Genomic DNA, 72089 nt, shown 5'->3' with positions numbered 1-72089 from the left:
AAACAAATTTGACTATAGTTGAGAATCTATAGAAACACTTGTTCTGTAAAATGCCTTGGTCGATAGATTTAAACTACTGCCCTTTCACTTCTGTTAAGTGTTGATGTGCAGGAATGACTGACAGATGAATGCCATTTCACAATATTCTTGTGAGCAAAATGAAATTGGTAAATTTCAATTAAATTGCCTAGTGCTTCGTATAAAATAATTAATCAGCACCGATTGGCATCAAATCTTCAGTCCTGTTCAGAGTGATGGCTTCTGTTTAAGAGACATTGGCGATGCATTTCTGAGTTTGGGGTTTACAAACATTGTTTATGTATGTGAAGAACAGCTGTTTTTAATTACTCTGCATTATGATAGCCATTTGAAGTGGCTGCATGATGAAAAATGCTTCAATTCCACCCCCCCCCCCCCCCCCCCCGCCCACTTGCCCTACCCCCAAATTACTTTCCTTTTTAAAATTAAGCATGTGACTATTCTTTTTGGTGTGTTCCCTTCCCCATTCCTACAGCCATTTGTTAGCTTTGTGTGGATTCCAGAATGTTGAGCATCAAAAGTTTATTTTAGAACAAAGCAACTCATAAATGTTTTCATGGGGTTTTCTTACTTATTCATCACAGATGTATATTTACAAGACCGTTCTTTTGTACAGATATAGGTTATAAAATTTGTTGAAATTGTGATCAAGACTTCTCAGTCTCTGCTAACTTTAGTGTCGATCGACGCTCTGATTTTAGAAACCAGTCACAGAAGGCAGTCAGCATCCACGGTATAAATTAACTGCAGGTTATTGCAACATTACTATCATGGATATTCAGATTGTAGCAGGACAAAGCATAGATACTGCAGAGATTAAAGTGGGTCCAGGGTCCACAATCATTAAAGGCCTTCATGAAGCGAGATTCCATGCCATTATCTCTTTTCTGTCTGCGTTGTCCAGATTGTGTCAAAATTCTAAAAATATCAAATCAAAAATTGTCGAGTATCTCTCATTTATCACATTTTGAGCCTCTAATAATACAGGAGATACGTTGCTAACGGTCCAGTAGGTAAAGTGCCACTAAAAAAACTATCAGCAAACGCTTTTCAATTTATAAACAGAAACTGCTGGAAACACTCAGCAGGCCAGGCAGCAACTGCAGATAGAACAGAGAAGTTAATAGACTGGATTTTACACTCTCCCACTGGTGGATTTAGAGGGGAGCTTGCAAAATCCAGGAGTGACCTGCCCACCTGTCGCCTATGTGACCACCATAGGCTTGTCTGAAATTTTAAAGGAGGTGGTGGAGACATTAGGTGAACTACCTGCCCTAGGGTCCTCGGTGTCGTGCGGCAGCAGTGCTAACCCACTGCATCACCGTGCCGCCCTCCCCCAACATTCTTGTAAAACCCCTCCATATTCTCTCCGGAGTAATTGTCTTTCCTGTAAATGGTGATCAGAACTGTATGCCAAATTCCAGCTGTGGTCTAACCAATGTTTTATACAGTTCCAGTACTACAACCCTGTTTTTGTATTCAATACCTCACCCAATAATGGAAAGCATTCCAAATGCTTTCTTTACCACCTTATCCACCTGTCCTACCATCTTCTGGAACATGTGTACATGCACTCTAGGTTCTGTCACATCCTCTACCCCTATAATAAAAATAATCTTTATTGTCACAAGTAGGCTTAACACTGCAATTAAGTTATTGTGAAAATCCCCTAGTCACCACATTCCGTTGCCTGTCTATATCCCAACATTTACTGTATTCCCTAGCTTTGTTTGCATTTCCCAAATGCATTACCTCAAACTTCTCCAGATTGAATTCCATTTGCCACTTTTCCACCCCCTGATAGAATTCTGGAGACAACAGCTATCCTCTTTACTAACGCTATGTCAATTTTTACGTCATCTGCAGATTTCTCTATCATGCCTCCCTCAGGACTTCCACCTGAGATAGGAGAGAACGTCTTGCCTTAAAAGCAATTAACACTGTTTCCAGCGTTAAATTGCTGAGGGCAGCCATTGGTATTTAAGTATGGGATTGTTTGCCAGAACTGGTAACTGCTATTAAAGAGCAATTTTAAAAAGGACAACGAGGGGGAGGAAACACACCCATGAAGTGCTTAAGTGGAGATAAGATGACAATTATATTACATGATGATGATGAGAGAAATGTCTCAATAGCTCTAAGAGGTGAGGTATACGCAAGTAGAGGAGAGCATTAGAACTGGCAGAACAAGCTTTAACAATTTAGCAGCTTTGTAGAAAAAGTATGGAGGATTGTCACTCAAACTGCTCCATCTCTATCCTCCCCACCACCACCCCAATATCTCAAATATCAACATCACCAAGCCATACTGTCTGTAGCATTTCCAGAGAAAATAAGAACTATGTTTTTTTTAAAGCCAGTTGCATAGTGCCTTGTAAAAAGATGGTGTGTTGTATAAGATCGTGGTGAGCTTCACTGGAATATTCTAAAACACGACATAGACTGGAACAGAGAATTCAAATGACAAGAAATAGGGACCTCAGGGTCTCACTTCGGGGTAAAACAATCATTAAATCTGCAATAATCTTCCCGAAGTGGATTACACCATAAGCAGCACTACATACATTGCTGTTTAGGGTCTTAGACAATGATATGGAAGGTGAATGGGTAAATATATCATCTCTATTTTGTTGGGGGTGGGGGGGGGGGGGGGGGGGGGGCGTGTATGGAGAAAGCATGTAGTAGAGATGAACGAAGAATAACCCAGGGTGTCACTGAGGGACAGAAAGAGGAGGGAAAATGGGTTCCATAGTAGGAACATAGTGAAAGTGGCAGAAGGCTATGTATTGAGTGCAGAGGCTGATGGGATGGAAGGTGGAGGTAACATCTTGTTTTCGATAAGTCTGTCCCTGGAATTACTTGTTTTGAAAAAGTACTGTTTTCTGAAAGAATCACATGAATGTGACATGGCTATTCTGGGGCGGCACAGTGGTTAGCACTGCTGGCTCACAGCTTCAGGGATGCGGGTTCAATTCCAGCCTTGGGTAACTGTCTGTGTAGAGTTTGCACTTTCTCCTCATGTCTGCGTGGATTTCCTCCGGTTTTCTTCCACAATCCAAAGATGTGCAGGTTAGGTGGATTGGCCATTCCAAATTGGCCCTTGGTGTCTAAAAGATTAGGTGGGGTTACTGGGTTACGGGGATAGGTTGCCGCATGGGCTTAGGTAGGGTGCTCTTTCCAGGGGTCGGTGCAGACTCGATGGGCTGGATGGCCTCCTTCTGCACTGTAAATTCAATGATTTTGTTAAGCCTTCATTCCACCCCAAGTGAAAATGATGGTAATTTTTGTCATTGCTTCTTGGTTGAAAGAATTGAGGGATTTATTCAGACCTGGCCTTATGGGCATTGTGAGAAGGGGCTGACAATTTCAAAAATATCTTAATGGGACAATGTTTCAATCAATATGGGCTTTTGTTTGTTGTGGAGAATGGTCTTTGAAAGGAAGAACCTGCTAATGACTAGTCCATCTATGCAGTAAAGGAAAAATATTAATTTTTAAAAAGTCATAATATAAACCATATAATCTTAAATAACATTAAAATGCAATAAGAATAATTATAACATCAATGTGCTTCAATCTTAGACCGCTTGTAATTTCAGCAGTCCGTCGCTTCTTAAAATACTCATGGATTTGGTATGGACCAGGTGGAGGAAGAAAACCCCTCCATGTTTATCCCCAACCCTAACAGGCCACTCTTCAATTCACCAGTGTGAATCTTTCTATTTCCCATGCATGTGGAAGGTAACTTGGACATTCTGAATTCTCCCTCCATGGACCCGAACAGGCGCCGGAATATGGTGACTAAGGGCTTTTCACAGTAACCTTCATTGCAGTGTTAATGTAAGCCTACTTGTGACAATAAAGAATATTATTATCTGAATCGGAGTTTTGTGCTGTGGACTTCTTGACCTAATAATTGAGGTGAATATGAAGAGGTTCCAAGAAGTCTAAATGATGTGCCCCCTCCTGCCTCATCAACCTAATCCAGAATGGGCCACCTGGTGCTTTGGAGTTGGATTACATAGAAGATAGGAGGAGGCCTTTTGGTCCTTCGAGCCTGCTGCGCCATTTATCACGATCATGGCTGATCATCCAACTCAATAGCCTAATCCTGCTTTCTCACCATAGCCTTTGATCCCATTCTCCCCAAGTGCTATATCTAGCCGCCTCTTGAATATATTCAATGTTTCAGCATCAACTACTTCCTGTGGTAATGAATTCCACAGGCTCACCATTCTTTAGGTGAAGAAATGTCTCATCTCTGTCCGAAATGGTTTACCCTGAATCCTCAGACTGTGACTCCTGGCTCTGGACACACCCATCATTAGGAACATCTTCCCTGCACCTACCCTGTCTAGTCCTGTTAGAATTTTATAAGTCTCTATGAGATCCCCCCTCATTCTTCTGAACTCCAGCAAGAACAATCCTAACCTAGTCAATCTCTCCTCATATGACTATCCCTGGAATCAGTCTGGTAAACCTTTGCTGCACTTCCTTGAGAGCAAGAACATCCTTCCTCAGAAAAGGAGACCAAAACTGCACACTCTTCTACGTGTGGCCTCACCAAGGCCCTGTATCATTGCAGCAACACATCCCTGCTTGTTCTCGAAAGCTCTCACAATGAAGGCCAACATACCATTCGCCTTCTTCACTGCCTGCTGCACCTGCATGCTTATCTTCAGCGACTGGTGCACAAGGACACCCAGGTCCCGCTGCACTCTCCCAATTTACAACCATTCAGATAGTTCCTGTTTTTGCTTCCAAAGTGAATAACCTCCCACTTATCCAAATTATACTGCATCTGCCATTGATTTGCCCACTCACCCAACCTGTCCAGATCATGCTGTAGGATCCCTGCATCCTTGTCACAGTTCACCCTCCCACCCAACTTGGTATCATCTGCAAACTTTGGGATGTTACATTTTGTTCCCTCATCCAAATCATTAATATATATTGTGAATAGCTGGGGTCCCAGCACCAATCCCTGTGGCACCCCACTAGTTACTGCCTGCCAATTTGAAAAGGACTCATTAATTCCTACTCTTTGTTTCCTCTCTGCCAACCAGTTTTCTATCCACATCAATACACTTCCCCCAATCCCATGTGCTTTAATTTTGCACAGTAATCTCTTATGCAGGACTTTGTCAAACACCTTCTGAAAGTCCAAATATACCACATTGACTGGCTCCCCCTTGTCAACTGTACTGGTTACATCTTCAAAGAATTCAAACAGATTTATCAAGCATGATTCCCCTTCATAAATCCATGCTGTTTTTTGTCCTCTTTTGTGAAGACAGAACCAAAGGAATGTTGGGCTGGATTCTCCCAAAATGGGACTATGTCCCCACGCCGGCGTAAAAACGCGATTTCGACATGGGGCTGCAGAGAATCCAGCCCATTGACTCTTCAGTAGATTAATCATTTTAAACCATTAAATCATTGAAGAAACTACAAATAAGGACTCAAGAGTCTGCATTTTGATGCTCATTATTTCTGATTTTTCTTAATTTCTAAGAACTGAAGCTTGTTACAGGCATTCAAACTAACTGCCTTTATTTTTTAAAACATGTGTTTTATACTTAAATATTGCTGAGAAAAATATGTCTTGCGCTCATCAGGACAGTTCGCAAGAATATCATTTAAGTAAAGAGAAAAACAATTTATGCTGCATGAGAAGAAATTGCTGATTGCCTCTTGTCATGGAGATGCTCAAGGCAACAGTTAACTGCCAAGTTTTAGTTCAAATTCAAACCAGGTAGGTGGACTCTGATTGGAAAGGACATTGCTATGAAGAATGAACCAGGGAATTGCTGTCCCCAAAACCTTCGTTGAGAAAGGCAGAATGCATGGACATGCTCCTGTCTGCAAAGGATACGGCAGTGTGTGAATCAATGTAGTTTCTAGCATGTGTAAATGAGCCACTTGGAGTCAGAATGCTAATCTTAAATTGGTTTTGTGTAATTCAACACACAATCAGGCTTATTTAAGAAGTGTTGTCCAATCACTGAATCACATTTAATTTTGGACCTTTTTTGGAGTTTTGTGAGCACAGGTTGTTTGAGTACGGTCTATACTTTACAATGAGTAATGTGCTATATGAATTTCAGTGTTGGTGTGATGCCAGATGTGTAGGCCATTTATCCCAACAATAGGTGGATTGTATCAAACAGCATATCCCTTCAGGCTACATGTATTCACACACAAGGTCCTGTCCTTTGCAAGCAGAAAGATGTCTATCCATTGTGCCCTTTTCAACTAAATAAAAGCTTGGGGGGGAACAGTCATTCCTTGGCTCGTACCCCATATCAATGTCTTGACCAGAGTTGGCCTGTGTGGTCTGAATTTGTAAAACAAAAGCTTGGCAATTAACTGTTCCATAGTACATTCTCCTTGGCAACGCATCTACCAATTAGCACTCTTATCTTGCAGTAAAAATTGATGTTCCCATTACTATTTTTGCGAACTGTCCTGATGAGTGCAAGACAAAAAGCTTCAAATTGAATTCCGAACATAAAATTGAGCAGTTAATTAACAAAAATTCAAAGATTGTTTTGGAACACAATAGCCCTTTGTGGATGGATTGCCGTATGTTGACCCATCACATTGATAGGTTACCCATTATGTATGTAGGATTGAAATGAAAGGCCATCAGGCTAACAGCATGTGCCCTTTAATGCAAGGATGCAGGCCTTGCACAGGAGCTTTAAGCTGCACAACCATACAAATAAAGCCTATGGAACCATAGGGCCATTTATATAACTTAACTTTATGTGGATGATTAAAGGGAGGAAGGAAGAGAATAAATGATGAGCATTGTTGTGGTACATTTAGTTGAACTCGTTGATGTTGGTAAATGATCCTGTCATGATCTTGTATGGAAAGGGATAGGTATATACCGCAGGGCAAGAGTTATATCTGGGGGAAAGGCAATTATGATGCAATGAGGCAAGACTTAGGTTGCATCGGATGGAGAGGAAAATTGCAGGGGATGGGCACAATGGAAATGTGGAGCTTGTTCAAGGAACAGCTACTGCGTGTCCTTGATAAGTATGTACCTGTCAGGCAGGGAGGAAGTGGTCGAGTGAGGGAACCGTGGTTTACTAAAGCAGTCGAAACACTTGTCAAGAGGAAGAAGGAGGCCTATGTAAAGATGAGACATGAAGGTTCAGTTAGGGCACTCGAGAGTTACAGGTTAACTAGGAAGGACCTAAAGAGAGAGCTAAGAAGAGCCAGGACGGGACATGAGAAGTCTTTGACAGGTAGGATCAAGATTAACCCTAAAGCTTTCTATAGATATGTCAGGAATAAACAAATGACTAGGGTAAGAGTAGGGCCAGTCAAGGACAATAGTGGGAAGTTATGCTTGGAGTCCGAGGAGATAGGAGAGGAGCTAAATGAATATTTTTTGTCAGTATTCACACAGGAAAAAGACAATGTTGTCGAGGAGAATACTGCGATTCAGACTACTAGACTAGAAGGGCTTGAGGTTCATAAGGATGAGGTGTTTGCAATTCTGGAAAAAGTGTGAAAATAGATAAGTCCCCTGGACCGGATGGGATTTATCCTAATATTCTCTGGGAAGCTAGGGAGGAGATTGCTGAGCCTTTGGCTTTGATCTTTAAGTCATCTTTGTCTACAGGAATAGTGCCAGAAGACTGTAGGATTGCAAATGTTGTCCCCTTGTTCAAGAAGGGATGTAGAGACAACCCCAGTAACTATAGACCAGTGAGCCTTACTTCTGTTGTGGGCAAAATCTTGGAAAGGTTTATAAGAGATAGGATGTATAATCATCTGGAAAGGAATAATTTGATTAGCGATAGTCAACACAGTTTTGTGAAAGGTAGGTCGTGCCTCACAAACCTTATTGAGTTCTTTGAGAAGGTGACCAAACAGGTGGATGAGGGTAAAGCAGTTGATGTGGTGTATATGGATTTCAGTAAAGCGTTTGATAAGGTTCCCCACGGTAGGCTACTGCAGAAAATACGGAGGCATGGGATTCAGGGTGATTTAGCAGTTTGGATCAGAAGTTCGCTAGCTGGAAGAAGACAAAGGGTGGTGGTTGATGGGAAATGTTCAGACTGGAGTCCAGTTACTAGTGGTGTACCACGAGGATCTGTTTTGGGGCCACTGCTGTTTGTCATTTTTATAAATGACCTGGAGGAGGGCGTAGCAGGATGGGCGAGTAAATTTGCAGATGACACTAAAGTCGGCGGAGTTGTGGACAGTGCGGACGGATGTTACAAGTTACAGAGGGACATAGATAAGCTGCAGCGCTGGGCAGAGAGGTCTAATGGAGTTAATGCAGAAAAGTGTGAGGTGATTCATTTTGGAAGGAATAACAGGAAGACAGAGTACTGGACTAATGGTAAGATTCTTGGCAGTGTAGATGGGCAGAGAGATCTCTGTGTCCATGTACATAGATCCCTAAAAGTTGCCACCCAGGTTGAGAGGGTTGTTAAGAAGGCGTACGGTGTGTTAGCTTTTATTGGTAGAGGGATTGAGTTTCGGAGCCATGAGGTCATGTTGCAGCTGTACAAAATTCTGGTGCAGCCGCATTTGGAGTATTGCGTGCAATTCTGGTCGCCACATTATAGGAAGGATGTGGAAGCATTGGAAAGGGTGCAGAGATTTACCAGAATGTTGCCTGGTATGGCGGGAAGATCTTATGAGGAAAGGCTGAGGGACTCAAGGCTGTTTTTGTTAGAGAGAAGGTTAAGAGGTGACTTAATTGAGACATACAAGATGATCAGAGGATTGGATAGGGTGGACGGTGAGAGCCTTCTTCCTCAGATGGTGATGTCTAGCACGAGGGGACATAGCTTTAAATTGAGGGGAGATAGATATAGGACAGATGTCAGAGGTAGGTTCTTTACTCAGATAGTAGTATGGGCGTGGAATGCCCTGCCTGCAATAGTAGTGGACTCGCCAACACTAAGGGCATTCAAATGGTAATTGGATAGACATATGGATGATAAGGGAATAGTGTAGATGGGCTTTAGAGTGGTTTCACAGGTCGGCGCAACATCGAGGGCCGAAGGACCTGTACTGCGCTGTAATGTTCTATGCTTCATGCTTCGTTTTGAGCAGTTTAATATTAGTTGCACAAATCTCAGGAAATCTGCAATTTAAAAACAGGTGAATTCCAAATTCATCCAGGTTTTCATCCCTATAGGTGCTATACTTACATTGATATTTGATATTTTTCAAATGGTACTTCTTTAAAATAAATTCAAGCTTAATAAAAAGGTATTAGTGCTAGTGAATTCCAAAGGGAGCATGGAGGATCAGCTTGAGGTATACCAAGATTAGTTACAGCAAGTTTAGACGCAACATAAAACTTCCTTTGCTCTGATTAACCTTGGGCACCAACCTCAGAAAAGCATGCTGCACACCAGTGTGACTAATTTTCTCATATTGCCACATCACCCCATCCAATGTTTCTGTGCCTGACACCATCAATTTAGATCTGAATTGAGACTTGTGTGACTTGTAACAAAACCATGTACAGGATCTATTTGTATGGCAGCTGTACCCACCTAAAAGACTACTGTACCTGTCCTCAGTCATCAACTTGGCTTAAGTTCTCAAATACCAACTATGGTATATATAATAAAGCACATAACCCACAGAATCTGATGCACTCTCAGTCCACATAGGTGCAAATAACTCTAGCTTTTACTCCCAGCAGCAGTAAAATCAATTTAACATTACAATTAGAAAAACTATGAAATAGCTAGAATTTTGTGTGCAGTGTTCTTAGTAAAGGTAATTTTCTAAATTAAATTGCTACAATCATATTTTACCCCTTAGAATTTTCTGATGAGACACTAAAATACAAGCAGAAAGTGCTGGATGTCTGATAGATTATTTTGATGCACTATTCATGAATTGCTTTTGTATCGATTGATATTGTGCAGCATTAGTGCAACTGATTTACTGAAAACATTTTTTGACAAGATCCATTGTTTTTAACATTATGTAAAAATGAAAAAGTATAAAACAATGGCTTGTCATTTTGAATAATCTTTCTCAATAATTGCCTAATGGCACATTCTGATTGTCATTTAAAATTTTTTTTTAGAGTACTCAATTATTTTTTTCACCAATTAAGGGGCAATTTAGCGTGGCCAATCCTCTTAACTTGCACATCTTTGGGTTGTGGGGTTGAAACTTACGCAGACATGGGGAGAATGGGCAAACTCCACACGAACACGGTTTTAAATATACAAACTATAGTATCCATCAGACAAGTACCCATTATATTAATGTAATTGGTTCAAGTTTCCCACAAAAAAAAGATTAATTCCCTGTAGAATGGAGAAAAATCAAAAAACTTTTTCGCCCTTCAACTCCTGAGCATGTTTCTCTGAAATGTATTTCCAAGTCCTCAACTATGAGAAATGGAGATTCACTAGGTCAATGAGGGGAAAAAACTTAAACCACCTCCGACTACAGCAGATGTTGCTACTCTGGTTCACAGCCCTGAGACCGGAGTTTGAAGCAGGTCATTCCATGCACCCACCCCCAAAAGAAATCTCAAATACCACAACATTATCTCTTAAACAGATTGGTTTTGCTTTTAGATAATTTTGAGATTTATTTGTATACAACATGTCTTTTAAATTTCCTGACAAGTAATAGTATGATCTTGTGTAATAGATTTATTTTGTCAAATAAATAAACTAATCCTTCATGTAGATTTCCCCTGGCACTGATTGTGGATTACAGCTGACGTGGGTGAGATTATGTTGATTTATCAGGGGATTAGGTTCCTGTAAAACAGTTTCAGAGATTATTTAAAGGGGTAAACGAGGCATGTTTGGCATTGGCAGTAACAGGTACTGATGGGTGCAGGGATCAGAATAGTTTAAGACAAAAAAGAAGTCTTTGGGACAAGAAATCATGTCACATACGGCCAAATTGACAAAATCATTGCAGCATGAGGGGCCGAAACATCAGAGGCACTTATGATCTGTAGTAAAATGCAAATGCTTTATGCCACTTAAAATGGATGAATTTAGACTTCAAGTGAGTAGAAACATTTCTTTCCCTTGTATTACCATCAAAACTGGACCAATACATTTGTATAAAATCACCAAAAGTAACCTCAGCTTTTCAACATTTCTGCTTTAGTGCAGTTAGCTAATGTCATACATGAATGTACTAACAAAAGAACATGAACTAGCTGGATTATGTATATCATGGGCAGGAAAGCTTCAGTAAGGGGACAAGGTGTCACCACCCATGAGCCAAGGTTGCTATTTGAAAATTCTGTTCATTACCTATGAAGACAAGGCATTCAGTTCCAATCATTCAAAGCAGTTAACAGGAGTTCAGGATAGATATCACTGTCCTTTGTTCTGGATTTTAAGTGTAATTTCCAACAATGAAACTAAGAAACTGGGTAGCATAGTGGTTAGCACTATGGCTTCACAGCGCCAGGGTCCCAGGTTCGATTCCCGGCTTGGGTCACTGTGCAGAGTCTGCACGTTCTTCCCGTGTCTGTGTGGGTTTCCTCCGGGTGCTCCGATTTCCTCCCACAAGTCCCAAAAGACGTGCTGTTAGGTAATTTGGACATTCTGAATTCTCCCTCTGTGTACCCAAACGGGCCATAATGTAGCGACTAGGGTCTTTTCACAGTAACTTACTTGTGACAATAAAGATCAATCAAATTCCAACCTATTTGATACAATGGAACAGAAATCAGACACACAAACACTTTGCAAGTTTATGACAGGCCAAATTAATTTCTGGATGGTGGATTTCTCTTTTTTCATTACTTCCCACCCACCTCCACAAGTTTATTTACTTAGCGGCCAAGATCCCAAAGGCTTTGCAACCCTCTTAGGATCTCTATCAACCATATCACTAGTCTCTCAGGATCCGTTTGCTCATCTCTGCTGACTGACGAATAGTGGGTAAAGACAAAAAAATCTTCAATTTGTGACAAGGAATCATGCGGGCATTTTAGATCTAACCTGCCAATTATGTCCATGGAGAAAACTCGAACCACAATCTTAACATGCTGAAATTGAGTTGCATTGTAGCTCTGCCTAGACAGTTGAATATACTGTAGTTCCAAAGACAGATGCTTTTTCACATCAATATTATAAACAGTTACTACATGTACACCGGCAGCACCCATCCCTTTCGAACTCTGTTTCAGTTACAGAAAGTGTTCACTTCCAATTGCCAACATTTGATAGTGATATTTACATATAAAAATGGTTAATTTCCAAATACTTGCCCATAGGGAGAAAAGGGTAGGATCCTTTCTATATATTTTAGAAATGTAACTTCTAGTTTTCTTCTCATCAAGAAATTATGCTTCAATTTAAAAGCAACATACAAAATTTTAATGTGAAGTATGTGTCACATTTCGACATTTTTAAAAAACTTTGTCCTACAGCATTAATGGTTTTGGGGTAAGAAACTACTTTTCTACTCAGATATGCGTTATAGTACTCAAATGTTCATTTTGTGGAATTTATTTTTCTAAGGAGTCAGAAAAAAATCTTGGGACCAAACCAGAATACCCTTTATACTTGGGTCAATCCTACCCATCTACCTGTTGTGTCACTCAATTATTCTTTCTCCAGGAATGCATCCAATTGTCTCAAAGCCATTTGTACTCCCTGGTTCAATTACTTTTTTTCTAATAACTTGTGTAACAACTTCCAACGCCCTGATAATATGAGGTATCTGAGGTGTAAACATCGACCTGACAAATAGTGGAAGATAAGGGCTTAATGAATGTGGATGGCAAAGTTTTGAACAAGTTGTAGTTTATGTAGGGTGGAGCTCCAAAAGCTGGCAAAAGAAAACAATGATTTTAGGTTAATGGCATGACAGATATTCAGTAGTGGAATACTTGAGTGCTGAATGGTTATGCTATTAATCTTCTGATATGTTGAACCTAGAAACTAAAATCACTCACGTGGCATCCCATACGCACCTGTATTAGTGTCCCCCATTTTTGTTTTCCTTTTGTTCATTTGTGTGCTATGCTCAACAACAAAATATGCAAGCATAGGGGCCATTTAGGCCATGACCACACCTACCCGAACTCTACCTTTCAGCTATCTCACATAACTGACAATATTGAAATTATGAATGCACAGGGAGTAGGCATTTGAAATAAATTCTGGTTGGCAAAAGCAGAAACCTTAATAGATCTTACGAAGTTCTGGTTGACGAGATTACAAGCTCGTACAAGAAAGTTAATACAGTTTGTCTCGATGGGCTGAACATCTGCCCAAAATTCTATTAATGTTACTAACGTGATGTTTTAAAACTATTGAATATAATCTGAATAGTTGATAATATGACCTGTTTTGAAGACCAAAAATGTCACAACTCAAATCATGTATTGCTAGAGATTTACTCTGTCAGATTTAAACTCTTCATTAAATAACTTACTTAAAATGACTGTCATACAATACAAACTGCACTTGTACTTAAATGGCAGTTTCAAAAAGTGTAATAGAAACATTAGGTAGGGTCTATAAAAAGCAGGCCATCTGGCCAATTATTTAACCGATTATTCTACTCTCGTTCATCAAGTGAGCATTAGTGTTGATGACTATTAAAAAGTGGCACTCGCTCCACAATAATCTATTCACCTATGCTCAATGTGTTCCACTCGGGCCATTCAGCTACAGACCTCATTACAGCATTGGGGCGGCAAGTGGCAAGCAGTGCTGCCTCAGCACGAGGGACCTGGGCTTGGTGACTGGAGTTTGCATGTTCTCCTCGTGTTTGGGTGGGTTTCCTCCGGCTGTTCCGGTTTCCTCCCATGGTCCAAAGATGTGCAGTTAGGTGTATTGGCTATGCTAAAAATTGCCCCTTAGTGTCCATGGTTGAGTGGGGTGCTCTTTCAGAGGATTGGTGTAGACTAGATGGGCCGAATGGTCTCCTTCTACACTGTAGGAACTCTAGATTGTTTTAAACAAGAGGTGAGAGCAAGTTTCCTTGCCATCAAAGCAGCATTTGACCAAATGCGACATCAAGGAGCTCTATTAAAATTTGAAGCCAGTGGGAATTAGAGTAAACGCTCCATTGGCTGAAGTCACTTGTAACAAATACACTTTGGAAGACTCTGGATATCACTGCAGGAGTTCCTCACGGTAGTTTCCTCGGCATATCCATCTTTAGCTTTGTTGTCAATGATCTTCCCTGTAAAAGTGAGCACTCCACCACAAGGTCAAAAATGGCAATGTAGCTGAGAGTTGCGCAGTGTTCAGTCCCATTTGCAATTCCTAAGAAACTGATGTAGCCTGTGCTAGCATGCAGCAAGACCTGGACAACACCCAGCCTGGGTTAAGTAACAAGTAACATCTGCAGCACAAGCGCCAAGAAATGGCCACCTGCCCATGAATTACCATTCGCTCAATTCACCAACAACAGCCTGAAGGATCACCATTGATTAGAAACTTAACTGGATCAGCCACAAATACTATGTCTACAAGATCAGGTCCGTGACTTGGAATATTGCAACAAGTAACTCACTCAATTTCCCAAAAGCTCATTCACCATCTCCAAAGAGCCGGATCTTATGCTTATACAACCTACAATAACTCTAAGGCCTGGAAAAAAAAATCAATAAACGGTTTCCATCTCCGGGCGTACCCTTCCACCGACCCCCTCAAGGCGAACTTAATTTTCTCCAGCCGAAGGAAATCCGCGATATCGCTCACCCACTCCCCCAGTTTTGGGGGCTCCGAGTCCTTCCACCCCAACAGGATCCGTCTCCGGGCTACCAGAGAAGCAAAGGCCAGAATGTCGGCCTCTCTCGCCTCCTGGACTCCCGGGTCGTCCAGCACACTGCCAACTCTGGATTCAGAACCACCTTCACCCTCAGTACCTCTGACATCAACTGCCAAAATCCCTCCAGCTTCAGGCAGGCCCAATATATGGTTCGCGTGCACCCCCGCCCACACATATCCTCCAAGAACCTACTCATTCTAGCCACCCTCATATGTGGACTATCTGAAATTGAATGCGACTCAATGTGGCGCACAGAGGATGCATTCACCCTCCTCAGAGCATCATCCCATAACCTAGACTCCAGCCCTCCCCCCACTTAACTACTCCTATCGGGGCACACTCCGAATTCATCAATTCTTTACATATTTTTAGCTTTCGGAGCACCGCTTCCTCAGGTGATTCACCGGAGGAAGGAGCAGTGCTCTGAAAGCTAGTGATTCGAAACAAACCTGGTGGACTTTAACCTGGTGTTGTAAGACTTCTTCCTGGGCTCACCCCAGTCCAAGCCTGCATCTCCATATCATTATGTATTTTTGACACCCTTCCCTCACCAACCTGTTTTCGACAGCACCTTATCCTGCATTCACACTGGTGGAGGACCTGGCTGGCGGGAACGGCAGAGGCGCCGTCAACAGCGCCCCCAAAATAGTACCCTTATATGAGGCTGCCTCCATTCGCTCCCATACAGACCTCTCCCCCACTATCCACTTCCTTACCATGGCTATATTTTTCACCCAGTAGTAATTCATTAAATTTGGCAAAGGCTAGCTGCCGTGCCCCGCCCTCCTCTCTCGCCGACAGTGCCTTCTTTACTCCAAGGGCCTTCCCGCCCACACAAATCCTACCATCAATATGTTAACATTCCTAAAAAGGCCTTGGAGATAAAAAGATTCTGGAATACAAACAAAAACCTCGACGGCACAGTCATCTTCACGACTGCACCTGCCCCGCCAATGACAACAGAAGCACATCCCATCTTTTAAACTCTCCCTTCATTTTCTCCACCAACCGAGCCAGATTCAACTTGTGTAATTGCTCCCACCCCTGCACCACCTGGAAATCTGAACCTCGCCCCCACTACCTTAAACGGCAGCTTGCCCAGCCACCTTTCGTGTCCCCTCGTCTGGATTGGTAAGGCATCCCAAAATGTCCATAATATCCCTTATGCTTTCCAGTGGGTCCGATATATACAGAAACAGGTCGTCCGCATACAGCGAAACCCTGTGCGCCACCGCCCCCCCCCCCCCCCCCCCAACCATCACTTAGCAACTCTTATCTGGGCACCCTCCCAATTCATCAATTCTTTATATATCTATAAATTTTATATATTTACTTTATATATATTTGATTCACCCGAGGAAGGAGCTGTGCTCCGAAAGCTAATGATTTGAAACAAACCTGTTGGACTTTAACCTGGTGTTGTAAGACTTCTTACTGTGCCCACCCCAGTCCAATGCCGGCATCTCCACATTATATATTTTTGACACCCTGCCCTCACCAACCTCTGTTTTTGACAGCACCTTATCCTGCACTTCTGGAGTACCTGGCCGGTGCAAAAGGCAGAGGTACAGCGCCCCAAAACTATTACCCTTACATGATATAAATACTCCCACTTTCTACCTGATCAAAGGCCTTCTTCGCATCCATCGCGACCACCACCTCCATATTCCGTCCCTCCGAGGGCATCATTATGACATTTAACAGATGTCTGTTGTTAGCTGACAGATGTCTCCCTTTTACAGACCATGTCTGGTCCCTAAACCCCCCACCCAGGGTCTGGTTTCATGCCCCCCCATCCCACAATCCTCAAGGCCAAAATCTTAGCCAACAACTTGGTATCCACATTCAATAGTGATATTGGGCGGTAGGACCCACACTGCTCTGGGTCCTTATTTTTCTTCATTGCTCACACTTCTCCCTCCCCCTCAGCAGGGCCCCCATGTCTCCCGAAAACGTTTTATATAATTCTACTGGGAAGCAGTCGAGACCTGGGCCTTCCCGGCCTGCAGTGCGCCCATGCCCTCCGTCATCTCCATCAGTCCAACGGGTGCTATTTATAGACTACAGCTCCGTCTTCAACACCACAATCCCAGCCAAGCTCATATCAAAGCTCCAAAACCTAGGACTTGGCTCCCCACTCTGCAACTGGATCCTCGACTTTCTGACCCACAGACCACAATCAGTAAGAATAAACAACACCTCCTCCACAATAGTCCTCAATACCGGGGCCCCGCAAGCCTGCGTACTTAGCCCCCTACTATACTCCCTATACACGACTGCGTGGCAAAATTTGGTTCCAACTCCATCTACAAGTTTGCTGACGATACGACCATAGCGGGCCGGTTCTCGAATAACGACGTGTCAGAATACAGGAGGGAAATAGAGAACCTAGTGGAGTAGTGCAGCGACAACAATCTCTCCCTCAATGCCAGCAAAGCAAAAGAGCTGGCCATTGACTTCAGGAAGCAATATACTGTACGTGTGTCAGCATCAACGGGGCCGAGGTGGAGATGGTTAGCAGTTTCAAATTCCTAGGGGTACACATCTCCAAAAATCTGTCCTGGTCCACCCACGTCGACGCTACCACCAAGAAAGCACAGCAGCGCCTATACTTCCTCAGGAAACTAAGGAAATTCGGCATGTCCACATTAACTCTTACCAACTTTTACAGATGCACCATAGAAAGCATCCTATCGGGCTGCATCACAGCCTGGTATAGCAACTGCTCGGCCCAGGACCGCAAGAAACTTCAGAGTCGTGAACACAGCCCAGTCCATCACACGAACCTGCCTCCCATAATCAACTCCATCTACGCCTCCCGCTGCCTGGGGAAAGCGGGCAGCATAATCAAAGACCCCTCCCACCCGGCTTACTCACTCACTCTTCCAACTTCTTCAATCGGCAGGAGATACAGAAGTCTGAGAACACGCACAGACAGACTCAAAAACAGCTTCTTCCCCACTGTTACCAGACTCCTAAACTTATGGACTGACCTCATTACTACAACCCTGTATGCTTCACCTGATGCCGGTGTTTATGCAGTTACATTGTGTACCTTGTGTTGCCTTATTATGTATTTTTTAAAATTTAGTTTTTATGTACTTAATGATCTGTTGAGCTATTCACACAAAAAATACTTTTCACTGTACCTCGGTACATGTGACAATAAACAAATCTAATCCAATCCAGCCCCTCTACCAGGCACTGCTCCACGCTGGGGAATTCAAGCCTGTCCAAAAAAATACCACATACCCAGCCCAAACTCCACCTGGAGCTTCTGCCTCTCCTTCAAGAATCCCACCTTCAGAGCCTCCGCGACCCTTCTATCCACCTGCATAATCTCGGCCACCAACCTGGCCATCTCTGCTCGTTCCTGCTTCTTCTTCTTCCTGTGAGCCCGAATCGACATAATTTCCCCCCTAACCAGTGGCTTGAGTGCTTTCCAGTGTGGCGGGCGAGACCTCACCTGTGTCGTTTAATCCCACTTACTCCCGGATGGCAGCCCTCACCGTTCAACACACCTCCGCTCGTAGTCCTACATCCAACCTCCAGCGCAGGGCCCCAGACCACCACCCCAATCCACTCGCAAGTTCACCCAATGTGGCGCAGATCATCCAGAGTCCACCACCCCCGCCAGCAGCCCACCACACACACACATTAAAAAAAAAGAAAAAAAAAAAAAAAAAATCGACCCGTGAGTAAACCCTGAGAAGTATGAACACTCCTTCGCTCTCAGCCTCCCATGCCTCCACGGGTCCACTCCCCCCATACACTCCATAAACCCCTTCAGCTCCTTTGCCACCGCTGACACCCTCCCCGACCAGTTCATCCGGATAAATGACCGTGTTAAAATCCCCACCCATAATCAGCACCGGTGCGAGTCTAGGTCTGGGATCTTCCCCAATGCTCACCTCAAACTTCACATCGTCCCAGTTTGGGGCATAAACATTTACTAGGACCACTGGCATACCCTCGTTTCCCATTTACCATCACAAACCTCCTCCCTGAATCCGCTACTATATTCCCCACCTGAAACACCACACGCTTATTGACCAGCATCACCACCCCATGCATCTTATTTTTTAAAAAAGTTTTTTTTCTCCATTTTCACATTTTCCTTCAAAATTTACACCTCACCCACAGACAGTAAATGGTAACAAATATAAAATCAATCCCCTTAACAATAACAACGATCCCATCCTCCCACCACCCCAAACAACGGCCCACCCGTCAATATATGCATCCAATAAAACAAGCCCTCCCACGGTGGAAACAAAAAACAAAGGAGAAAAAGAAAAAGGAGCCCGGGACCACCCATGGTCACCATTAACCCAGAGTCCCCCCCCCCCCCCCCCCCCCACACTCAACACCATCCAACATCTGAAAGAGTACCGTACATGATAGCCAAGAGTTGTAAACACGCCTCCCCCCCCCCAACTTCTCCCGTCCACTGCCTCCTGTAAAACTCCTCCCCCCAACCTCAGTTCCTTCCCCCCCAACTTTCCACCCCGGATAGACCACTCGGACCCTGTTCTGCCAGGCTCCGATGGCCGCAGCCCCTCCCCCACCTCACTCCCGTTCACTGGCCGGCTTAAACCGGCCAGCGTGGAGGCCCCCGCCCAGGTCCCTTTCCCGGCCCTAGGAAAGCCCAGAAATCCCCCTTTAGCACACAAACCCCGCATATCCACCAACACCCCAAAGAGCCCTCATTTCGAGTGAAAGTCCCAGCACTTCCCTTGTCCAAATATATACATTGGCTCCTTTAGCCCCTACACCCACACGCAGTGAAACAAAAAAGAAAATACAGTCCTTAGGTTACATCGGCACATGGCCATTTCTCAGTTCTGCCACAGTCCTTCTGCCTTCGCAAACTCCTCCGCTGCTTCTGCCGTTCCAAAATAAAAGTCCTTGAGCTTGTAAGTCACCCTCAGCTTCGCTGGATACACAATGCCGCACTGCACCTTGCTAATGTGCAGTGCCCTCTTCTTCCGGTTGAAGGCAGCCCGCCTCCTCGCCAGCTCCACCGTAAAGTCCTGGTATACACGGATACCAGCTCAAACCTACTGCACCACCCGCTTCTGCTTGGCCCAGCACAGGACCTTCTTCTTCGCACTGTACCTCCGGAAGCACAGAGTCACTACCCTTGGCGGCTCACTCACCCTTGGTACAGGCCTCCACGACCGGTGAGCCCGATCCAGCTCATATCGGGAGGGATCCTCCCCCTCCCCCAATAGTTTCGCCAGCATCGCGGCAAAATACTCAGTCAGCCTCGGTCCTTCAACTCCTTCGGGCAGCCCCACAATCCTCAAATTCTGTCGCCTAGATCTGTTTTCCAGGTCTTCCATTTTTCCTCGCAGATCCTTGTTCATCTCCTTCCCCATCGAGGTAAGTTGATCACCGTGCTGCAATAATGTCTCCTCCACTTCCTTCAGCGCCTCCCCTTGCTCCCGCACCTCCGTCGTCACCGGGGAAATCGTCTCCTCCACCAACACACAAAACCTCCCTCATCTCCTTCCTCATTGTCTCCATGTATTTTGTAAACTGCCTTTCGAATTCCGCAGCCATCACCGTAGTTATTTCTTCAGCCATAAGCAATGTTTCCTCCCGTTGCTCCAGCCTCCATTTTCCTTGGTGGTGACCTTTCCACTCCACGACGGACCTTCAGCTGTTTTTTTTTTACGGCCGTTTTTTTTGCTCACCCTCGACATTTTTCTTTACTGTGCCTTCTCCCGGCTTTTGCCGCCTCAGTGGACCTTGGGACCGGGCTTAAAGCCCCGAAAATGCCGTTCCTGAACAGGAGCCCTCCGTTGTGCGGCTGCCTCCCGCCTGCCGTCACCGGAAGCCCCTCATGCGTCTTATCTAAACCCGAATGAAAAACTTGCCCTACCCACCCTTTCCTTAGTCTCGTCTTGTCCCCGATCTTCAAATGTGTTTCTTGTGAAAAGGCCGCAGCCACCTTCAAACTCCTCAGATGCACAAAAACAAGCAACCATTTGACTGGCCCATTCAGCCCCCTCACGTTCCTTGCGACCAGCCTGGTCAGAGGGCGTCCTAGCCCCTCCATGCCGATCAGCCATACCCCTTCTTAGGGCAGCTCCTCACCGTTCCACTCGACCCTCCAGGCCCCACCCCTGGATGTCCACCACCACCTCCCATGTTACGCCACATTAACAACACCTTCGTCCGCAGCCCCCCCTCCCCCTAAACAAAACAACCTATCCCCCTTTGCTGCTCTAACCACCTGCTCACCCCACCCTGCTCTCCCATTAACTAGCCCACCCAGCTAACCTGGTAGCCCCACCCAAGGTGCCTGAACCTCCTAACCCCCACCGCCCCCGCTTGCACACCTTGCAACCAACAGTGCAACAAGAAAAAACAAAGGAGAAAAAAAACATACGTTCAATACATCGCATTGAACCATCTCGGAGGAGAAAAGTTCCCCAACCATCAACAGAACAAATTTTAAAAATACAGGAATTACCAAAGAATGGTAAAAAGGAAACTACATTCTTCTCATCACTCCTCCACAGTTCAATGTCCTCCTTCACCTGCCAGTCCATCATCTCTCAAAAATTCCATTGCCTCCTCTGGGTGTTCCAAAATAGTGCTCTTCATTAAAGCTCACCCAGAGGTGGCCCGGGTACAACACAAACTTTTTAAAAGAGGGCAGCCTTCACCCTGGGATCTCCACTTTGCCAGATCCAGGCCCAGGTCCTGATATACCTGGGAGGGGAGTGAGCTGCGAGTGTGGAGAGAAGTGAGCTGAGAGTGTATCTCCTCGTCTGCCTCACCCATCTCAGGGTCTTTTCCTTATCTAGGAACCGGTGAAGACCAACCACCATTGCCCTCGGCGGCTCGTTCGCCTGCAGCCTCATTAGCGCCTTGTGCGCTCAGTCGACATCCAGGGTCCCGCCAAAGGCCCCCTCTACCATCAGCTTTTCCAGCATTTACATCAATGTGATAAGTGGTAGCGTCCACTCCCTCGATGCCTTCAGCCATCCCTACAATTCTCAAGTTCCACCTTTGGGAGGGGTTCTCAAGGTTCTCTACCTTCTCCTGTAGCCGCTTCAGAGTCTCTCACATTACTCCCATCTCGGCTGCCAACAATCCAACTGCTCCTTGTGCTCCCCCACCACCTCGTCCACTTTCCATCAGCCTGGCCCTGGGATGGCAGCCTCGGCTCCACTCTGTCGATTCCAGACTTCCAACAGATCTACAGCCTTGGATAGGTCCTCATGGGCCTCTCTCCTCTGCTGGCTGAACTTCTCATTTTAAAAAGTCCACCAATTGGTCCATCGACCATTGGGTAGCTAGTGCAGGCCCTGTACCCTCCACCATCTTAAGATCTGGCGCACGAACAATCTCCTGCTCCAGACCTTCTTGTCCGTGGATCCATACATCAGTCCCACCTGTGTAGTCAGACTTCCCTCTGTTCAGCCCTACACCTTTTTCAGCCACACATCCACCCTCCGAATGTGGAAAAGGTCAGAAAAAAATATATACAGCCTCAAACGGGAGCTGCCAAATGTGCGACCACTCACACCATGGCCACAACGGGAAGTCGCATAGTTCTAAACTTGATGTAAACATTTCATATTCATCATCTTGCCTGCTGTCAAAAGGAGAGTTCTCGGTGTCCTGGTCAATGTTAATTCCTCGAGGAAGAACAGATTAATTGCTGCTTCTTGTTTGTAAAACAAATATACCAACAAATTGATTCAACTTAAAGGGCTAGAGAAGAGTGGAAAATATTTTTTCTCGAGACCTGAATACAGTTGATCATGGACTTACCCAAAAACCATTTAAGCTCCTAACTGAACATGAAATCACAGGGAATGCACATCATGTTTCCTATCCTGGACACTTTGTTCATCAAACCATTCTGTAGTTTATCATAGGAATGTATTACTTAGAAGCAGGCCAATCAGCCCTTTGCCCTGCCAATAAATAAGGTAATGGTCGATCTAGTTGTGGTCTCATCTCCACTTTTGTCACCTGCCCCATAACCTCGACTCCCTTTGGCTAATCACAAAAATCAATCAAGTTGAAAATGTGACGAGTGGCACAGTTGGTTAGCCCTGCTGCCTCACGGCGCTGAGGTCCCAGGTTCGATCCCAGCTCTGGGTCACTGTCCGAGTGGAGTTTGCACATTCTCCCCGTGTTTGCATGGGTTTTGCCCCCACAACCCAAAGATGTGCAGGATAGGTGAATTGACCACGCTAAATTGCCCCTCAATTGGAAAAAATGAATTGGGTACTCTAAATATATATTTTTTTTAAGTTGGAAATATGACATGGAATATTGAATTACATTCTTTGATGCCAATTGTGATAAATGATACTCATGTTAAGCGGTCTAATACTATTGCAAACCATGAGTTGTGCGCTAAACAAATTTTAAAGCACATCCCAAAACGGAGTGGTTATGGAAAATCTCATTCAGCTTCAAGATGGAGTGAAACTTTCCCTACCAACTCCCAGCTGGTTCCCGCCAAATATGTACCATAAAAACCATATTGTACAACCAATATAAGCGCATTGCTTAATATTAGAAATTTTTATGTCAATGCTTTGCTAGTAAATTCAGAGACAAATGAAACTAAAATCGATTTCATAATTGAATGCTTAAAGTCATGCCAAGAAATTTTAGATTAATAATTTATTGACTTAAAATTTTGCTAGATTTGTTCTGGGAAAAAATGGTATTTGTTGCCAGATTTGAAAGCTCAGCTTAAGTTGATTTTCTTATTCTACTGTGTGTGCATGCATCGGAGTACCCCACAATGCAATCCAACCTGGTCCAGGCTAGAACAGACATCAATCATATGACTACAAAATTACAAAGAGAGGACCAGAAGTAACAGGTCCAAGTTATTCTCAGACCCCAATTTATTAGAAAGCCAGACCAGTTTTTCCAATGTGTAAACTGGGGAAAATATACTTTGCTCCAGGAGTCATTCCACAAACTAGCGATCTTTTTTTAAAAACAACTTATATTAACACACGATTAACATCCAAGGGGAAAAACCTTTCATTTAATTTATTTCATTAATTAAAACAAAGGTCTTTGAGCTTACTTCTAAACTTTCAATTAAGCAAAATCCACAACAGGTCAAATCAGTGGGCAACAGAGTTATTCACAAAGTCCTTGGGAGAAAAGCTTTCAGAAATCAATGAGAAACACACCCTTCTTCAGGAACCAGATCAGATCTCCAAAAGTAAAACTAGCTGTCAATCCCTTAATCACAACTTTAGCAGACATAACCTAACCCAAATTATTCTAATAACATTACTGCAATTGATACCATGTATATATATATATATATATATATATATAAAAAATATATAATATATATATTATTTCCGACATACAGCACAGCTACCAGATCCAAAGCAACTGCGAAGTGCCCTGCAACCAAAATGGAATAAGCCAACTGACTGCTTACGCAAACAACACGCCCTAGGGAAATGACAGGATAACCATGAGGCCAAAAATTTAAGGATAACCTCAAGTCCCGGTCAAACGGAGAGCCCCACCCTGTGGAGGAAAGAGCCATCAAGATGCCCCCAGAAGGGGAAATCCTGGGAGGGAGAGAGGGCTGACCCACTCCACTTCCCCTTCTCCTTCCCTCCAATCCCAGGGGACATACCAACAAACATCAGGAAAAAAGGCAGCACAACCAAAAAACAAACGCTCACAGTGGACATCCAGCAAATCAGTCAGAATACAGAGACACAACCATCTACCACATAAGCCAAGGCAGAATTTCACCTCAAGTAACTCGTGAGAAAGGAAAGTGCAAGGTGAGACACAACGGGAGAAGGATTTCCTCCAGAATCTCTCGGAAAAGGAGAAAAAGGAACCTGCAACTCCCATCGGAACTAATCGCACAGATAACAGGAAACCAGCAACCAACCCAGACCCCAACCTCTCAAGCAACCACCTGATAGCTGTCACCCAAGTGCCAGCCATTCAACCCATAAGAGGACATCACTCCTACCCCAAGGAGTAAGCAGCAGGATATTTACAAGGCATAGCTCTCAGCGCATCCCAAAATCTCCAGTTACCGGGAGGCAAACTAACCCCAAACTCACCCCCACAGGTGCCAAGGGAGGGCATCCTCAATCTACAGGGGTAACCGGTTAATAACCACTGTGCTAGGCCTGGCAGTGCCATCCAAAACACCTCGGAATATGGCCCCAAGGTCTTCCATACAATCACACCACCTACACTCCGCCGTGGGCAGCCTGGGAGGGAGGACTGATCCTCCCAAGCACCTCCCCCAACCCACCAGATGAAGCCAACATAAGGAGCAGCATGACGCTCACCCAGAAGAACCCCCCCCCAGGAGGAGACACCCAACGGGATGACAGAAACCACCGCTGTACGAAAGACAACATGGCCACCCTTATCTCCAGTCCCCAACCACAGAAACGGATTGCACTATGACCTGTTACAAAACAGAGCAGACACCCCAATACATACATAGATAGAAGACAGGAGCAGGAGGCCTTTTGGCCCTTTGAGCCTGCACTGCCATTTATCACAATCATGGCTGATCGTCCAACTCAATAGCCTAATCCTGCTTTCTCACCATAGCCTTTGATCCCATTCTCCCCAAGTGCTATATCTAGCCGCCTCTTGAATATATTCAATGTTTTAGCATCAACTACTTCCTGTGGTAATGAATTCCACAGGTTCACCATTCTTTGGGTGAAGAAATGTCTCCTCTCTCCGAAATGGTTTACCCTGAATCCTCAGACTGTGACTCCTGGTTCTGGACACACCCATCATTAGGAACATCTTCCCTGCACCTACCCTGTCTAGTCCTGTTAGAATTTTATAAGTCTCTATGAGATCCCCTCATTCTTCTGAACTCCAGCAAGAACAATCCTAACCTAGTCAATCTCTCCTCATATGACAATCCCGCCATCCCTGTCCCTGGTAAACCTTCGCTGCACTCCTTTGCGAGCAAGAACATCCTTCCTCAGAAAGGGAGACCAAAACTGCACACAATATTCTAGGTGTGGTCTCACCAAGGCCCTGTATAATTGCAGCAACACATCCCTGCTTCTGTATTTGAAACCTCCTCGTAAAAAAGGCCAACATACCATTCGCCTTCTTTACCTCCAGAAGTATCGGAGACAGCCAAATAGAGCCGTACTAGGAGTAGACAAATTCGACCCGAAGGAAGTCATACAAAACCCAGGTAACAAAGTGTCTGTCCGGGCCCAGGGAGGATAGCAGCACAGATTGTCAAAATAAAACAGAAACCCAAAATGGAACAGCCTGAATTTGGCAAGGGCAATCCTCAACCACAGCGAAGACAAACTAATCCTACCAACCCCAATCTTTCACCCCTCTCCAGTGCTCATCTCCCCTCTATACAAGACAGATGGGGGGGGGGGAAAGAGAGAAGAGACAACCACCAAGGATTATCTGACATTACAAGACCCAATATTAGTCAGGATTGAAACATGAACTTGTCAAATCAGGATAACTAACGGTACAGGCCATCACACCCATATTTTACATTTACTTGTAAGGATAAAAAAGTTAAGCCATAGGGAGGAATTGAAGGCTTTGACAAAGTCATTGGACTTGAAACGTTAGCTCTTTTCTCTCCCTACAGATGCTGCCAGACCTGCTGAGATTGTCCAGCATTTTCTCTTTCGTTTCAGATTCCAGCATCCGCAGTAACTTGCTTTTAATCTAAGGTAACAACCGAGTTGCAGGACAATCCCCAGGATAATGACTTATCATGAGCGTATGAAGAAAGCAGAGACCAGATAAACAGGATCAACGAGCACCCCTCAGGATCATTCAAGGATTCCACGGTTGAAACACACCATTAATATCGCCACCAAGTCATCTCACCAACACCCAGGCAGTCCCGGGGGTGGGAGGTGTGGAGAACGAGAGAGAGAGAGAGAGAGAGAGAGAGAGAGAGAGAGAGAGAGAGAGAGAGAGAGAGAGAGAGAGAGAGAGTGAGAATGATTCGACTGGTTTGGTCACCTTCATCCCCTCATGACTAGCATCAGGTACAGGACAAAACATGATTGGTAATTGGCAGGCCAAACCCACCCCAGGCTTCAAAGACAGAATACATTTTGCTCCATCTAATCTGATCATACGTCCATCCTCCAAATAGGAGGTCCCTGCCAGCCAATTTTCAAACACACCTTGGGGAGTCTTTTTGGCAGCAGCATGACTAATTAATTTCTGGTTAGTTGATTTTCACTGGATTTGTGACCAGATGCTTTGCACCTGAGAATTTTGATGCAATCATGAATTCCACCCAATGAACCAGTGTAATTGAAGGAAACTAATTTCTGTTTTGGGGTACCTGACTGCATAAAGACAGGTTCAACTGAAGTAAACAATGGATAGACGTAAAAAACAATATGTCCAGGTGTCTTTGATATTGACCCATTTATGCCCAAATGTCTGCATGTTTCTGGGCTGATTTCATATTTAGTCATGATATGGATGTAATCAAGGAATTGTAATTAGATAGTTAAACTGATTTGGGTGTTTTTCTATGTTTCAAATTTTCTAGTAATTTACTCAGAAAGCCACATTAGAAAGCATGCCAAACATCATACTAATTGGTACCATGCTATTTCAAAAGGAAAAGCATTGTCTGAAACTTTTAGTCAGGTGCAGGGTCAGGGAGGGAGTCTGTACATTTTACATAGTTTTATCCTCTTTTGATTAACAGTTATCCCTTAAAAACACTTGCAATCCACAATAACATCAGGGCTAATCTGGCTAAAGCTAATAAGAACATTCACAATCTTAATTAAATTCCTATCCTTCTAGCTTTTAGCATACATTTAAATCATACACAAAGCCCATGAAGTCAAGAGTTCAAATATTTATTTTTTTCAGTCATCTATTGTTTTAGGAATGTTAGCTACATAGCTTGTAACAAAATGGATTCTCACTTGGGTACTCTTTAATCCTTCACTTTCATCCCAGTACAATTTCACATTCAAAAAACCCTTATCAAGTTCAACAAGCATTTACATAGTACAATAAGTTATAGCAGAGGCAAACATTTAAAGCTTTTTCCAAGTTCTATGTATGTCGCACTCTGGTGCCTCAAAAGTCTAGCTATAGGTTTTTAGTTCAATGCTTCCAAACAATATCTGATTTTGTTTCTCTTATATAGTATATTCATCCAAGTATAAAAATTGTTATAAAAAGGTGATCATAAAACATTTAATCCAAAACAAAAATGCATTAATTGGCAGGCTGGTTAGCATATCCACGACTTATTTAAACACTTCCCTTTCCTGCTCTTTAAAGTTGGGGCAAGAAAGATAATCATGCCTCTTTGCTTCGATGCCCCCTTCCCTCCATCTCAAATTGACCATGTTATTTCATAACTTTGTTGCACATCTTCAAACCAGATAACTTCATGATGAAACAAATGTGCAAATGCTGCAAAACAAAACTCTGGGGAAGCTCTAAAAAATACATATTTCCTATTATCCAAATTTTGAAATGAAGCTTTTCTGCACACCAAAAAACCCCACTATGAATACACAACAAACACCTACACCCTGGGACAATAGTATTTACAGCTCAATGTAATTATCATAAACAAATCCAAAAGGTTTCTTGTAACCATTAAAAACCAGACTTCATGCTTTAAATTGTTGATAGCTACAGCCCAACCATAAACATCCAAGTCATCATTCTCTCTTCACTGCGCCCCCCCCCCGCCAAAAAAACCCAGATACAACACAAGTTACATCACCAAACTTATTAAGCTGCAAAGAAAAAGCTAAACTTTATAAACCGAACATTTGCGTTTTGGTGTATGGACTCCATTCATTGGTTTCTGGATTGTATACTTCCACATTGTTCAGAAACTCATTGCCATCGAAGCCTCCCACAGCATAAAGAAGCCCGTTCACTGCAGCAACTCCAGCATTACTCCTTGCTGATATCATGCTTCCCACCATCTTCCATTCGTTTTTGGCCGGATCAAACATCTCAACGCAGCTGAGTGCACGAGTTCCATCAAAACCTCCCACAGCGAAAATTTTTCCTGCAAAATTAATCACATAAATACATTATTTGACAAAGTAGATAAAAAGGAAAGCAGTGATCAACAGTCGCCATTCACCAACAGATTAAACCACTAATTAGAGCAATCTGCATTTTTAACTAACCCAAATGGGTGTGACAATGTGGATCAAATGTTGGCTATAGAGTAGAGAACAGTAGCAGTTGGTGGTTGTTTTCTGTGCTGGTCTCTTTTATATTTAGGGGCACAGTACAAAAACAGAGTAACAATGTAGAATTGGTCAGGCCACAGCAGTTAACTAGTTTTGGGCACACATTAGCATGATTGTGAAATTTAAATTGTAGTTCAGGTAAGAAATTAGAGATTAATTTTACTTATAAAACCGCAGGAGGGGATCGAAGTTCTTCACGTTTACACGGGTTTTGATGCTTTTGATTGTTTTTCAGAAAACAAAGTTCACAAGTAACTGATTTTCTTGAATATCACTCATCCTTTCCCTCCATTCTCATCAAGTGTCAATTATGTTGACCTGGTGATAAAACAACAGTTTCCAGATATCAAGATGAATCTACTCTTACCATTGTAGACAGCTACACCTGCTCCACGGCGAGCCATATTCATGCATGAAACCAGAGTCCAGGTGTTGTTTTCAGGATTATAGCGCTCCACAGTGTTCAAACAGTTCCAGGATTCTGCACCTCCAGCCACATACAGGTAACCATCCAATTCACATACAGCAGCTTGATGTCGACCTAATTTGTATGGCAAAAGTAACCATTTTTCTTGTAAAAGGATTGAATGCCAAAATGTTGTTGCGTTAACATTGCTCATTAATTGAAGCTCTTGCATATAAAATACACAATCCAAAGATCTCCCAATGTTTTGCAAGTAAGCTTTAAACCAAAAGGCTCCCTTCTATAAAGGTTCAAGGCACAGCTATGTATTTGTTAAAGAATTGACATACGTGTAATTAGAGGAGCACAATTTGTCCAGGTTTTTGAAACTGGGTCAAAGGCATCACAGTTTTTCAACCCTTTCTGTCCATATGGATCTGAGCCACCAACAATATACAACTTTCCATTCAAGGAACAGACACCTGTCAACCAATCAGAATTAAGTTACTAGCTGCTTATCAAAAAGTCAGCCATTACATTAATGAATGTTACTAAACACTTGCCTGCATTGCAACGATTGGTTCGGAGCTCTGGCACAGGAGTCCAATCATCGGTATTTGGATTATAAGTCTCACCACAGCAAAGCTCATCCGAATGGCCATTGGACCCACCAGTTACATACAGCTGACCCTACAAGGTAAAAGACACAAAACACATGACACTTAAAATTTGACAAATTTTAAGAATTTGGAAGATGGAACTTCAGGCGTAATGCCTGAGAATTGCTTAGACGTATACAGCTACAGGTTGACCATCCCTTATCCCAAAAATTGCATTTTGTTTTGACCCCGGGACATCGATACGCAGCTCCCAACATGCGTCACACAAGCGCAGTATATTCCAAAATCCGAGGGGGAAAATCTCAAAAATCCAATAAGAAATCAGCACCAAGCATTTTGGGATAAGAAATCAGCTCCAAGCATTTCGGCACAAGGGATTTTCAATCTGTAGTAATTTGGACAGATTAAAACTAATGCTGGAAAGCACAAAAGGGTTATGAAATTAAACATATTCTTCCATGATAAGTTTTTTTTTTAAAAAATGTGATTTTATATTAGAGACATCGTCAAGAGTTTTGCAGCGCAGCAAGAGGCCCTTCAGCCTACCGTGTCTGTGCTGGCCATCAAGCACCTATCTATTCTAATCCCATTTTCCAGCACTTGGGTCTGTAGCCTTCTATGCGATGGCATTTCAAGTACTCATCCAAATGCTTCTTAAATGTAGTCAGGGTTCCCACCTTTAACACCCTGAGGTGGTCAGTTACAGATTCCCACCATCCCCGGGTGAAAAAGCTTTTCTTCAAATCCCCTCAATCTCCTGCCCATTACCTTAAATCTATGCCCTATAGGGCAACACGGTGGCCCAGTGGTTAGCACTGCTGCCTCACTGCGTCGAGGACCCAAGTTCGATACCAGCTCCGGGTCACCGTCCATGTGGAGTTTGCACATTCTCCCAGTGTCTGCGTGGGTCTCACCCCCACAACCCAGAGATGTGCAGGGTAGGTGGATTGGCTATGCTAAATTTCCTCTTAATTGGAAAAAAATTTTGTTGAGCAAATGTTTCTTCCCATCTACCCTATATCCCTCAACGTTGCACACCTCAATGAGGTCCCCCCTCAGCCTTCTCGAAGAAAAACAACCCCAATCTAACCAGCCTCTCCAGGCAACAACCTGATGATCCCCTTTGCACATTTCTAGTGCAATCACATCCTTCTTTTGTGTGCAGACTGTGGTCGAACAAGCATTTCTATACAGCTCCCCGGTCATATATTCCATGCCTCAGCTAATAAAGGCGAGAATCCCACATGCCTTCTTAAACACCTCATCTACCAGTCCTGCTGCCTTCAGGGACCTTTAGACATGCACCCAAGGTCACTCTGATCATCACTCATTGTGCATTCCCTTACCTTGTTAGGCCTCCCAAAATGCATCACATCACACTTTTCAGGGTTAAATTCCATTTGCCACTGTGTTGCCCATCCATATCATCCTGTAATCTTACGCTTTCCTCCTAACTTTTTACCACACTGCCAATTTTTGTGTAATCTGTGAACTAATTGATCTTATCCCTCACACATTCACACCCTTTTCATTACTACTTAAAACCAAATACTCGTGGAACGTCAGGGGACTAAAGGCCCAGTGAAATGATCCAGAGTCTTCGCCCACCAGAAAAACATGAAAGCCAACAGTCTTCCTCCAAGGGACGCATCTGAGGGAGAAGGACCGACTATGGGCAAGGAAGGGCTGGGTGGGACAGACCTACCATTCCTGCTGCTGACGAGGGCCGGGGGAGGGGGGTTGGTAGCCATTTTGCTAAATAAGAGGATGAGGTTCATGGCGACAAACACTATTATGGACCATGGGGAACAGTAGGTCATCGGTGTCATAGACGTGGCACCGGTAGTCCTCGTTAACATGTACACTGCCGACTGGAATGACACGGAGTTTAGAAAGAAGGCGATGGCGGAAATACCCGACAGATACGCAACGACTGCTCATGTGGGGTGGGGGATAGAAAGCTTTAACTGTATACAGGACCCATGGACAGACAGATCGAATCCCAAAACAGGAAATACCTCCAACATGGCAAAGGCCTGTTGATGGAATAGAAGGGGGTGGTGGATAGTTCTCCTTCTCCCAAATATATAATGTCTATTCTCGGATCGACTTCTTTGTAGTGGGGAATTTGGTGCTTCCAGGGCTAGTAAGGGCGGAATACTCGGCGATCGTAATCTCCAACCAGGCTCCACATTACATGGATGAGAAGTTGGAGACAGGTCGTACCCAATGCCCCCCCATGGAGGTTGGACAAGACCCTGCTGGCCAACAAGGCTTTTTGCGAGAAAATCATCACAGACTAGTATATTACTAATAACCAGAATGGGAAGGTCTCACCCTCCATGTTCTGGGAGACGCTGAAGGCTGTGATCAGGAGTGAAATTATAGCTTATAAAGAACAAAGAGACAGGGAAAAGAGGGTGGCTAGGCAACAGCTACTTGGCTCCATATTGGAAGTAGACTGGTGATACTCCGAGGCCCTGACCATTGAGCTCCTAGCAGAGAGGAAAAAGCTACAGATGGACTTTGACCTGCTCTACACGAGGAAAGCAGTGCACCAACTCTGGCAGGCATGGGACCCCTGTACAAGCACAGAGACAGATAGCCAGCTGCTGGCTCACCAGCTGAGAAAGAAGGCAGCCATGAGAGAAATAGCACAGATCTGGGACAGCAGAAGCAACTTAGTAGCAGAACCAGACACGGTCAACAAAGCGTTTGGCTTTCTATCATGGGCTGTACACCTTGGAGCTCCCAGCAGGGGACTCGGGGAAGAAGCAGTTCCTTGATGGACTGGACATGCCAGTCATGGAGGAGGACAGGAAACGGGCCCTGGAAGCACCACTAGAACTGAGAGAGGTCATGGGGGAGTATTAGCCCCAGGCAGGCAGGGAAGGCACCGGGACCTGACGACTTCCCGGCAGACTTCTACAAAGGATTTGCGACAACACTGGTCCTGCACCTGCAGGAAATGTTCATAAATCTACTGGCGAGGGGCACACTGCCGTCAATTTGATAGCATACGCCTCAATCTCAAAAGAGAAAGACCCAAATGAATGCGGTTCCAACAGATCCATCTTGCTGCTGAACGTCGATACAAAAATGCTGTCCAAGATCATAGCTAAAAGGCTGGAGGACTGCATACAAGAGGTGATTGCAGAAGACCAAACGGGCTTAGTCAAGGGTAGACAGCTAACAACATCAGGTGCCCGCTGAACGTGATCATGACCCTATCCAGGGGGCTGGTTTAGCACACTGGGCTAAATCGCTGGCTTTTAAAGCAGACCAAGGCAGGCCAGCAGCACGGTTCAATTCCCATACCAGCCTCCCTGAACAGGCGCCGGAATGTGGCGACTAGGGGCTTTTCACAGTAACTTCATTGAAGCCTACTCGTGACAATAAGCGATTTATTTCATTTCATTTTTCATCTCCCTGGACTCTGAAACGGCCTTTAACAGAGTTGAATGGAAGTACCTCAGATGTACTGGAGCGGTTTGGGCTAGGAACAGGGTTCACCGTCTGGGTGAAACTCCTGCACAACGCTCCCACGGCAAGCGTACGGACAAATGCCACCAGGTTCAAGTACTTCCAGTTGCATAGAGGCACAAGGCAGGGACGGCCATTTTTCCCGCTGCTGTTCGCCTGAGCAATCAAACCATTAGCAATTGCGCTTGGGGCAGCAAAGAAGTTGAAAGAGATCCAGAGGAGACAGAGAGCACATAGTCTCGTTCTATGCAGATGCCCTGCTCCTCTACATCTTGGACCAGTGAAGCAGCATGGAAGGTATCATGGCGCTTTTGAACGAGTTTGGAACCTTCTCGGGCTACAAACTTTGAACTGGAGCAAAAGCGAGATCTTCCCAGTGAACCTGCAAGGGGGAGGGGCAGAGCTGGAGGGGCTGTCATTTAAACAGGCCAGTCACAAATTCCACTATCTGGGGATCCAAATCGCTCACGACTACAGAGATCCACAAGTGGAACCTGACCAGACTGATGGAGAAAGTTAAGGAGGATCTGCAGAGGTGGAACAAACTCCCAGGCGGGGAGGGTGCAGGAGATAAAAATGAACATACTGCCCACATTCCGCTTCCTGTTTAACTCCATCCCGATCTACATCCTCAAAGCCTTTTTACTCACTGGACAAACAGATGATGATTTTTGGGGGGGGGGGGGGGAAGCGAGAGAGAGAGAGAGAGAGAGAGAGAGAGAGAAAGGAGAAGAATGCAAGGATCCCAAAATGGGTACTGCAGAGAACAAGATCTATGGGTGACCTAGCTCTCCCTAACCTGCAATATTATCACTGGGCAGCGACTGCAGAGAGAAAAGGGCTGGATAAAGCGCCAGAAGCCACATTGGTGCTTATGAAAGAGGGCTCCTGCAGAGGGATCTCTCTCCAGGCCCTCGCAACAGCAGCACTTCCAACCCACCTAATTAGTGTTCAACGTGCCCAGTGATGGTAGCAACACTCCAGTCGCGGAACCAACTGCGATAGCATTTCGGGTTAACCAAAATGTCAGATAATGCCCCTATCTGCTACAACCACAGGTTCATGCCGGTGACAATGGACGGCACCTTCAAAAAGGTGCAGACAGGACCGGAGGCCGCTGACAGTTAAGGATTTCTACATTAAGAACAGGCTAACAACCCTCGAAGAGCTGACGACAGAAAGATTCCAGCTGACAGGAGGGGGGGGTAAGAGGGAGAAACTAACGTAGGTACCTACAAATCAAAATCCCTCCTCCAATGGGAAACAGGGTCATACTCACGACCACCGTGACAAATCACTGCTAGAGGGCCTGTCGGACGCGGACATCTTAGGGAAAGGAAACTGGTGACATTTACAGGCGACTGCTGGGGGGGGGAATTCTCAGCTGGAAGAGACAAGGGAGGAAGACCTGAAGTTTGAAATAGGGTGGGGACTCTGGTGCGAAGCACTGCACAGGGTCAACTCCACCTCCACATGCGCAAGGCTAAGCCTAATACAGTTAAAAGTGGTACAGAGCCTACGTACCCAAAACCGGAATGAGCAGGTTCTTCCCAGAGGTGGAGGATAGATGCGAACAGTGCCAAGGAGGCCCAGTCAACCATGGCCACATGTACTGGTCTTGTCCCAGACTCGCTGGGTTCTGGACTGCCTTCATCAAGGCAATGTCCAAGGTGGTGGGGACGTGGGTGGAGCCATGCCTGAAAATGGCAGTCTTCGGGGTATCAGACTAGCCAGTCTTCAGGGTATCAGAACAGCCAGATCTATTCATCGGGAGGAGGGCCGACGCCCTTGCCTCCCTAATCGCCCACTGGAAGATCCTGTTCGGTTGGCGGTCAGCAGCACCACCCAAAGCTGTAGACTGGCTGTCCAAATTTGCCACCCGAAGGTCAGAAGGCTTCCACACAAAATTCACTTGGTTGTTCCAAGACCTGTTCGCATCCAACATCTAAGAAGCCAAAGATCAGGAGGGCGTAGTCACGATGGAGTGGGGTTGGGGGGTGCAAGAGACACAACAACAACCCGAACCAAAGAGAACAAAAGCAAAGGGACAACTGATGGGAAGCGAAACGCAGGGGATCGCAAATCGCCACTGCAAACCCAAGGAGGGAATTTTAGATAAATGGGGAAACTGATAGAGCTATGCAAATAGTTGAAGTCGATCTATGTGTAAATAGGTCTAGTTTTACTTATTTTCTCTTTATCTCATTGTTTGTTCATATTTGTATTGTACATTTAAAAACTCAAAAATAAATTTTTAGAAAACAAATACTCATATCAGCTTTTATAAAAAGGATATAATCGTTTAGAAGTGCGTCAAAGAAATTTCCGACAATGATGTTGTTCTGGTCAATTACCATCAACACAGCCATCTGAAATCGTGCACGTGGTGTTCTCATTGGTGAAATAAAAATCCATCCAACAGTTGCAGGATCATAGCACTCTACCGTTCTTAAACATTCCTCACGATTGTAGCCACCTAAACCAGCCAAAATGAAATCGGAGATATTTCAGGAAGTAATGCCAATTTACAAATCTACAAACAAGATTCTACACTGTAGAACAGAATTCATTTTATTAAATGGCAGATTACAGCTGGGATATTTGTGAGATTAATGCAGGCGTCAACCGAGCAGAATGAAGAATGAAAAAGAAAAATAGGATCAAAGAAAATGGAAATTAGAGTCGTTTCATTAATTTTTCTTCAAAAGTATTCTGGTATCATCAAGCTTGGTCAATGTTGACAGTGCAACTTAACTACCCAATATCTAAAAGTAGCCCTTTTGTAAGAGTGGGAAAGAAATGGCTTCCAAAAACTGGCTAGAGCACCAGAGATCTAGTGTATTGGCAAGCCAAACTCCTAGCAAGAGAGAAGTACCAAATCATTTGCAGTTATAATTTTGTTCACAGCATCCTCCCCGCAACTGTGGGATTACAAGACAGCCAGTTATCACAAGAAGATGGTACAGATATACACAGATCTAGATTTGCGTGAGAGCAACACTCAGATTGGTAGTAATAATTGGCATGAAATGTGATCAGTCTGGGCTAATGCAGTGGATTGACTGGGGAGGTTCCTGGGGAGTTAATGTGCTTGTCAGCTAGGGGAGATGAGGTCATTGCTGGGTGGAGTTCAGAAGGGCAGGAAAAGAGCAGGAAGGCAGTGAGTTTGGAGGGGCTTAAGAGAAAGGAGACAATTTCTGATCTACCTGACCCGGAGTCCACAATTCTTTCCAAGTATGGGGGAGTCCACAATTCTTTCCAAGTAGGGGGGAGTCCACAATTCTTTCCAAGTAGGGGGGAGTCCACAATTCTTTCCAAGTAGGGGGGAGTCCACAATTCTTTCCAAGTAGGGGGGAGTCCACAATTCTTTCCAAGTAGGGGGGAGTCCACAATTCTTTCCAAGTAGGGGGGAGTCCACAATTCTTTCCAAGTAGGGGGGAGTCCACAATTCTTTCCAAGTAGGGGGGAGTCCACAATTCTTTCCAAGTAGGGGGGAGTCCACAATTCTTTCCAAGTAGGGGGGAGTCCACAATTCTTTCCAAGTAGGGGGGAGTCCACAATTCTTTCCAAGTAGGGGGGAGTCCACAATTCTTTCCAAGTGGGGGTAGTCCACAATTCTTTCCAAGTAGGGGGGAGTCCACAATTCTTTCCAAGTAGGATAGTTAGAAAAAGAGCATAGCAGAATAATACAGCGAAGAGGCCCTGTGGCCCATTGAGTCTGCACCTGCACATGAAAAACAGCTGACCTGCCTACCTAACCCCATTTGCCAGCACTTGGTCCACAGCCTCGAATGTTATGACATGCCAAGTGCTTATCCAGGTACTTTTTAAAAGGATGTGAGGCGGGAACCTGCCTCTACCAAGCAGTGCATTCCAGACAGTCACCATCCTCTGGATAAAAATGTTTTTCCTCAAATCCCCCCTAATTCTTCTGCCTGACCTGGAACTGTGTCCCCTCATAATTGACCCTTCAATTAAGGGAAAGAACTTCTCTCTTTGCAGCCTGTCCACGCCCCTCAATCTTGAGTAATAATATTTTAAAGCAGAGCAATGTTGTCTGAAGACAAGGAAGAGGCTGGACCAACCTAGTTGAAGCAGCTATTTGAAGATATTCAGCCAGAGCCTGAAGGGGTTCCAACCAGAGCCAAATCGATTTTAGAAAAGAGGTATCATTCTATGACCTGATAATTGTAAACTTGATTAAGAGTTGAATGTTTATTTTTTTGTTGTTCAATAGGAAATTGTATTGTTGTGGTAAGGGGTAATTGTTAAGTGATTAGTTTTGGATGTGAAGTTGGAATTTTAATATTGTATTCATAATAGATTCATAACAACGTTTTGCTTTAGAAATACCAAAACCCTATTTTTAAATCACTCCGGGAGCAAATCCTTCTTTCTGCAGTCTTAATAAACTGAAATATTGGGGTTTTGGTCCAGTATCCTCGCCACTGTTGTGGTCTGGGATTGTAATAATGTAAACAAGGTGGTGGAAAAAGTGCAAATCAAGCAGTTGCTTTGTCCTTGGTGGTGTCAAGAGTGTTTTTGCAGCTGTACTCATCAAGACAACCAGAGATTAAAGGGAAATGTGGTCATTTGGCCCATTGAGCTGCTGCACCATTCAACAAGATCATGGCTGATCTATTGTGGCCTTAATTCCACTTTGCAGCCTTTGTAGATCAAACAATTCAGTCATGAACCCAAATAATTCAGCCTCCACTGCTCTCTGTGCAACAGAAATCCATGGACTATTGACCACAGAAGAAAATCCTCCTGGTCTCTATCTTAAAATGAAAGATCCTTGATTTTTAAACTTTTCCCCCACGGTTATAGATTCCCAGAGAAAAACGTCCTCAGCATCTGCCCTACAAAGCCCCGTGTATGATTCAAGGTCGCGCCTTCTTCTAAATAAGCATAGGCCAAACCTGCTCAAACTTTCCTTATAAGGCAACCCCTTCAGCATAGGTATTTGCCTAATGAAATTTATCTGAACTGATTCAAATGCAAACCTATCCCATAAGGGACCAAACCGTACACAATACTCTACAGGGCATAGGTGTAACCAGGCCTACAGTTAATAATAATAATCTTTGTCACAAGTAGGCTTACATTAACGTTGCAATGAAGTTAGTGTGAAAAGCCCCTAGTCACCACATTCCGGCGCCTGCTCGGATACGCAGAGGGAGAATTTAGAATGTCCAAATTACGTAACAGCACGTAACAGTCTTTCGGGACTAGTGTGAGGAAACCGGAGCACCTGGAGGAAACCCATGCAGACACTGGGAGAACGTGCAGACTCCGCACAGTGACTCAGCTGGGAATTAAACCTGGGACCTTGGCGCTGTGAAGCCACAGTGCTAACCACTGTGCTACTCTGGTTGTAGCAAGACTTCTAAATTTATACTTCATCTCTCCTCCCCCTCCCACAACCTTGCACTAAAATCCAATACTTCATTTGCATTTCTGATTACTTGCTGTACTTTGCATGCTAACTTTGTCATTCATGTACAAGCACACCCAGATCTCTGCACTGCAGCACAGTACTAGCTCTCTCCACTTAAATATACTGTTTTTCCCCATCAAAATGGATAATTTCACATTTTCCCACATTATACTTCACCTGCCAAACCTAGACAACGTTGTCTATATTGGTCTAGATTTCTAATATTTACCATTACAGATATAAATCCCTTAAAACGACCTTTATTTTCCCTAACATTGGTATTTTAGCCAAATTTGCTGCTGATGTAAAGGTACAACAGCAAGTTTAGGATAAAATAAGTTTGTAAAGGGATATAATTTGAGTGGGCAAAGGTTTGGCAGATGAAGTATAATGTGGGAAAATGTGAAATTATCCATTTTTGATGGGGAAAAAAAAGTATATTTAAGTGGAGAGAGCTAGTACTAAGCTGCAGTAGAGAGATCTGGGTGTGCCTGTATATGAATGACAAAGTTAGCATGCAAAGTACAGCAAGTGATCAGAAATGCAAATGAAGTATTGGCTTTTAGTGCAAGGTTGGGGGAGGAGGAGGAGAGATGGAGTATAAATTTAGAAGTCTCGCTACAACAAAAGTAGCACAGTGGTTAGCACTGCGGCTTCACAACACCAAGGTCCCAGGTTCAATTCCCAGCTGGTTCACTGTCTGTGCGGAGTCTGCACGTTCTCCCAGTTGTCTGCATGGGTTTCCTCCAGGTGCTCCGGTTTCCTCCCACTAGTCCCGTAAGACGTGCTGTTACGTAATTTAGACATTCTAAATTCCCCCTCTGCGTATCCGAGCAGGCGCCGGAATGTGGTGACTAGGGGCTTTTCACACTAACTTCATTGCAACGTTAATGTAAGCCTACTTGTGACAATAAAGATTATTATTGTTGTTATTAACTGTAGGTCTGGTTACACCTATGCCCTGTAGAGTATTGTGTATAGTTTGGTCCCTTATGGAATGTTTGCATTTGAATCAGTTCAGATAAGTTTCATTAGGCTAATTCCTATAATGAAGGGGTTGCCTTATAAGGAAAGTTTGAGCAGGTTTGGCCTATGCTTATTTAGAAGAAGGTGTGACCTTGAATCATACACAGGGCTTTATAGGGCAGATGCGGAGGACGTTTTTCTCTGGGAACCTATAACCGTGGGGGAAAAATTTAAAAATCAATGATATTTCATTTTAAGATGGAGATCAGGAGGAGTTTCTTCTGTGGGTCAATAGTCCTTGGATTTCTGTTGCAGAGCAGTGGAGGCGGAATTATTTGGATTCATGACTGAATTGTTTGATCTGCAAAGGAGACGGGCTGCAAAGTGGAATTAAGGCCACAATAGATCAGCCATGATCTTGTTGAATGGTGCAGGAGCTCAAGGGGCCAAATGACCACATTTCCCTTTAATCTCTGGTTGCCTTGATGAGTGCAGCTGCAATAACACTCTTGACACCACCAAGGACAAAGCAACTGCTTGATTTGCACTTTCTCCACCACCTTGTATACATTATTACAATCCCAGACCACAACAGTGGCGAGGATACTGGACCAAAACCCCAATATTTCAGTTTATTAAGACTGCAGAAAGAAGGATTTGCTCCCAGAGTGCTTTAAAAATAGGGTTTTAGTATTTCTAAAGCAAAACATTATTATGAATACAATATTAAAATTCCAACTTCACATCCAAAACGAATCACTTAACCCCTTACCACAACAATACAACTTCCTATTAAACAACAAAAAAAAACACAGTTCTTAATCCAGTTTAAAATTATCAGGGCATAGAATGGTACCTTTTTTCTAAACCCCATTTGGCTCTGGTTGGAACCTCTTCAGGCTCTGGCTGAATATCTTCAAATAGCTGCTTCAACTAGGTTGGTCCAGCCTCTTCCTTGTCTTCAGACAACATTGCTCTGCTTTAAAATATTATTACTCAAGATTGAGGGGCATGGACAGGCTGGAAAGGGAGAAGCTGTTTTCCTTAATTGAAGGGTCAATTATGAGGGGACACAGTTCCAGGTCAGGCAGAAGAATTAGGGGGGATTTGAGGAAAAACATTTTTATCCAGAGGATGGTGACGGTCTGGAATGCACTGCCTGGTAGAGGCAGGTTCCCGCCTCACAGCCTTTTAAAAAGTACCTGGATAAGCACTTGGCATGTCATAACATTCAAGGTTGTGGACCAAGTGCTGGCAAATGGGATTAGGTAGGCAGGTCAGCTGTTTTTCATGTGTAGGTGCAGACTCAATGGACCACAGGGCCTCTTCGCTGTATTATTCTGTTATGCTCTTTTTCGAACTATCCTACTTGGAAAGAATTGTGGACTCCCCCCTACTTGGAAAGAATTGTGGACTCTCCCTACTTGGAAAGAATTGTGGACTCCGGGTCAGGCAGATCAGAAATTGGCTCCTTTCTCTTAAGCCCCTCCAAACTCATTGCCTTCCTGACCTTCTGAACTCCACCCAGCAATGACCTCATCTCCCCTAGCTGACAAGCACATTAACTCACCAGGAACCTCCCCAGTCAATCCACTGCATTAGCCCAGACTGATCACATTCCATGTCAATTATTACTACCCATCGGAGTGTTGCTCTCACGCAAATTTAGATCCGTGCATATCTGTACCATCTTGTTGTGATAACTGGCTTTCTTGTAATCCCACAGTTGCGGGGAGGATGATGTGAACAAAATTATAACTACAAATGATTTGGGACTTCTCTCTTGCTGGACAACGTTGTTTGTGTGAGGGAACTGGGGGTTGGTTTTAGTTCCAACTGGGATTCTTTTTTTAAATTTTGTTTTTCCCCAATTAAGGGGCAATTTAGTGTGGCCAATTCACCTGTCCTGCACGTCTTTGGGTTGTGGGGTGAGACCCACACAGACACGGTGAATGTGAAAACTCCACACAGCGTGACCCAGGGCCAGGCACGGCGTTGAGGCCTGCAGTACCACCGTACCGCTTCAAACTGGGATTCTATGGCGATATAGTGCTTTGCGGCGTGAAGAGCAAATATAGTTGCTCGGCAACTGCAGGACCTTGTTGGGGGGGGGGGGGGGGGGGGAAACTTTCCTTTGATCTTTAGATTTAACTGGAAGTCAGGGCAGCAGGTGCAGATAGACCACCAGAAGGAAAACATTTCCTTCAGCTCTTCTAACAGCAGTTGGAAACAGAGAGAGCGAGAAGGCAGTTCTACTCAAAACAGCAAAATGTAAGAAAGCAAACTCCCGAGGAACTAAAGGATGGTTGGTTTAAGAAAACTGTTCATGGGCAGCACAGACATAACTGAGGGTTTGGCTGGTAAAAAGTCATGTTTCTAAAGCTATGCTAAAGATTTCTACAGCAATCCTAAAAAGATTTCTAAAAGCAATCCTAACATTTGGTCATGTCTTACTAGTCTGCAAAAATGTTAAAGTAATTGGGCAAACAGTACAGGCTGGTTATCAGAGTTTGTATTCACAGTGAAAGCCAGTCAAGACAAAGGAAATCTAAACGGTTGGTACAAAATTATAGAGTGGATACACTGCTAGAAGTGGAGCGGAAGCTCGGTTTAAAAGTGTCCTTTGGAAAATAGAGTGGCTTTGGAATGCAATTGGGGGGGGGGGGGGGGGAGGGAGGGAGGGAGGGAGGGAGGGAGAGAGAGAGAGAGAGAGAGAGAGAGAGAGAGAGAGAGAGAGAGAGAGAGATTCTGAGGCGAAACCCAGAGACTAACATGGGTTCAGAGTGGACTACATTTGATCACAGCAAATCACTGTTTTAAAACTAGGACTGTGGGCGCTAATTAGACCATTTTAGCTTCAAATGTAATGTCATCAGTGCTGATCTTAAAACTGGTCTGTAATTGTTATAATCCATGTCGTTAGCAGGTGAGGTCCCAGGTTCAAACCTGCCCCAGGTCACTGTCCATGTGATGTTTGCACATTCTACCAGTGTCTGGGCGGGTCTCGCCCCCACAGCCCAAAGATGTGCACGGTAGGTAGATTGGCCATGCTAAATAGGGAAAAAATGGCCATGCTAAATTGGGGATAAGGATTGGCTGCTCTTTTTTTTAATTTAAGAAAAACTAATTAGCGGTCCTTTGACTGTTCCTTCACATTTTATTGAGCCAAGGTTCCATTCCCATCCAGTTATATCACCTGGGATTGTAACAAAAGTCCTTTCATCCAAGTCATTAATATTTGCAAATATAGTCAAGGCCCCAGCACGGATCCTGCTCTTATTAATTTGGAAAGCTGAAAATGACTCGTTTATCCTGTTTCTGCTACTTAGCCAATCCTCTAGCCACACTAGTAAAAATCACTCCCAACACCACAAACTCTTGTCTTGTGTATTAACTTTTTAGGTGGTTCCACAAGTTATTAGAGCTTGTATTGGGAATGATTTATTAGCATGGAGAATACAGTACCTTCTGAAGATCCAACGGTGCACGACACCTACTTGTTCCCCATTACCAACCTTGCTTCACTTTCATAGATCCTGCGGCTGTCTGATTGTATTATGATTTTTCTAAACACAGTTACTACCTCCTTTACAATCGATTCTAGCATTTTATCAATGATAGATGTCAGGCCAGTAATGGTTCCTGCTTTGTCTCGCTGTTTTCTGGAGCAGCACTGCTAGATTCCAATCCATTGGGACCTTGCACAATTCATCCACCATCTCTACAGCCACTTCTTTCAAGGCCCTAGGATGCATGGAATCAGGTCCAGGGAACTTGTCAGCCTTTGCTCCATTAGTTATCCCTGTATTTTTTCCTCGTGGTCATGAACAAGCACCTCCCTCCCTTTTGCCTCTTGATTTCTTACTGTTTGAAGATGCTTTTTGTGTCTTTTACTGTGAAGCCAGATAGAATATTTGTTTATACCCTCTGCCATCTCCAGGTTTCCCATTAATTCCCCAGTCTCATCCTCCAAAGGGACCCAGTGCTTAGCTACTTTTTTCCTGTTTACCTGCTTTTATTGTATTTTCATATTTCTCATTAGTTTTCTTTCATATTCCAATTTCTCCAAGTTATCCTTTGCTGGTTAATAAAGATTTCCCAATCTTCTGGCTTATTATTAATCTTTGCAGCATTGTTTCAATTTGATACCACCCTCAACTTCCTTAGTCATGGATGGTGCAACCTTCCCGAATATATTTGTTAAATTGTGAATCATCTCCATAACAGTCTGTCACTACTTCTGCACTATCTTGCCTTTTAGCCCATTTTCTAATCCATTTCAACCAACCCAGTCGTCAGGCAGTGCAAGTGTAAGACACTAGTTTCAGATGAATCACACTCCTGACTTATAACCTGTAGATGGTGGGCAAGCTTGGTGTAGCCAGGTGGCGAATTTACTCATTGCAGAATGAAATGCGCTTGTAGGTACGGTATTTATACAGGTAATCCAGTTCATTTTCTGGTCACTGCTAATCACCAGGTTGTAGATGGTGGGGATTCAGTGACAATGGTCAATGATAATCACCAGGATGTAAATGGTGGGGATTCAGTGACAGTTAATACTATTTTTTTTTAAAATAAATAATTTTTATCAAAGGTTTTCATAAAATATCAATAACAAAATGAGAAAGAAAAAAGAACCCAACAGGGTTAAGTACAAAACACAATCTAAAAAAGCAACCCCCGACAGTAATATTATTGATCATTAAGCAGAGATATTTCCTGGAAGAGACCATTGCCTGGCCCTTGTGTGCTGTGAATATTACATGCTACTTATCAGCCAAAGTCTGACCACTGTTCAGGCCTTGTTGCATGTGAGCACAGACGGTTTCATCCTTGAAGTGGTGAATGGTACATAATACTACGTCATCTCATCCCTATTTCATAGAATTAACAGTGCAAAAGGAGGCCATTCGGCCCATCGAGTCTGCACCGACCCTTTGAAAGAGCAGCCCATTTAAACCCACACTTCCAACCTATCCCTGGAATCCAGTAACCCGACCCAACCATTTTTTTTGGACACCAAGGGCAATTTAGCATGGCCAATCCACCTAACCTGCACATCTTTGGACTGAGGGGAAAAACCGGAGCACCCGGAGGAAACCCAGGTAGACACGGGGAGAACGTGCAGACTCCACACAGACAGTGGCCCAAGCCGGGAATCGAACCCGGGACCGTGGAGCTGTGAAGCAGCTGTGCTAACCACTGTGCTACCATGTTTCCCTAAGGTGGAGGAAAGGTCATTGATGAAGCAGCTGGACCTCAGACACTATCCGGCGGAACTTCTACAGGTGTCCTGGGTAGAGAATTGGTTTCAAAAAACCACAACTATGTTCCCTTGAGCTGAATATGACATGACTGATTTGAAGTTCTAATATAAAGAATGACCAACCACTTAAGGGGTAATGATCTAGCATAACCACCACTTTTGGATAATACATGCTTTATAAAAAAAAAAAGGATCCTCCAAAAGACGAGGGGCGGGATTCTCTGCCCCGCCACATTTCTGCCCCAACCGGCTGGATTCTGTTTATGCCAGCCGGTCAATGGGGTTTCCCCAAGCCCCACACCTTCAGGAAACCCTCGGACGCCGGCATAATGGAGAATCACGCCGGCAGAGAATCCCAGCCAAAATGTCCATTAAGTTTAAAGGAGCAATAATTTTTTTGGAATACTTTGGACTCACCAGCAACAATGAGTTTGCCATTCAGCTCTGCTGTTCCTAGACCAGAACGTGCATACTGCATGGGGGGCAAGAGTTTGTCATCTTCATCTTCAGCCTGAACCTCAAAACTTATACTCTTGATTAGACATGGAGTGCTGACGGGTGAACTGTGGGGACTATTGCGACCATGAAGAAAGATGACACACAGCACACCATTTAAAACAGCCAAACAGAGATATGTTGTGCCTGAAGAACAAAGCAATGATTCATTAGCAAGTGAGTAGCTATTTATATACAAATAAATGCAACTTCAGCCTGGTCTCCAACTATGGTGGATCAAACCTTTCCGATAAAGGAAAGGTTGAATGGGGAAGACAAATTCCCATTATTTGCCCCTCACCCCGTCAAGCTACGTGAACACACAAGAAATTAAGAGCAGAAGTGTAGTTTGAACAAAAACGTCATTTAATTTAGTCTCCCTTAAAACTGGTCTAAACAAATTTTCCAATGCAAAATTGCTATAATTGTATAACTTACATGATGCTTTTTCTGAAGCAATGATTTTCCACTCATCTTTGTTTGTTTGCACTGGAGTACACAGATTTCCAGAGTTGCTATGTATCTGCCGATGGCTGCTCTCCCGCGGTGATTTCTTCTGTAAAATCAAATGGGCAGCTAGAAAACCTAGCTAGGCTGCACCTGCATTTATCTCTACCTTCACCACATTCCCACGTGATGCCCAAATTACTGAATCATATGCAAGAAATCTGACTATCAACTCCCAAAACAGCTTCCTAATTATTTCCCTCAAACCTATTTTTATTGAATGGGCTACCAATAAACACCGTTGCCAATATGTGTTAAGCAGACGGTTGTGAATGGTGCTAAAGTCAACAGAAGTACCACAACTAAGCACCACAAATCTCAATACAAATGCAGACAAACACTGGCCAGTTGATAAAAGCACGTGGGCAAATAGCACTATATACAGTTTAGACGCCATCAATCTCCACACCGATTAATTTCCTAGTCGGACCCGACAAATAATGCTATCCAGGATGGTGCCAACTGAAGGCTTAGCATCTCCCCAAAAGCAGGAGAAAATTACTCAACATACATCTCAAGACAATTCTAGAAGCAATTTTGCCAAAGCTCGACAGGTTACTTGCCCTTCCTTCCTATGGAAGGATGCTTGGCCAGGGGAGAAAATACCTCAAATACAGGGAGGAATTCTACGATACTACAAAGACGAGCTGTCAGATGCATCTCAACCCAACCACTATATCCCAAGTTCTCCAGTTTAATATACATTATGCATGACAAAACAGCTCAAGAACTGTGCACTGCACTGGCTGCAAAATGAGATTTCTGTGCTTGTCTAATTAGTGGGAATTGCATGTACCATCCCAACTAATTATTATATGTGCACCCTTTAATATTCAGTACCTGCACAAACTGAATGTGGTCATCATCAATGCCAAACACTTCAGCCTGTCCATCTAGTACGTTCCCATCAAGCAGTTTGTGATCAGCAGAGTAGTACAAGGTTTGAACCTGCAAAACAGCAACAAACACCCATGTGGCTACTGTTTCCATAGCAACAAGTTAGTTCACATAAGCTCTTGGTTATTTTTAGTCCTTTAGTGCTGGAAGTCTCTGCTTTCTTGAAGAGGACTGTAGTTGGCTGACAGAAAATTAAGTCATTTGCACGATGGTAGAAAGTCATTCTAAGCAAATGGATGATCGTTTCTTTTCACACTCCGCTGCTTTGGATACCAGAGGCAGAGTAGATTCACCGACAAAAAATGAGGCAGGAACCTTCTTTCACACTGCAAAATTTCACTGATGTTGCTAGAAAGAATTGTGTACGAAATACAGGAATTGCAGGAACACAAATGATTTGAAGACAACCATTTTCTTGTATAATGTACACAGATGATAATTATTTGGCCTTTGAAGATGAACAAATATTCAGAGTAATTTCTGGGTTTGTATCTCTTCTCATTCCAGGGACCTGATTTATAGCCTGCAAGTTATAAAAGACTAGCCATACTTAAATAATGCAAATAGGAGACTTTATTTCACCAAGCCATCTACAAAAATGTCAGTCACTGCCACACCAATTTGCAATTTGGGTAAAACTACTATGCAAAGGATCAGCTCATTTAACCTGAAACTACAAAGTCAGAAATTTGACCAAAAAAGGACCAGACCAAAGAGTAATGGTTGGAAATACTCCTGGAAAAAGGGCAATCTTTAAATCTGAGTCAGCTTCCTGCTTACAGGCAAAATGTCTCAAATCAAGACACATTCAGGCATTAGTTACAAGCAAAACATTTCTCATCTGGAATGCTGCTAGATGGGAGAAATCTTGACAGCTGCACTACTTCTGGATTATGGAGTCTCCAAACACACTGAACCTGGTACAAGTTGATCCTGGCCACACAATTACCATAGTATTCTAATCTGCACAGGCTCAACTAGAAAATCACAATGAAACATTCCCATCCCCTCCAAACATGTATTTACTTGGTAGCTCTCTATCTTCTATTTAACTAGCAATGCCAGTAAATTCAGCCAAAAATATACCAACATATCACACATGGAAAAACATTTGCATTTAGTTATACTGTTTCTGCCAAGACTCAAACAATGCTACTGTCACACATCACATCTGTTTGTCTATGTATATTCACATCCCAGCCTGCAATTGTATTAGAAGTATGCACTAAAACACAATTTCAGGAAAATGATTGTTTCTTCACTCAACTTCAGCTGGCCTCGCAATTGATATCTAGTTCGAATATAGCAGGTGCTCTTGAGCAAACTACCAATATAAACTCTCAATATGGCAGACAGTTCATTGTTCTAGAAAAAAAAGTACTGAGGCACTGTTTGCCAACCAATTTGAAATTTGATTTTGCATACAAGAGATAATAAATCGGGAAGTGATCTTCCTATTAAAGCAAAAACAGTGACGTGCAGTACAATTATACAGCAGCATGGACAACATGTACAGAACAGATGGATGAAACAGTGAATAGATGCTCAATTTGAGTTAGTCCTAAATATTTACGTTCTGTGCTTTAACCAAGGAAACTGTGCTGTTTTAAAAACTTCTAGTTTTCCCATAATCACCATTCCCAGAGTGACGTTCCCATACCCAATAATTCTGGTGTCAACCAGGTCTTGGAAACTAGACTTGGAATGGGGAGAAAGAGACGGGGAAGTATAAAGAAGCAGTGTGATAGGCAGCATAAGTACATAATGCAAGAAAAGAACAGAAGGATAATATTGATTCATTAAGATGAAGCCAGGTGGAAGGCAGCTCACGTAGAATGGAAATGTTGGGCCGTGACTGTTTTTGTCCTGCCAACCAGGTGCAAATATTTCTAACATCAGTTCCCAAGTAATCACATGGAAATTTAATACAACCTCGCTAAATAATTGTTTAACAAGTCATCTAGTGAATACACTTCACAGCTTTTGCAATAAAGAATTGCAATTAGAAAACAGACTTACCAGAGTAAAGAATCTCAATCACCTTATAAGCTATTTAACTTATCCTGCTTTCTGCCCTTCAGAGAATGGCAACATTTTCTAGAATAAACCAAGTTTTACCATCACAAACTACCCCAACAGCAATAAGCAGATTCTGCCACAATGTCATAACATATTAATGCAAGTAACCTTAATAATCCTGCAAAGGAGCAAACACCATTAAATCAACTCTTGCCCAAAGCAAAATTCTGCAGACTTTAGGGAAAGGCCGCTGCTTCCTTATGAGTCACTACCCTCGCAGCATCTTCCATTTTCTTCAGACTTGAAGTTCCTACTTTTGTTAGATTAAACCTAAGGAAATAAAAATCAATTGGGAGGGAGAGAAATTAGAATATTGTACTTACTCACATGGATTAGCTGTGGAAGGAAGCAATTAAACACAAGTACCTTTTCTCCCTTTCTCTAAAAGCTTTTTTTTTTCTACACTGCAAAACAAATGCTTCAAAACAAAGATTTTCACAAATAATGCAACATAGAGCAGAGCAGAAAAAAAAGACTAACAATTTATACTGCTCACCTTCACACCCCCACTTTCTCAGCTTAGGGGCACCTACAGCAAAATTTAAATTCTTTAGGATCATAGATTTATCAATCACACTGTAATAGGTGCAAGCCTCCACATAATCACAAACATCACTTCTTTTTTGTTGTACTAACCTCTTCCATCAGTTCTTCCAGGTTTTTTCCATTCTCCCAGACACTACGTTGCACCCAGTTGATTACCTTTGTGTAAACTTTACCATTGCTTGGCAGGGAGACATTTTCCTCCAATATCACCTCCAACTGAAAAGAAATAGCTTCAATGAAAGTAGTGTCTGTTAAGTATTTACGTGCAATTAGCATGTTTGTAGCTAGTACAAAGTTAAAATTGAACAAAATTCCAAGTATGGCAGCTAAATAGAATTTTCTTACCTCCCATGAAGATGAATTAACAGTCGACATTGGGAAAAGTAGGGTTGCAGATATGTATGAGGAGCTGATGAAGAGGGAGCTGTATGTATCCATGAAGGAAGTTAGGTGTAAGCGGGAGGTGTTTGGGGTCAGAGTGCAGAGGGAAGCCTTGCGGAAAGTGAATGTGTCCTCGTCATGTTCTAGATTAAGTCTCGGCCAATTTATGTGGTGCATAGAGCCTACATGACTGTGGGGGGTAGAGGTAGCTCCAAGTCGAAGGTGGCGGTATTTGGAGTGTCAGAGGATCCGGGAGCTCAGGTGGGGAGAGAGGCCGATGTCTTGGCCTTTGCCTCCCAATAGCCTGGAGACAGATTTTGGAACCGCCTGGTGGTTGCTGGGACGATTGGTTTGACAGCTGAATTTGGAAAAAGTTAAGTTTGCCATCCATGGGGTGGAGGAGCCATTCACCTAGGTGGTAGCTGTTTATCGACTTTGTTAAGGAGTAGTATCGAAGGGTGGCACATGGCGCCAAGGACCAGAGTCCGATCCCCGCCCTGGGCCACTGTCGGTGTGGAGTTTTCACATTCTCCCTATCTCTGCATGGGTCTCCTCCCACAACCCAAAAATATGTGCAGAATAGGTGGGATTTGTCATGCTAAATTGCCCCTTAATTGGGGGGGGGGGGGGGGGGGGAGAAATATTTTTTAAAGTATTGAGTCATCAGCTGGGGGGTTGGGGTGGTAATGTAGGGAGGGGTTTTGTTACCTGTTGCCACGGTTGGTTTTTGTACTTTTGGGAATATGTATCTATTAAAAATGGCTTCAATAAAATGTTTTTTTTAAATAAATTGAATGGCCAGAAAGCATAACAAACACCAATCATAAACTGTGCTTGGAATATAGCAAGTTTAAACTTTCCCAAACTTAGGATCATTAACATATTAAACCATCAATAAAAGCACTCCATTTCTATTTTGTTTACCTTTAGCCGTGGAAGTTTTAGAAATTCATCTTGTTCTGAAATTTCCAATAGGTTTTCCTGAATGCAATTGTCAATCTGACCCAACAGCCTCGTGTCACCCATCTGGCTGGCAAAGTTCCGATAAGAAATACAGCTTTGGACATCCATCCTGGATAGTATATAATCACCACAAACCTAAAAATTACATTAGAACAAGTTAGCACTTTAACTATTCTAACAATTCAATGGGTTGAGGGGACAGTGACAATAAAAACAAGGAGTCACCAAACACAAAATATTGTGACATGAAGGAAAACCAAGGAATTTTTAAATTTTTTTAAATAAAAATCACAAAACAGGTACAAATACACTGCCATTTAGAACGACACAAAAACACAAGTGCACTTATACCATCACTTTTGCAATGTATTTTTTTTTTTTTTAAATGAACTTAGCGTACCCAATTATTTTTTTGCAATTAATGGGCCATTTAGCGTGGCCAATCCAGCTAACGTGGACATCATTGGGTTGTGGGGGTGAATCCCACGGAGACACAGGGAGAACGTGCAAACTCCACACAGACAGTGACTTGGGGCCGGGATCGAAACAGAGTCCTCAGTGCCGTAGACAGCAGTGCTAACCACTACGCCACTGTACCGTTTGTCACTTTTTCCAATGTAAAGCTGTTTCTGGTATGCATCAAAATTGTCAGTAGTTGAAAAGCTGTGTAGTTAAGCACACTGAAGCCAGGAACAATGAAAAAATCATGCCGCTATTCTTGCATTAGTTTAACTTCTCAGCAGATGCAGTGAAGTTCCATGGGGTACGACGTAATATTTAATACAAAAACAGGTCAAGGGAAAACAAACTTTTCACCCGCTTACCAATAAAAAAGTAATTACTCTGCAGAGCTTTTATGTATACATCAAAGCAATATTCTTGACTTTAGTGCAACCACAGTACACTTTTAGTAGACTGTTAAGTCTGTCTCACTACAGATCTAGTGACAAAGCAAAATATTTGCAACCAACCAACCAGGGAGATGGATGGATTGAATCCAATTTCAAAGTCAAATGATACTGTGTAAATGTGTTAAACCATTTTCAGGGGAAACAAATTGACCAACGGAAAGTTTACAACTACTGTGGACAACTCCTTGTTGGCAAAGCCACAACTGCCGTCCCACACAAAAACAAAATCTAGTAGATTACCTTTTACGCACAGACACACACCTGTCTCACTCGATCCATTTTCAGTTTTTTTGCAGCCGAATACACATCTTTTACCAGTTCTTTGTCCGCTTTAAGCCTGAAAGTTAAATTGATTTTTAGAAAGTTGTTAATAAGTCCACTGAAGACCTCAAAGATGAATTCATTCTGGATATTGAAAAAATGTCAATCCTCGCAACTAACTCAGACAAAAAAAATGGAATGAAGAGCAAAAAACGTATAAACATTGCAGGAAAAAAACCAAGATGAAACATTGGGGGGGGGGGGGGGGGGGAATGAATATGTTTTTAAAGGATTTTAATAAGATATTTTACTTTTTTTGGAAATGGAAGATAAATTCTGTACTGAAAACAGCAATTTGACTTCAAAACTATCATGCCAAGGTAGGTGAGAAGACAAATTCAGCCTAGATATAGAAAGAGGTTTATGAATCAAATGATAGAAGTCAAGTAGATGACTACATACTAATAACCTATCACTAGTTACTGTTTCTTGTATACTGTGGATTAAGTGAAACAAAGGACTCGAAAATAACAGTTGTGAAGTTGCATGTTTGTGAAGAGGGGGAAAAAAATCCTTAAATTGGCTCAGTTAGTAACTAGAAGACTAATTGAGATGAATGGCTCGAATCAGCAGAAATTTCTAATTTCAACTGATGACTAGTGATGCTGCTGAACATAGGGCAGTCCTGTGAGAATCTAGCCTGCAGACCAGAGTTTTTAAAGAGGGCAAATGAAAATTGAAATAACCCACTTCCATACAGTTTCATTTTATTCTTGGAGCCAAGTATGCATCTGCATTTGTGATTATAGAGCTTTCCAAGTATAATGTTTTTCAGGTTATCCAAGTGTTTGTGACTACAGCCCTACTCTAAATAACTAAATGTAATTTCAGAGACACCACTTACTGTGCAGTGTAGGCATAGTTCATCAAGATTTCAACTGCAGCTGGGTTCAGGTCATCAAATCTCACATGCGAAAACCCATGGGGATCGCTATCATTGTTGAAAATTTCAAATAGGTAAGGACTGCAGCAAGCAAGAACAGCTCTGTGAGCAAGCATCTCATGTCCGCAGACCTTAAATTAGATGATAAAAAAGTTCCAATGGTCTTGAGTTAATGATTTCAAAGCCATCCCATTGATTAGTGCAAATCTTTCAGAATGTAAATAGTTGCAAAAATGGTTGTAATGATCATTTGATATTTAGAACTACAAATTTATGAGCGATCACAATCAAACTCCTTAAATTGCAATCCCATCCAATCAGCAAACAGAATTGTTTAGACTTCAAAAATGAAAACCCTCATCTTCCCACTCCTCCACCCAAATCACACAAATAAGAATTCAGGTTTGATCCCCAACATGGTCTATCTTAACAACTCTCATGCACAAAATGAAGTTGGGAGGGACAAATTTGGAAAATTTTAGCTTACTATCCAATGCATGAGGGCATTGGTAGGACAGATCACCTTTCTAATAAAGTCTAGATTCCAACAAGAATGAAGTACCAGAGGGTACCTGTGGAATCACACCAAAACTAGGGACCAATTCCTCAATTGGAAAAACGATAATGGGAGAGAAAAGTCAGTACTAAATTTAGACTACAAGGGAATTTTAATTTTGTTAAATATATTAAGTGCCATTCATCTGCAAAACATAGTTGGGTCCATTTACAAAATATATGAATTCAAAGTTTAAGATTCAGCAAATTACACATACCTGGAGTTTTACATCACAGAACTGCCCACTTTTACGCAGAGCATTGAGTTTGGCCACAGATGACTCAATGAAATTCTCATCTTCAAAAACTAAATATCCGTTAGGAATCATTTTCTTCCTTTGTGGGCAAAGGAACCAGCTAAAATAAATATACAATCAAATTATTTTAACATTTTATTTTTATAGTTTGAAATAATTCGACGAACATCAAGCATACCATCAGCAAATCGGATTACAAAATAAAGTCAGAACCATGTGCATGGAGAGAACAAAAACAGAAGCTCTAAAGCATTTATGGCTTAAAAAAAAAAGGTTGTGGTGGAGTCAGTTTTGTAACTAACCAATAAGGAGAGTTGCAGGGAAAATCAGGTGTACAATGTTATTTGAGCATCTGCATAATTCCAAACAAATTGGTTGACAGGCTCCACAGATTGAGTGTTAATTTCTACACGAGTACCTCTTATTGAATATTCAGTACTGAGATCCAAAGGAGATAGTAACAGACTTCAAGAAATAAATTCCGGACGCTTCCGGGTGCGGCGATGACCAGCTAAGTCGCACGTTTCGGCAGCTCCCGGTGGAACGGACTTTTGGGCTCTTGATAGGAGCCCCAACGGCAATTTTAACGGCTAAAAACACTGTGCGGTAAACCAGAAGGGTGTTCCCCCTGGACACGGATGGAAAAAGGAGAGGAAAGTGGCCGGATTGCAGCGGATCCTTTGGAACAACGGCAAGGAAGGCAAGCAGAAACCAAGATGGCGTCGGAAGGTGGCAGTTTCATATGGGGCCCTGAACAACAAGAGTTCTTGAAACGCTGCGTGGAGGAGATAAAAAAGGAAATGAAGAAAGAGTTGTTGGCCCCGATATTACAGGCGATTGAAGGGCTGAAAGAGGAACAAAAGACCCAGGAGCAGGAGCTTCGGGTCGTGAAGGCGAAAGCAGCAGAGAATGAGAACGATATACAGGGCCTGGTGGTGAAGTCGGAGATACAGGAGGCACATCAGAATCGATCTGTGGAGAGGTTGGAGGCACTGGAAAACAACGCAAGGAGGAACAACTTGAGGATTCTTGGCCTTCCTGAAGGTGTGGAGGGGGCGGACGTCGGGGCATATGTGAGCACGATGCTGCACTCGTTAATGGGAGCGGAGGCCCCGACGGGTCCGTTGGAGGTGGAGGGAGCATACCGAGTTATGGTGCGAGGATCGAGAGCAGGAGAAACTCCCAGAGCCATAGTGGTGAGATTCCTCCGTTTTAAGGATAGAGAAATGGTCCTTAGATGGGCGAAGAAAACTCGGTGTAGTAAATGGGAGAACGCGGTGATCCGCGTTTATCAAGATTGGAGTGCGGAGGTGGCGAGAAGGAGGGCGAGCTTTAATCGGGCCAAAGCGGTACTTCACAAAAAGATGATAAAATTTGGAATGCTGCAACCGGCAAGACTGTGGGTCACATATCAAGGGAGGCACCACTACTTTGAGACGGCGGATGAAGCGTGGACTTTTATTGTAGAAGAAAAATTGGAATGATTGGATTATGAAAATGAACGTTTGGACAAAGTGGTGGGGCGAATGGGGGGGGGGGGGGGGGGGCGAAGAGGGGTTTTATGTTTTAATCCTGCGGTATGGTAACTTTTCTTTCTCCCACAGGTGGTGATGGGGGGAGGTGGGGAGGGAGAGGAGATGGGGCGTTGGCCATGGGAGGCGGGGCCGAGGGAGAGGCGCGGGCTTGGTTCCCGCGCTATGATAATTATGGCGGGAATAGAGAAGCAGGAAGGAGGGGGCGTCGCACGGTGCGAGCCGTGATCACGGGGGGAAGCCGAGGTCAGCCAGAGTTTGCTGACTTCTGGGAGCAACATGGGGGGAGTAGTTACGCTAGCGGGGGGGGGGGGGGGGGGGGGGGGGATTACTGGGTTGCTGCTGCTGGGGAAAGGGGGGAGTGGGTACGGGAAAGGATGGGCGGGGGGGCACCGTCGGGGAGAGATACAGCTGCGTGGGAACTGGGTGAGAAGCTGGAAAAAGATGATGGCTAACCGGCAAGGGGGGGGGGGGGGTGGTGGAAGCCCCCCAACTCGGCTGATCACGTGGAACGTGAGGGGGCTTAACGGGCCGATAAAGAGGGCACGAGTAATCGCACACCTTAAGAAACTTAAAGCAGATGTGGTTATGTTACAGGAAACGCACCTGAAACTGATAGACCAGGTTAGGTTGCGCAAAGGATGGGTGGGGCAGGTGTTCCATTCGGGGCTGGATGCGAAAAACAGGGGGGTGGCTATATTAGTGGGGAAGCGGGTAATGTTCGAGGCAAAGACTATAGCGGCGGATAACGGGGGCAGATACGTGATGGTGAGTGGCAAATTACAGGGAGAGATGGTGGTTTTGGTAAACGTGTATGCCCCGAACTGGGACGATGCCAACTTTATGAGGCGAATGCTAGGACGCATCCCAGATCTAGAGACCGGAAAGCTGATAATGGGGGGAGACTTTAACACGGTGTTGGAACCAAGGCTGGATAGGTCGAAGTCCAGGACTGGTAGGAGGCCGGCAGCAGCCAAGGTGCTTAAGGATTTTATGGAGCAGATGGGAGGGGTGGACCCGTGGAGATTCAGTAGACCTAGGAGTAAGGAGTTCTCGTTTTTCTCCTATGTCCATAAAGTCTATTCACGCATAGACTTTGTGTTGGGTAGGGCATTGATCCCGAGGGTGAGGGGAACGGAATATACGGCTATAGGCATTTCGGATCATGCCCCACACTGGGTAGACTTGGAGATGGGGGAGGAAACAAGAGGGCGCCCACCCTGGAGAATGGACATGGGACTAATGGCAGATGAGGGGGTGTGCCTAAGGGTGAGGGGATGCATTGAAAAGTACTTGGAACTCAATGACAATGGGGAGGTTCAGGTGGGAGTGGTCTGGGAGGCGTTGAAGGCGGTGGTTAGGGGGGAGCTGATATCAATAAGGACACATAAAGGGAAGCAGGAGAGTAAGGAACGGGAGCGGTTGCTGCAAGAACTTTTGAGGGTGGACAGACAATATGCGGAAGCACCGGAGGAGGGACTGTACAGGGAAAGGCAAAGGTTGCATGTGGAATTTGACTTGCTGACTACGGGCACTGCAGAGGCACAATGGAGGAAGGCACAGGGTGTACAGTACGAATATGGGGAGAAGGCGAGCAGGTTGCTGGCACACCAATTGAGGAAAAGGGGAGCAGCGAGGGAAATAGGGGGAGTGAGGGACGAGGAAGGAGAGACGGAGCGGGGAGCGGAGAGAGTGAATGAAGTGTTCAAGACATTTTATAAGAAATTGTATGAAGCTCAACCCCCGGATGGGAGGGAGAGAATGATGGATTTTTTGGATCGGCTGGAAATTCCCAAGGTGGAAGAACAGGAAAGGGTGGGACTGGGAGCACATATCACGGTAGAAGAAGTGGTGAAAGGAATTAGGAACATGCAGACGGGAAAGGCCCCGGGACCGGACGGATTCCCAGTTGAATTTTACAGAAAATATTTGGACTTGCTCGCCCCGCTACTGACGAGGACCTTTAACGAGGCAAAGGAAAGGGGACAACTGCCCCCGACTATGTCAGAAGCAACGATATCGCTTCTCTTAAAGAAGGAAAAGGATCCGCTACAATGCGGGTCCTACAGACCAATTTCCCTCCTCAATGTGGATGCCAAGGTAATGGCAATGAGAATAGAGGAATGTGTCCCGGGGGTGGTTCATGAGGACCAAACTGGGTTTGTGAAGGGGAGACAGCTGAACACGAATATACGGAGGCTGTTAGGGGTAATGATGATGGCCCCACCAGAGGGTGAAATGGAGATAGTAGTGGCGATGGATGCCGAGAAAGCATTTGATAGAGTGGAATGGGATTATCTGTGGGAGGTGTTGAGGAGATTTGGGTTTGGTGAGGGGTATGTTAGATGGGTGCAGCTGTTGTATAGGGCCCCAGTGGCGAGTGTGGTCACGAATGGACGGGGATCGGCATATTTTCGGCTCCATAGAGGGACAAGGTAATGTCCTCTGTCCCCATTACTGTTTGCACTGGCGATTGAGCCCCTGGCGATAGCGCTGAGAGGTTCCAAGAGATGGAGGGGAATACTTAGGGGAGGAGAAGAACACCGGGTATCTTTATATGCGGATGATCTGCTACTATATGTGGCTGATCCAGCGGAGGGGATGCCAGAAATAATGCGGATACTTGGGGAGTTTGGGGATTTTTCAGGGTATAAATTGAACATGGGGAAGAGTGAGCTGTTTGTGGTGCATCCAGGGGAGCAGAGTAGAGAAATAGAAGACCTACCGTTGAGGAAGGTAACAAGAGACTTTCGTTACCTGGGGATCCAGATAGCTAAGAATTGGGGCACATTGCACAGGCTAAATTTGACGCGGTTGGTGGAACAGATGGAGGAAGATTTCAAGAGATGGGATATGGTAGCATTGTCAATGGCAGGGAGGGTGCAGGCGGTTAAGATGGTGGTCCTCCCGAGATTCCTCTTTGTGTTTCAGTGCCTCCCGGTGGTGATCACGAAGGCTTTTTTCAAAAGGATAGAAAAGAGTATCATGGGTTTTGTTTGGGCCGGGAAGACTCCGAGAGTGAGGAAGGGATTCTTACAGCGTAGTAGGGATAGGGGGGGGCTGGCACTACCGAGCCTAAGTGAGTATTATTGGGCCGCTAATATTTCAATGGTGAGTAAGTGGATGGGAGAGGAGGAAGGAGCGGCGTGGAAGAGATTAGAGAGGGCGTCCTGTAGGGGGACCAGTCTGCAGGCTATGGTGACAGCCCCATTGCCGTTCTCACCAAGGAACTATACCACGAGTCCAGTGGTGGTAGCTACACTGAAGATTTGGGGACAGTGGAGACGACATAGGGGAAAGACCGGAGCATTGGGTAAGAAACAACCATAGGTTTGCCCCGGGGGAATGGATGGGGGATATGGAATGTGGCAAAGAGCAGGTATAACGCAATTGAAAGATCTATTTGTGGATGGGAAGTTCGCGAGTCTGGGAGCGCTGACCGAGAAATATGGGTTGCCCCAAGGGAATGCATTCAGGTACATGCAATTGAGGGCTTTTGCGAGGCAACAGGTGAGGGAATTCCCGCAGCTCCCGACACAAGTGGTGCAGGACAGAGTCATCTCAAAGAAATGGGTGGGGGACGGTAAGGTGTTGGATATATATAGGGAAATGAGGGATGAAGGGGAGACTATGGTGGACGAACTAAAAGGGAAATGGGAAGAAGAGCTGGGGGAGGAGATCGAGGAGGGGCTGTGGGCAGATGCCCTAAACAGGGTAAACTCGTCGTCCTCGTGCGCCAGGCTAAGCCTGATTCAGTTTAAGGTATTACACAGGGCACATATGACTGGAACACGGCTCAGTAAATTTTTTGGGTGGAGGATAGGTGTGCGAGGTGCTCGAGAAGCCCAGCGAATCATACCCATGTTTTGGTCATGCCCGGCACTACAGGGGTTTTGGATGGGGGTGACAAGGGTGCTTTCGAAAGTAGTAGGAGTCCGGGTCGAACCAAGCTGGGGGTTGGCTATATTTGGGGTTGCACAAGAGCCGGGAGTGCAGGAGGCGAGAGAGGACGATGTTTTGGCCTTTGCGTCCCTAGTAGCCCGGCGCAGGATATTGCTAACGTGGAAAGAAGCCAAGCCCCGGGGGTGGAGACCTGGATAAATGATATGGCGGGGTTCATAAAGTTAGAGCGGATTAAGTTCGTCCTAAGGGGGTCGGCTCAAGGGTTTACCAGGCGGTGGCAACCGTTCGTCGAATATCTTGCAGAAAGATAGATGGGGGAAAAAAGAAGGCAGCAGCAGCAGCCCAGGGCTTTGGGGGGGGGGGGGGGGGGGGATGGGGTGTGTGGGGGGAGGGGGGGGGGTGGCCTGAGACAAGGCAGTTGCCAATTAGGGCTAGTTTTATTTTTGTTATTTAATATTTATTTATTTGTTGTTGTTTTTTTTTGTTCTTGTTTAAATAAAAAAGGTCATTATTATCTGTATTGTTACAATGCTGTGTAAAGGATGCACAATGTACTGTGTTGGTTGACCAAAAATTTTCAATAAAATATTAAAAAAAAAAAAAATAATAATAAATTCCGCTTCAAGAGATTGAAAATTTCAAATGTACGAAAAGGCTCATTTACACAGCAGTTGTTATGTACTTGAACATAGGAATGGTGAAGTCATTTAGCCCTTTGAGCCTGTTCCGCCTTTCAACCAGTTCAGGGTTGATCTGAAATCCATCTCCCCACATCCTTTACCACCTTTGGTTAACAAAAGCCCAGGTCTAAAATTAATAGATTTTGTGCTTCCATCTACATTGCTTGAAATCCTACCATCTGTCTCATCAGCAAATTTGTGGCTTTCTATCCCATTACGAAGTGAGGTGAATAGGCGCGGCAACAACACCTTTGCAAAACTCACATTATTCACAACCTGCCTATTATCCCTACTCTAATTCTCCTGCCACTCAACCAATTTCCTTATCAGACGAATAATTTGTTTTCGATTCCATAGCTTCAACTGCTAACAATGCCTTGAGGGACATTATGAAATTATTTCTGGAAATCGCATAACATTCCCTTCTTCACCATAGTCATGGCATCAAAAAAATTAGTTTGATCAAACATTAAGGCTCATAACTGCCAAGATTAGTATCTGAATTCCAAGGTAAAATTACACTCTTAATTGTCCAAAAGAAATTCAATTGGACAGCAAGTGAAAATGACCACCTTCCCAATTAGTTTCACATATACATGTATTCTTTATAGTCTATTTTTAGTTAATTACAACAGTTGCCAATTAATGATGGTTCAAAATATAAAATAAAGCCACAATATACTTTCTGAATTTAGTAACTTGCTTATATAAATTGGGTTTTCAATTTTAGAAGATCCCATCTTCCAAATGAAAAAAATTCAAACTTGCCTTTACGAGATCTGAATAGTTTATATACAAAATTCATTAACTTTTTACTTTACAGAACATATTTACATCACAAATCAAGCACTTGATTTCATATCTAGAGATCAAAAAGTAATGCTTTTAAAAAATGGGCATCCAATTCTAGCTCTAATGAAAAAGGACTTGGGAGTGCAACAAAAAGAATTTGTCAATGTACTAAAACCAGAAAGATGTCGAGACAGATTAAACTAGAGCAAAAAAGTATCAATATCTATGTACTATACACTTCAGTACTTATTTTATTCTCTTCAGTACTTATTTTATTCTCGAGAAAAGCTTTAGAGGGTTTGAAGTTCGGCACCTTAAAAAAAAAGCATTTTAAAATCATCATATCAGCTCATTGGTATTAACTGTACAATGTTTACACCAATTATAAATATGAAAGAACATCATTTTCACTATCAACTTTGCTTTCACAAGCACATGCTGTGCATACAGGAACATGACATGTTGTATACAATGGTTTTAAAACTTACTCAATACTGCTGTATTTCAAAAAAATTGAAATAAAATCTCAAAATGAAGGCACTTGAGTTTTTTGGGCACTCTGGATCCAGCTTTTAAGCAAATTCTGAAGACAACTGATGATGTAGGCAGGTAATGACGAGTCCGGTAACAATAAGCCTCAAATGGCGTTGACAAAAAATTCAGGCTTGTAGCCAATGAAAAGGAGTCCCAAAATACACCAAGGCTATAGACATGTATTTCGACTGTGATGTTCTTGCATATTATCCTAGAGGGAAATTACAGAACTGTGACACACCAAACATTGATGAGTTGGTAACATTCACTACACATGCTAATCTTTCCCACATCTCCATTGATTCTCTCCAGTACTGCACTAAATTTGATGCTTGCAGCATTTGTATCTAGCTACTTGAGTGGCTTTGGATATATTCCCAATAGCACACCATCTTGCGTTTATACACCCCCCCCCCCCCCCCCCCCCCAAGACCAACACACAAATAATGAACACTGTGAAAGTGATTGTAAGCACACTGTTAAGGTTAAGAAGTGAAAAAGGCCACTGCTGGAAAATATACCACAAATCACTTCTGGTATAAGGTGTCTGAGTCGCTGAACCTTATTATATAAACAAGTGTTCAAAAATAAATTACCCTCATCTGTGGAACATACGAGAGCATTCCAATATAATTTTTTTCAAAATTTTCCAAAACAAAAAGGTTTTACAGTAGGGTGTAGGGTGGACAATTATATAGACAAGTATAACATTACAGAAACATAAAATAATAGGAGGGGCCAGTCTGCACTACCGTTCATTAAGATCACAATTCTACTTTCCTGCCTGCGGCCCCACCCTCATTCAAGTATCTTGGGAGATCAAAAATCTCTTCGCCTTTAATATGGTCAATGACCCAGGCTCCACTGCACTCCGTAGACAAGAATCCAAAGACTAACAGACCTCTGAAGAAGGAATTCCTAACCTCTGCCTGATTTTTAAATTGTGCCCCCTAGTTGTAGATGAACACCACTCAGAATCTTATGTTTCAGTTCGATCCTCTATCATTCTTCTAAACTCCTATGAGTATCGACCCAAAATGTACATTCCAATGACAAAATGAGAATAAACTGGTTAGGGGGGGGGGTGCTGAGCAAGTACATTGTGCTCCATATTACCAAGACATGCAGAGCAGAAGATTCCAGCCAGCCATTGTTCTGATCTGTGAACTTGCCTCAAAAGCTGTTGCGGCAACATGAAGATTTAAAAGAATTAAAAGAGCTGGGGTCTCCATTTTCTGCACTTAATACAGGCAAGCCAGGACTGAGTGAGTTTATTACCACAACTGAAATTGCATCTATAGCCCTCAAGTGCAAGTGTCAGTCTTCCTGGATAAATAAAGCACACCCAAATTAGTGCTCCTATAATTTTAAATTCAGAGGCCTGTGGTAGGTCCTATACTTACCAACTCGAAACGGCAGCAAATCTCATCTCATTCAACATTTAACTTGGTAACCACCAAAGAGTTTTGTTTCGACTGCAGCTTTGCTGCATCTAATGCAATTACAACAGGTTTACTGCAATTTCAATAATCCCTTGAGACTAGCTATTTATCAATATAAAAACTGGTATGGTCAGTTAATCTAGTTCTCTGTAAAAATGTGATACTTGCGTTTGCACATTTCCCAAATGGGTTTGGCAGGTGATGCACAAATACTTCAGAGCCAGAAGCTACTTTTGAGCAGTCGCTTAATAAAGCAATTAGGCCTGGTTTCCCAGGTACATGGCACAAAATAATAGTCCACAAACCTATAGGTCCCTGAAATTGGGTTTAAAAAGGAGATTAGAAATCCTCGATACTCAAAACGGTAATTAGGACTTCCGGTGGCGGCTATGAAGGAGTAGATCGCACATTTGGTGGCTCTCACTCGGGTCGGACCTTCTCCCCCAATTTTTTTAACCGGACCTGACTTGGAAAATTGATGGTAGAGGCAATTGTTGATTGGGTTCCCACATTGGTGCATGGAGAGGCAGACTAGAAGTGCTCGCAAAGGAAGAAACAGACGAACAGAGAAGGCTTGGGCTGAAGCTGCAGCAGAGGAAAGCATGGCGGATGACCGGAGTCTTGGCTTGTCGACCCAGCGGTCAACGGAGCAGCTGATACAATTTATCCAGGAGAGATTGGATGCCCAAGATCAGGCGATCCAGAAAGTAGAGAAGGCACTGGCTGAGCAGGAGGAACGTCAAACTGCTGTGGAGGAACATCAAACTGCAGTGGAGATCTGAGAGACAGGCAGAAAATGCTCCTGGAGAACCTAGAGAATAGATCCCGCCGGCAGAACCCAAGAATTGTCGGTCTCCCGGAGGGGTCCAAAGGAGCGGACGCTGGGGCATACATAGCATGCATGCTTGAGACGTTACTGGGGTATGGGACGTTCTCCTGACCCTTGGAGGTGGGCAGGGCTCACAGAGCGCTCGCGAGGAAGCAGTGTGCCCCCCCCCCCCCCGAGGGCAGTGGTGGTGAGATTCCACAGGTACTTGGACAAGGAGCATATGTTACAGTGGGCCAGGCAGACCCAGAGTTGTAAATGGGAGAACAGTATTCTGCGGATCTATCAGGACCTGAGTGCAGAGGTGGCCAGAAGAGCGGGGTTCAATTAGATAAAGTCGACCCTTTTTAAGAAAAAGGTGAAGTTTGGGCTGCTGTATCCGGCCCGTCTCTGGTCACGTACGAGAAGCAACATTTTTATTTAGAGTCGCCCGAGGAAGCGATGGGACTTCGCAAAAAGGACTGGCGGCGGACTGAGAACTTTTAACTTTGCTGCAACATTCACGCTAAAAAAGTTTCTTGTTTTTCAGACGTTATTTGTAATGCCTTCTGTATTGATTTGAAATGACATGAAAATCGCTTGTCACAAGTAGGCTTCAAATTAAGTTACTGTGAAAAGCCCCTAGTTACCACATTCTGGTGCCTGTTTGGGGAGGCTGGTACGGGAATTGAACTCGCACTGCTGGCCTGCCATGGTCTGCTTTAAAAGCCAGCTATTTAGCCTAGGCCAGTTGCCGAGCTGAGTGAGTTAAAGTTTACATTTGCACTGATGGGAGATGTTCGTGTGTTCATTAGATGTTGGATGTACTGTTTGTTTATCGTTTTCTTTCTAGGGCAATGGTGTTGGGACTGGTTTTTCGTTTGTGCGTGTGTATGAATGATCGGGGGGGACGGGGTAGGGGGGGGGGGGACACAATAGCTTGGAGAATGTCTGGCACCATGGGCGGGGGTCACCAAGCTAGCTGGGCAGGCTAGCTGACGGAAGCGCAGTGGGTGGTGAGCAGATGTTATGCTCGTCGAAGGGGTCGGTTTACATTGTGCTGTTACCGGGGGAGGGGGTGTTCTGCTGACGAGGGAGGGACAGTTGTTGAGGGACAGATGTGTCTGACACATTCAATGTAGTACTACGAGAATGTTGCAGTGTTGTAGGTGCTGTCTTTCGGAGACAAGAGTCTGCTCACTCAGGTGGAGGTACTATATCGGCTGTAAAAAATAGTTTGGAATATTCAAATGCATATAAAAATCAAGTATTTTGTTCTTGAATTTGATCAATTCTCAAAATAGAAAACATTTTAAACTGATTTTCTCTAAAGTTACCCAAGGTTTTGGCATTTAATTTCTTCCCAATGTATTCTTAAAAATTGTAAAATAAGCCCAGGTCTTCAAATTTTAAATAAAAAAATATTTTAACACAAAAGACATCTAATCTGTACAAAGCATTGTTTGGGCCACTACTGTAGTACTGCAGTATTGTGCACATCTCAGGAGATGATCCTGCAACAAAATACAAGATCATGATGGGAAAATCAAAACTTGGATCATAACCATTGGAAAAGGCAAGGTTACAGGTGGAGAAGTCAGACCTCAAAAAGGGCCAGGCCAACACAGATTCAAATCACAATGAGACAAATAACGACTGCCGTCAGTGCTAAGATTTCTACAATTCTATCTTATGCCACTTCAATAGTTGAAGAGGTTGTTTGCTTATTCCTTCAGGTGGAAGGAGTGAGAGGGCCAAAGATGGAGAAATTAAAACCTTAATTAGATAGATCTCCTTTTAGCACCTACTGTTACCATACTCTTGTGCCACTTCTAGATAATCTTTTCAATATAAAGGAAAAGCTTCTACATGGGGTAGAAGCTATAAAATACAAGTATCTAACAATTATTTTCAATTTCAGAAGACACGAATACAGACAGCACAAAACAAATCTTGGAAAACACATTCAGTAATGGCTCATGACCAGTTATACATGTCCACGGGCCACTAAGTGACACTCACTATTGAGAAATGTAGTTTCAAGCAGGTTCTCGAATTTACCAGAAACTGAAAACTGATGCTAGAGTAATTTATAAATCTGGCAACAATCCTTTCTGAACAAATTTGCTCACTAAACATTTTCTGGTTCCCTTTAACTTTTAGTCACTTTACTGTTAAGACAGAAATTGAAAGTGATCACATGAAACGTCTGGATGTTCCTGTTGTTACTTATTAGAAGTTAATTTTACCACTCATTTTAAGACTGCCTGCAATTATTTACAGGCTAAAGAGATTTAAAATTGATTGATTGATACGGAATACATTACATAACAAAATATTTCGAGCAAATGGGATGCGACACGATGTAAATGTAAATAAGCTATATTTGCTTACTCCTCAAGGCGCCCCAAGGCTGGACAGTACTACCACCTGCAAAAATCCCAAGTGAGTGCATGCAAGTTCCCATCCAAAAAACTGAAAAACAAGGGTCCTAATGTTTACGTCTGCGTCAATCCGTGACCAGAGGATTTACACAGTCCGCATCCTCTTTCTCTCTCCCCCCACCCCCCCCCCCCCCCCCCCCCCGCCCCAGACTCGTCCTAACCCAAACTAACCACTTATTACGAAAGGTCGGCAATATAAAATGTTAACTTCCCCAACACGCTGCCAGACCTGACGCATTTCCAGGTTTCCGATTTCCAGCGTCCACGTGTATTTTTGTGCGGGCTGTTTGCCGTTTCGTCTCCGCAATTATGATCTTCATATTGGTCTCTCTCTTCCACCCCCCCACCCCACGACTTCTCGTCGGTCCCTTCTAAACTAACTCGGGTGTTTTTCTCCGCCTAAAGTCTCCCCTTTCCCCACCTCCCGCTGTCTTAACGGTAACCCTCCAGCCCACAATCCACGCTTGCTTTCTCCGTCGAACTGCAAAAGGGCCTTCCCACCGCTTTCACTTCTCCCCGGAGCCCCTCCAGCCCTCAGTAATAAAACGGGTAATAAGGCAATGAAAGCTCCTCGGACGCAAGGTCTGAAAGCCGCCCTCGCTGTTGGAACGAACCGCGACACGGGCGTGAGCGGGGGCGGCTCCACATCATACATGCCATGTGCCGACATCAGCTCCAATTTAGCCCGTACTGGTCAAAACCCCAATCGGGTCAGAGAGCGCCAAGAAGCGGACCGGGGGTGAACAAAGAGGCGGAGAAGCGGACAAATTCTCCCGGTGGACCCCGCCATCCGGGGGGGGGGGGGGGGGGGAGATATTTTTTTTAAAAAAGAGAATACGTGCTACGTGGCCGTACCGCAACCTGGCGAGGTTTCGGGCTCATTTCCTCCTGGCAGTCGCTCTCCAGTCACGCGCGGCCCACCCGCTCTGCCGGCCGCACCGAGTCTCGCGGGACCCTCGCCGCGACCGTTAAACGTCCAGAAAAATTGGAACAGAAATTCGTCGCGCGTCCTTCGGTCCGCGCCTCAACCAAACTTCACTGGTCCAGACACGAGCCCGCCCTCCCTCGCCCGCTCCCCCGCCGTTGGCTGACCGCTTGCTCACAATGACCCTCATTGACCGGCCGCCCTGTCAATCACTGGCGCGGCGCGACCACAGAGTTAGGTTGTCATTGGAACCAGCGTCTTCGCGCGCGCGCCTCAACAAAGAAAAGCAGAAATTCAATGCCGCAGGCAAGGAGATAAATTCTCCGGATGGTATTTTTTTTCAACTACCTTTCTAGGAAGAAAACGGACGATATAAATCATATTTGATTAAGTCAAATGTTCCGTTTGCACTGCTGAACGTCCTCGCCGCGGTAAATAACCGAGATGGCTTATGAGTATCAACGTGACCGCACAGCTTCCGAGCCGCCTCTGCAAATGCTGACTCCACGCGCGCGCGCGTCCAGATAAAACACTGACGTCAAACAGGCTTGTTGCGTACACTGCGCATGTGCCTGAACTGAGTCTCGCAGGACCGCACTTGCGCAATGAGGGCCACGGGGTGGCAGCGAACCGCAGTAAACAGTGGGAACCCTGGTAACGGTGCACTGAATGCTGTGTCCGACCTCTCCACAAGTGGCTGCTCCTCACACTGCTTCTCAAAACTTTGGGGGGAATCAAGGAATGATCTTCCCGCACACAGTACTGTCGGGGGTCCCCCGGTTATCGTGGTGAGTACACACAACCTGCCCCACTGATGACCGTCCGAGGGTCTGCATGCCAGCTGGTTGCTTTGCTCGCCAGCGGGCACGACAATTGTGAGGTGAAAGCAGGACATGCTGAAGACACTTTGGCAGGTCAGGCAGCCTCTGGCAAAAGGAGCAGGAGATTACATTTTCAGGCTGATCGAGAAGGATGGATATGTCTAATTTAGCTGCAGCAAAATGTCGACGCTCTTGGGTGATTAAAAAATATACATTTTCAACCAAATTGCCCAAGGTATACACACAATGTCAACCCTGACAGTTCATTCAGTGGTTCCAAACATTTTTCAAATATCCTGCTTCAAGAAAAACTCATGCAGGCCTCTTGAGGGTATTGATACTAATAAAGCAGTAAAATATTGCTTCTTTTTTCGTATAAACTTCCAATTAAGGGGCAGTTTAAAGTTGCCAATCCACCTACCCTGCACATCTTTGGGTTGTGGGGATGATCTCAGAGACACCTTAATTGTGACCATCTTCAAGAAAGGAGACAGGTCCGACTGCAGAAATTACAGAGGGATTTTCCTACTCTCCGCCACGGGAAGGGTCATCGCGAGAATACTCCTCAGCCGCCTCCTCCCAGTGGCTGACGATTTCCTCGCTGAGTCTTAGTGTGACTTCCACCCTCAAGAGGCTCAATTGACATGATCTTCAGCCCGCGACAAATCCAGGAAAAGTGCAGGGAGCAGCATCAACCTCTGTACATGGCCTTTGATCTTACAAAGGATTTCGACTCTTGTCAACCGTGAGGGATTGTGGAGCATCCTCAAATTCGGCTGCCCGCAGAAATTCATCACCATTCTCCGCCCGTTCCACGATGACATGCAAGCCATGATCCTCAACAACGAATCCACCACAGACCCAATATGTGTGCAATTGGGGTCAAACGGGCTGCGTCATCACACCAACGCTCTTTATCTTCCTCGCAGCAACACTCCAGCCCGTTACGCTGAAGCTCCCCCCTGGAGAGGAGCTAACCTATCGGACAAGCAGGAAACTGTTCAACCTCCGAGGCCTCCAGGCCAGAACCAAGCCCACCCCAACCTCTGTCATCGAGCTCCACTGCGCAGACGACCCCTGTGTGTGTGCACATTCAAAGGCCGAGCTACATCATTGACATATTCACCAATGTATATGAGAGTGTGGGCTTCAGACTAAACATCCGGAAAACAAAGGTTCTCCACCAGCCTGCTCCTGCCGCACAAAACTGCCCCCCAACCATCAATATCCAGAGTGAGTCCTTGGACAATGTGGATCATTTCCCTTACCTTGGGAACCTCCTCTCAGTGTGAGCAGACATTGATGACAAAATCCAACATTGACTCCAATGCGCCAGTGCAGTCTTCGGATGCCTGAAGAACAGAGTATTCAAAAACCGAGACCTCAGACCCAGCTCCAAGCTCATGGTTTACAGAGCAGCCATGGGCCCCACCCTCCTGTATGCATCAGAAACATGGACAATGTACAGCAGACACCTCAAGTCCTTGGATAGATATCACTAACGCTGCCTCTGCAAAATCCTGCCAATCCACTGGCAGGATAGGCATACCAACATGAATGTCTTCTCCTGGTCAATATCCCCAATATCGAGGCACTGGTCATGCTCGACCAGCTGCGATAGGCTTGCCACATTGCCCACATGCCCGTCACAAGACTCCCAAAACAAGTGCTCTACTCCGAGCTCCGCAATGGCAAGCGATCACTAGGGGGGAGCAGAGGGAATGTTAAAAGGACACTCTGAAAGCCTCCCTAAATAAATGTAACGTCCCCACTGACGCGTGGGAATCACTTGCCTTAGAACAAACAAACTGGCAAAAAAACATTGGCGAAAGCACCAATCACCTCGAGCATCGTAGGGTGGAATACGCAGAGGCCAAACATAAACAGCAGAAGGAGAGTGCAGAATCCAGAGCAACCCACCCACCCAAAAAGCATCACCTGCCAAACCTATGGCAGTCTGTGAATCCAGGATTAGACTATTCAGCCACTGCAGAATCCACCTCCCTGGAGTCCACCTCCTCCTCGACATTGAAGGACTGCCCACAGGAGAAGAGAGGCTTTGTAGCATCACTCTCTTTTACTCTCTCAACTCCATTCTTCAACACCTTTCCCTGAAACAAGTGCTCTCGCTGATCTTTTCTCCATCTGTGCCACCTTCCATCCTCTTCATCTTAGTTGATTAAAATAACTTTCAAATCCTTTCCAGCCCACATATTTACCTAGCTTCTATGCTATGTCTATGCTATTCACCTCAATAACTAGTTTCTGGATCGGGAAGTTTCTTCTGATCAAATACGTTTCTCCTGAATTCCCTATTGGACTTATATTTATGGCCACTTGTTTGTTCACCAGTGAAAATATTTTCTTGAAATCTACACTATCAAATACTTTCATAATCTTAAAGACCTCTCTCTAATCAGGTCACCCTTAGTGTTTTCTAGAGAAATTGGCCCCAGCCAGTTAATCCGATAGGTACAGGCGCATTAACTTTGATTGTCCCTGAAATTGTTGCAATGCAGGCAAAGCGCCAACTTTCCTGCTCACTTCAATGATATCAGTATCCAGCCAGTGCTAAAAGCATTGTTGGTTGGCTGGACAGATCAGCAACAGGCCATTATCATGAGTGGCTAGCATCACTCTTAAAGGGGAGTTGCATTGTTGCTGGAACAAGTGCTTGCACGCATATATGATTCCTGCAAAACTTTGAAAAATGGTGCGGCATGGAAGAGAGTGGGCTCCAAGGTCTTCAGATGCTGCACTGGAGGCCTTTGTGGAAAAGAGGAGAGTCTTCATCCACAGAACAGGGACTCCCAAGACACATGCTCAGAAGGCAATGGGAACCAATGCCATGGAAGTAAACGTCAGGACCTGGATGCAGTGCTGCGAGAAACTCGGTGACTTCACTTGAGTGATCAAGGTCAGCGATGCATCATCAAATGCTATATCCTATCAACTCCACCAACAGCTCAAATGCTGCTCAATTCATTATAGCCCCATCACTTACCTAAGTAACATTCACACCACACAAGTGCCAGGCAATGACCATCTCCTATAAAAGAGAATCAAACCATCGGCCCTGACATTCAATGGCAATACCATCAATGAATCCCCCATTATCTACATCCTGGGGATTACCATTGGCCAGGAACTGAACTGAACTATCCATAAAAATACCGTGGCTACAAGAGCAGGTCAGAGGCTAGGAGTCCTCTGGCGAGTATCACCTCCTCACCCTCCAAAGCCTGTCCACCATCTACAAGGCACAAGTCAGGTGTGTGTTGGAAAACTCCCCACTTGCCTGGATGAGTACAGCTCCAACAACACTCAAGAAGCTCGACTATCCAGGACAAAGCAGCCTCCTTGGCCTAGTGGGGTGGGGGGGGGGGGGGGGTTATTGCCAGCTATCCTGGCGCAGACCTCAATTTCAGAATGATGTTGCAGCGCCCCCCAACAATCACTGGCAAGGTCCCCCCACAATCGGTGGCAAGGGGTCGCCCCTCCCCCAACCGCTAGCAACGCCCTCCCAAGTGAGTAACACCCCATTATAGGCTCACCAAATGACCCCTCTTCACCCCCGCCGCCCCACCCCACCTCAGTTCCCCCTCCAGGCCCCACCCTTGCAGTGCCAACCGGACTCCTTGCACCGAGTTGGGGTAAAGAGGGTGAGTCCTTCCTAAGTCTTTCGAGGAAGCTCTTCAAAACAAAAAGACAGCCTTGTTAAAAAAAAATTGTGGTTAGAAAGAAGATCTGCTCAAAAGTGGAAGCACTTCAGAGTTAATGGACCCTGTCGAACTATATAAATAAACAATGGTAATCGTTCATTTGAAATAGTCTGGACCTGTCAATCAAGAAGCTTGCAAAAGACAATAGACTGTGAAATTGATTGTAAACAATGCAGGTCAAAGTTTTTACCTTCTAAACATACACTGAGTTTTTAAAAGTTAAAGGGCAATGAAGTTGACTGTGATAAAAGCACTTCAAAGGTGTCCACCACATGAAAGGGAAGACTTTTACCTTCCTCTTACAGATCATTGATATTGACATGCTGGGAGATTCTACGCATCAGAGGGACGATTTTAAACTGAAATTTTACACACTGAAAGACAGTTAATGATTTTCAAGGTTACAGATGGGAAGACCAGCAAATGACCACCATCCCAGGAAAGACCGTGACTTAAGGC

General features: G+C 44.2%; 2 protein-coding genes across 6 annotated transcripts in view; one reads left to right on the top strand and one right to left on the bottom strand.

Moving 5' to 3' along the window:
- Positions 1–686, top strand: part of swt1 (SWT1 RNA endoribonuclease homolog) — a 276175-nt gene extending 275489 nt beyond the window's left edge. For all 3 annotated transcript variants that reach the window (XM_072511255.1, XM_072511258.1, XM_072511257.1), the window contains one exon: positions 1–686. This exon is cut by the window's left edge and continues 669 nt beyond it. The gene's annotated coding sequence lies outside the window, so the exon portion shown is untranslated.
- A 26981-nt stretch (positions 687–27667) lies between these two features.
- LOC140426455 (influenza virus NS1A-binding protein-like) lies at positions 27668–67608 on the bottom strand. 3 transcript variants are annotated; one of them, XM_072511252.1, is made up of 15 exons: positions 67436–67608; positions 61426–61682; positions 53992–54130; positions 53180–53349; positions 52276–52351; positions 51065–51238; positions 49850–49975; positions 47078–47185; positions 46169–46286; positions 45653–45877; positions 35915–36036; positions 30021–30147; positions 29808–29939; positions 29422–29595; positions 27668–28864 (listed from the first exon to the last, which is right to left on the bottom strand). In XM_072511252.1, the coding sequence occupies exons 3-15, from the start codon at positions 54100–54102 to the stop codon at positions 28605–28607; spliced, it is 1923 nt and encodes a 640-aa protein (XP_072367353.1). In that variant the 5' UTR covers positions 54103–54130; positions 61426–61682; positions 67436–67608; the 3' UTR covers positions 27668–28604. The 3 variants fall into 3 exon arrangements, with proteins under 3 accessions (XP_072367353.1, XP_072367354.1, XP_072367355.1); XM_072511253.1 differs by lacking the exon at positions 67436–67608 and adding an exon at positions 67018–67185; XM_072511254.1 differs by lacking the exon at positions 61426–61682 and having other exon boundaries at positions 67436–67585.
- Positions 67609–72089: the final 4481 nt, after the last annotated feature.

Source organism: Scyliorhinus torazame, chromosome 7 (genome assembly GCF_047496885.1).
Source record: "Scyliorhinus torazame isolate Kashiwa2021f chromosome 7, sScyTor2.1, whole genome shotgun sequence".
Classification (NCBI taxonomy): domain Eukaryota; kingdom Metazoa; phylum Chordata; class Chondrichthyes; order Carcharhiniformes; family Scyliorhinidae; genus Scyliorhinus; species Scyliorhinus torazame.
Note: the sequence above shows the minus strand (reverse complement) of the source record. Positions and strands in the feature narration are given on the sequence as shown.

Excerpts from the sequence above, each read along its gene's own strand:
- LOC140426455 (XM_072511252.1), bottom strand. The coding sequence starts at position 54,102 with ATGATTCCTAACGGATATTTAGTTTTTGAAGATGAGAATTTCATTGAG. Across the intron at positions 53,350-53,991 it reads TCTGTGATGTAAAACTCCAG|GTCTGCGGACATGAGATGCT; the intron begins GTATGTGTAATT and ends ATCTAATTTAAG. Across the intron at positions 30,148-35,914 it reads TTCAGATGGCTGTGTTGATG|GGTCAGCTGTATGTAACTGG; the intron begins GTAATTGACCAG and ends TTTACCTTGTAG.